This window comes from Macrotis lagotis, chromosome 1 (genome assembly GCF_037893015.1).
Source record: "Macrotis lagotis isolate mMagLag1 chromosome 1, bilby.v1.9.chrom.fasta, whole genome shotgun sequence".
NCBI classification, from domain to species: domain Eukaryota; kingdom Metazoa; phylum Chordata; class Mammalia; order Peramelemorphia; family Peramelidae; genus Macrotis; species Macrotis lagotis.
This window is the reverse complement of record NC_133658.1, coordinates 78,600,096-78,672,184: the sequence shown is the minus strand read 5'-3', so window position 1 is coordinate 78,672,184 and position 72,089 is coordinate 78,600,096. Positions and strand designations below refer to the sequence as shown.

General features: G+C 36.4%; 2 protein-coding genes and 1 pseudogene across 2 annotated transcripts; 2 read left to right on the top strand and 1 right to left on the bottom strand.

Moving 5' to 3' along the window:
* Positions 1–30,038: 30,038 nt before the first annotated feature.
* Positions 30,039–30,872, top strand: LOC141508680 (olfactory receptor 1C1-like). Its single transcript, XM_074217544.1, has one exon. It carries the CDS (start codon positions 30,039–30,041, stop codon positions 30,870–30,872), a length of 834 nt encoding a protein of 277 aa, XP_074073645.1.
* A 5,103-nt stretch (positions 30,873–35,975) lies between these two features.
* On the top strand, positions 35,976–71,577 carry LOC141508613 (uncharacterized; annotated as a pseudogene).
* LOC141513616 (olfactory receptor 1N1-like) lies at positions 40,843–41,790 on the bottom strand. Its single transcript, XM_074223615.1, has one exon. The coding sequence runs from the start codon at positions 41,788–41,790 to the stop codon at positions 40,843–40,845; it is 948 nt and encodes a 315-aa protein (XP_074079716.1).
* Positions 71,578–72,089: the final 512 nt, after the last annotated feature.

The following is a 72,089-nucleotide window of genomic DNA, read 5'->3' as shown; positions in this document are numbered from 1 at the left end:
GCATCCCTTAATTGTCAAAGAAGGGCATGGTTAGCTACATCTGAAGGGCAACCCATTTTCCTCAGCTGCAGCTAATCACAAGGCTTTTTTTTTTACTACCTCACCCTTTGCCTTCCTTTAGGGTCCCAAAGAAAATGGTCTTTTCAATTCTTTTGTACTGAAGAGGATAGTGTGTCTCATTTTACTAAACTTAATGCCATTGTTAATAAACTGTTGTCTTGCCCAGAAAATTTGCCTCAGTTTTTGGCTGTATTTTTACTCAACACTGTCCAGTAACTCAGCTTGCACAAACTCTAAAACATCAGTTAATCCTTTGGGGAAGGGAAAGAAAAAGAAAAAGAGTTTAAAAAGAGGAAAGGAAAAATAAAGGAGAAAAGTGGAGAAGAGAACAAAAGGAGGGGAAGGAAGAAGAGACTTTTAAAATGACTATTCAGCAAAGTTAGTTTCATTTAGCTGGGTTTTGGAATTGTGTACTAGCTTCTGACTGAGACTTAGACTCTAGACTGGGTACGGCTCTAGATGGATTTCACTGAACTAGAAGCAACATGAATAGAGGCTAAGAGATGAGGTAAGAAAGCCCTGGGTTCCTATTTCACCTCAGGTACTTACTACCATATGGAAAGTCACTTAACTTTCTGGTAACCTCAGGTCTTCATTTATATAATGAGGGGTTGAACTATATAGTCTCTAAGGTCCTATCCAGCTCCAATCTATGCTGCTATGATCTGTGATCCTCTAAACCAATCAGTATTCTCCTCCTTGGTTATCACTGTTAGCTCCTTGACTTCATAGCTTTAATTATATTAAAAGCTGCGGGGGAGGGTTTAGGGAACATCTGGGAAACATTCTGAGATTTTAAAAAATACAACTGATGTATAGACAAACACACTATCAGAAATGGGGACGATAAGATTTTATTGTATTTTATACTAGCTCTACCCTGAAAGAATGCATCCCAGAATAAGATGCAATATTTTTGTGAATTGCCTATCTGAAAAAAATATCTGTGCAGTAGTAGAATTCCCATAATTGACACTTTCGTTAATAAGACCTCAAGGAAATTCCACTCCTTGTGACCCACAATTTGCTTATTTCTAATGATAATTAACCACTTGGGGTAATTCTTTATATCCCAATTAGACAAACTAGAGAAGATATTGCAAAACTTCCACTTAGTTTATGTTGTTCAGGAAGCTTGTTTTGCCAACAAACCCCCTGACTTGGTTTAGAGTCTCCCAAAGCAAGAGATTTCTCAGTATTATATTTATTGACTTTCCCAATTTAACAAATATGAGAGTGTAAGAAATATCCCTAGAGTTAAATCATGGATTCCCTCCATCAAGAAACCAAGAGGCATATTACAGGAGACTAACCCTGTCTCTAATGATGTTAGCCTCATTAATTTCAGGAATATACCTCTGAACATCCTTAATTACTTTTAAAATTTCTGAGCCTATTTAAGGATATTAAAATCATGGAATCCTATAACCATTAAAGTTTAAGAGTCAGAAACCCTTAAAGCTTCCAAGGGAAATGATACATTAAGAATTGTAGGTGATATAACAATCAAAGATACCAATAAAAACATTTTAAATGTTTTAAAAAGAAATTAGTATTCTCTAGGTTTAAACAAATTTGATAACTATAGGATGGCTTTTCCCTGAGGAGCTACTGCTCTTGAGCCAGTGCTCAAGCCTCAGTCTGACTTGGGATTTAGTTTATCTGTTTTTTTACACCTATCATTAAAGATTTTGTTTTACTTGATGGAAGTGAAGCTCCTTTACAGCAGGGATGATTCTTGTTTTATCTTTCTTATTCTTATAGTTTTAGCATATAGTAAGTACTCAACAAATGTTTGATTGACTGGTTTTTACCCTATAGTTCCAGATTCTAGGTACAGAGAATGGTAGAGCAGGTAGGTGAGCCAGTGGATGGAGCACCAACCTTGGAATTAGGAGAGGAATTCCAATCTGCCCTCAGACACTTGACACTTATTGCTGTATAACCTTGGGCAAGTCAATTAACCATAATTACCTAACATCCAAAGCTATTTCCAGTCAACCTGATTCATATCTGGCTACTGGACCCAGATGGCTCTGGAGGAGAAAGTAAGGCTAGTGACTTAGCACAACCTCCTCACTGAAAACCAATTCATATGCTTGTTATGCTATCACCTCCCTGGTCTTTTTCTAGATTGAAGGACAAACATCATAGAGTATGGTGAAAATTACAAAAGAAAGCAACCTATCTTTTTCTTTTCTTTAATTTTTTTTCTGCCAAAGAGAATGATATTGTGCTGAAAGAACAGCAACGGATAAAAGGAACTATGAGACAAAAGAAGAACCAGAATGATATTAGAAATGAACCTCAAAACCCCATTTTCCCCAAAGTGAGGTGTCCTGGCTCCTAATAACAAAACTTAGCCTGGAGTAACAGAAGAATTATTTGTTTCATTCCAAGATCCAATGGTTTGAAGAACCTTTCTCCTCCTTTCAGAGCCAAGATTGATCTTCACTATCAGGAAAACAAATTATTATGCCCAACCCATATCACTTCCTTAATATGTTTCCCCTCCCTCATCATACAACTCATGTTAAGTTAATGAACTTCAATCCTCAGAAAGGGTGTGTAATTTAATATGATGTAGCTTATTAAGAATGTGTGCTAGCTTGAACTGGACACAGGAGTCTTCAAGATTGGTCAGGGTTGTTTTTATTACCCCTTTTTTCCTATCTTGCTTCCACATTCCTGCACATATGTATGTGTCTTTTGGCCCCCTAATTCATCCAGAGACCCCTGCCTTTGGCTTGTACTATTCTGACAATTATCTGTGAAATGCTAATCGATTGTATCCTCTCACCAAATGACACAACATGTGGAACCTAACACTCACAAATTCCCCTTTTTTAAAGAAGAATTTGGTTTCTTACTAGTTGTTTCTTCCTTAAATCACTTTAGCAGAAATTAACAATCCTCATCACTGACAGTATTATTGGTTCATTCTATCAAAATTTTTATCACTTGATTGATGATGATGATCTCTACCACTATTTGTAATCTTATGAATCTGTTAAGAATAAAAATGGAAGTTCAATAGCCTCAGCTCTTCTTCCTGGTAATGGGTAGGCAACCAGCATGTGATTTACCTACAAGGAGAGAGCATAGATACAGGTACCACACTTAAAGAAGCAAGGGGAGAGTTATAGATATCAACAAGGGGGCAGTCCCCTTTGATTAAATAACTCATACACATAGATGCAAGATGTAGAAGATGAACTTCTGGTTCAATTCTTCTTTCTTTTGGAGACATCTGATTTCCATTTATATCATCAGTCTGTTCCAAAAGGTCTTCTCCAGTTCAGATGACTTGTAGAAATCTTTTCTGGTAAAAAAAAAAGTTCTTAATATTTTAGTCAGACAAAAACTAATACTTTCATCACTAGAAAATAAAATTCTAGAGATTCTTTTATTGTGACATTTTACATTTTAACTTGCCAACTGTCATGTTGATATACACAGAAAATTTAGTTACAAATAGGAATTGACCTAATTTTGCTTTTGACATTATCTTACTTCTTTTGATCATTGATTTGGAGGATGCTACTCCACTCTAACAAAATAAACTTCCATAATTGTTTCACTACAAAAGGAATTCATTGAAAACTGTCAGATTAACTTGAGTTTGCAACATATACATTTTGATAATCATTCCAGAAGAAAAAGTGTCCAGTATGTATTTTACAAATAAAACAATTTTATCCTTTTGCAATTATTAAAATAATAATTCAAACATCTAACTGAAATGAATTTTTCACTTCAATATATTTCTAAATAGACTATAGGTTATCCTTCTTCTGATATAATCAATTGTTCACATTCCTTTCCTTAAAACAACTCAAAAATTTCTTATTGTTTTACCTACATGTCTCTTTTGCATTAAAATGAATTCTCATAGGAACAAAATAACTGACAACAGTTGCCAAGACTATAATAGCCTCCCTGGCTATTAGAATAAAGATGACTGTAGGTCAAATGACCTAAAATTTTTACACCTGATTTTAATTATAATCTCACATCAGAAATAGCAGGATTATTAAAGAAAAAGCTCAAATTATTTTAGCAGTGTCATACAGGTGCTTTTACTTCAAAGCAAACAACGAAAGATTTGGGATGTATAACTGCAACAATCCCCATTTACATATAGAAACAAATTCTATAGAAACAAATTTCTCTTTTTAATATGCTCACTTGTTATCCATATGTATGATTAATGGTTTTAGTTCAGATTCATACCTACAGTAAGACACACTCCAAAAGAGGAAAAGCATGAAGTGGTTTTTTATTATTATTATTATTTTAACAAAGGTAAAGTCAAAGGCAGCTTGCAATAACAATAACTAATGATTCCTAAAAGTATTATAAATATCATGAATGCAAGTAAGGTAATGAAAGAGAAAACATTATCAAAGATAATCAAAAGAGATAGAAAGTTTTATCAAAGATAATCAGGTTACTAATCAGACATTCAAATTAGCAGGATCTGGGAAGTGCTGACTCATGGAAGATGCCAAAAGCTGGGGAACCCCAGTTTTCAACAGCCCCTTCCATTAGTCTAGATCACAAGGGTTCTAGGCAGAGTGTACTCTCTATGGATGAGATTCCAAAGGGGTCTGAGCAAGGCTTGTGTTAATATTGGATTCTAAACAAAGAAGGCATGGTGCCAAGTATCTATGTGCCTCAGGACTCAAAAAATCCATTCTGAAACTGGCCAAGTTTCAGGAGTGATGTTTCTTCTCCAGATAATTGGGGAAGGAGGTACGTTTAAAGGACTGGCCAAGTTCCCAGTAAATGCTCCCCTTCGGAGACTTGCTAGGTTCCTAAATATACAAGTGTCTTACTACAAGGTCACCATGACTTGTTTTACTATTTTTGCTCAGGTTATACTAGGGACATGGAAGAGTTTCATTGATTAATCATTCACTATCTCCAATAAACATGACCAACATCATTGTTTACAGAATCCTTTAAAACAATTAGAACATCTTTAGATGACTCTCAAATAGTTTGCATATAATTAATTATACAGGTGTTCTTAAATTCCAGATGCAACACACCTTTACTATATATTAGATTCCAAAGAAGATGATATATTAATTATTAACCTTAAACATAAAGCTTTCACGCTGAAACCTTATCCCCTTAAAACAAAACAAACAAAATTTTAACATTTAAATTATCTTAATTTTTGTTTTATAAGCTTATTTACCTCCATCCCAAATACACTCCTATTTTCAAAAACAAAATTATATGCTTCAAGAGTTAATCTTTTACATATCATAATTTCAAAACATTAATGTAACTCATTTATTCCATGGGAATGGTAACAAATTTAGATCAAAACAGCAAAATCCATTCTATTTGCACTTATTATAGTAACTTTAGATATTTTGACATTAGGTTATTAATAAAACTATTTTGCACATAATAACCTTGAAAAATAGAAACTTTTCTATAACAGCTTAGGTAATACACATTATTGTAATGAATCTGTAGGCCCTACTACATACTTTTATATATCTTTATGCTACAATGCTATAGTATTCAAATACTTTTACAAAACATTTCTCTTCTGAGAGTATTTCTCTTTCTTAAACAATGAATATTCCTGAGGTTAAATGGACAGTCACAAAAACCCTAAATATTATATTTGTTGGGAACATCAAAATAATAGATTTCTTATTTTCTCAATCTTACAGCAAAAATAAATCTTTAAAACTCTTCATGAATAAATTCCCCAAATTTCTTCCCTTGCAATAACTCCCAATTACCATGCATCTTCTAAATTCCACCTTCCTTGAACTCAAAGGTATTTACAAAAGGAATGTCCTGGTTTTAGACAGGGAGAAATGTCTAACTAAATTACTAATCACAAATGACAAAGTTTACCAAGGCCTTAAGATTTACTCAACTACAATTTTTCTTTGACACTAGAAATAATCTCATGTTTCCACCTTAATTTATATAAGTATGTTCTTAGATAAAACAAATTTGACAATTTAAATCACATAATTACTCCACATTCTGTGTAACAATTAAACAAAATTGAAACTCTTGCAACAGGGTTAGACTTTGTTTCCCAAAACCCTCAAAATGATCTCCAAGAACCCAGTTCAGAGATGAAGGTAAATAAGGAACTAAAGGTTGATTGACGTCATTTTAAGAACCTGAAAAATGGGATCAGTTTAGGAGTGCATATTACCTTAAACAATATAAGCCACATGGTTAGCGCAGAGGGGACAACTTAAACATATTCTCCTGTCCAAATTTTCTCTTCTATATTCCCTAATAACTTATATTAACAAAATTCACAATTTTTCATGTAGATCAGCAACTTTAAATCAAATTCCTTTCACACATTGACTTTAAAAAGTGACATCACAGGATTAATCCATTCATTAGCAATTAAATTAAGGTTACCAGAATCAGTTGGTTTAAATTTTTCTAAATGCTCATCCTGACTTACAGAAATGGTCTCAATTGAATTAAAAGGATCATTTTATAAACTTGAACCCTCCTCAAGTTAGTGTTTTCAGATTACACAGAGGATCAACTCATATAGAGTCATCCAAAAAGTAATTGTTTTCATGCCAAACACCTTAGTCATATGACCTAAAAACATGCATCTTTGTTTTCTCCTTACAGAACTTAAACAACCATTCTTTGTGTAAATAAATTTCCTAATGTCAAATCTCAAATATTTGGTAGCCCTTATGGAGGTAAACTCTAATTTGGTATTGGAGAGGCCTTGAGATATAGAAATACAAATATAGAAAAATTCTTAAGATACAAGCTTGAGAAACTCCTTCCTACTCATCTGTCTCTGCATAGTTGTAGGATGCCTTTCCTTATCAAAGTTTCTGTCTCATTTCCAGACTAACCCTTAAATAAGAATTTCCTTTTCCCCTTGGATCTCACCTGCAAAGCTCCAGAACCTTACCTTACTCCCCCAGCACTTTCCTCTGGGAAAGTAGTAGAATAAAAATTCTAAATCTGTTTAAACTCATCCTGTTCTCCCCAAGACAGAATTGCAGTTGAACCTCTGCTGACATCTCCTATCACTCCTGATTTGAATATTATTAAATAATTAAGTATGTAACTCCTGATACATATATTCCTCTCTTCTTACAAAAAAAGTTTTAAAAATATCACTCCTAGTTACCAAACTATTTTCAAACCTTCATTAGTATTATTCTTACTAACTAATCACAGACCGACCAAAACAAACAAACCTTTCCACAGTATCTTGTTAAAGTTAACTCATTACATTATTTTTAATACACTTTAGCATGGACTAGACCCTAATATCTTTAAGATCAGATGATAGCCTGCAACTTATTATCATTTTCACATTAGTCTCTTCAACTCCCCCCCCCCCCCCACCATGGGGCAGCTAGGTTGCACAGTGGATAGAGCACCGGCCCTGGAGTCAGGAATACCCGAGTTCAAATCAGGCCTCAGACACTTAATAATTAAGAACACCCCAGTAACAGGAGTGGCTCTGCCCATGAGGGAGGAACAGGGGAGGAGCTTGGGGGGAGGAGCGGAGGACTATAAAAGGGATGGGACTGGGGAAGAGGAGAGCCATTTTTTTCACTGCAATGTAAGCAATAAAGACTTGCTTGTTAGACTGCAACCAGGTGCTCTGTCCAGTTATTGCCCTCCTTCCCCAAAGGAGGGTCTGTGCATCCCAAGACCGGGGAAAGGTATGTATCCAAGGAAGGGGGATAGGTCCCCAATCAGTTGGCGCCCGAACAGGGACAGAGGGAATTTCTGCCTGGCCTCCCTTAATAGGGAGAAGAGCTAGACAGCCTCAGATTAATTTGACATTAATCTGGGACAAAGTTTTGGGGCAGGGGATGGGCTTTCCCCTGATTAGACCAGAAGAAAAGGCAGTTCTAGCTTGTCAGTTATATAAATTAGGTAAGCAGCATCAATTTAAGCCACATATTAAGCAGTACTGTGAATTTGTAGATAAGGTATGGGGGATCTCCCCATGGTTAGAACATTCAGGGATTACAAAAGAGAACTGGCAGACAGTTGGGCAACAGTTGGCTTCTTTTGATGAGTCATTCCCTGGAATCCTAACTGACCAGGACTTCTCCTTTTATTTTCTCATAAATACAATGTTACAGGGGGCTTCTCATCCCTGTGGGAGAGAAACAATTGGCACACAAGTGGGAGAATCATTAGGAGAATCTTCTGAGGAGGAGAATTGTAATAATCCTCCTCCTCCAATTTATCCTTGGGCAGAACTTAGAAAAACTTATAAGGAACATAATAAATATGGAATCAAGGAAGAAGAAGGAGGAAGTAGCCATTCGGAGGGCAGAGCAAGAGCAGAGAAGGGCAGGAAGGAAGTCAGAATCAGGTTGTGGCACAGCAGAAATTAAGACCCAGGGCTGTGGCCCAACAGACATTGAGAAAGCAGGAAGTGTTTAGGCCACACCTACAGGCAGAGCCTGATGAGGAAGAGGTCTCCACCTCTCTGTCTGCCAGGACTCTGAAACACTGAGCCAATTTCACTTTTGGCTCTTCTAGGGGCCCTGCTCCAGAAAGTCTTATAGCTCGCAGTCTTAAAGCGGCTGCTGAAGAAGAGGAAATTGTAGATTGGGAAGATTGGGGTAATACTCCAACTCTTTGTCCTGTTTTTGATGATGGCCAGGGTGACAATCGCTGTCATGCACCAGTTCCCTTTAAAGTATTGAAAGAGCTCAAGGAAGCTGTTGCCAAGTACGGCCCCTCTTTGCCATATGTGAAACATTTATTAACTAATGCCACTGCTGCATGGCCCTGGATCCCTTATGATTGGCAAGAGGTTGCGGGTGCAGTGCTCACCCCAGGACAAGCAGTCACTTTTACTGCCCTTGTAAAGAGAGAGGCAGAACAGTACATAGAGGAGAGAGGTATCACCAACCCTGAGGCTTATGAGATGATTACAGGGACAGGAAGATGGAAAAGACCTAGAGACCAAATACATTTACAACCTATGATATTCACAGCTATTCAACTTTGCCATGTCAGAGCCTTTGGGAAGCTAGAAGCCCAAGGGGCAGAAAGGGAGAAAGTTATTGGTCAAACAACAAGCCAATGAAACCCCTACAGATTTTATCAGCAGGGTACAAGAAACAGTAGTATGTATTTTAGGACACGCAACTGTTTCCAAACTGCTTATTCCGCAGTTGGTGAAAGAGGGTCTTTGCCCTGAATATCAACAGCTCTTGGCTGGTTTGGGCGCTAATCCCTCAATAAGTGATATAATCGAGCGCCTCTTAGAGGCCCCCCTAAAAGTAGAGAACACCAAGCCATGGTGATTGCAATAGCTCAGGGGATTAGTGAAGGCCTTAAACAATCAAAGGGCATTTGTTTTAATTGTAGAAAAGAAGGGCATTTTAAGGCACAGTGTCGCTCAGGTCAAAAGAGTGGCAGTTAACAGCCCACCTGCTATTCCTGTGGAAAAGTCGGACATATGGCAAGGTTCTGTAGATCTAAGAAAACATTGGTTCCGGGAAACGGGAGGAGGGGCCCTCCCCGTGGGGGCCCGACACCAGAGCCTATCCGATTACAATAGCTTCGGAGATGCCCATGGGGCCAGACCCAGAACCAAAAGGGTTGCAGGAGCGATATCAGAGGGAACTACAAAACGAAAGGATCTAGGTCAAAGTATTCTAACAGTTGCTGAGCAGGGAAAGGAAGAGGATTCATTAATAATCACCCCCTGGAGTACTGCCTCTATAGAGGTGGTCCCGGCCACATTCCCCCGACTAATAGTGGGTGCTACAGGATATTCTCCTGTACTTGTCCACACCCAACTGCTGCCATCTTGTGACACTACTGTGTACCTTACCAACCCACACTGCTACCCAGTAACCCTTCCCCCTGGCATGGCTATTGGCTGAGGAATATCTTTGCCATGGATTGAGAATGAGAGTGTCCCACAAGTAAATTGGTGCACTGAAGTCAGATTACAACGGCCCATTATACACATAGATATAGAAGGAAAATTAGTGTCAGGAATGATTGACATAGGAGCTGATGTGTCCATTATTGATTCAGTACAGGACCCCTCTTGGCCACTTATGTCATCTACCACCCCTATTTTAGGGGTGGGAGGCCATCAAGGGACTAGAAAAGCAGAGCATCATTTGAGATGGAGTTATGAAGGACAAAGTGGCTTTATTTGTCCCTTAAAGATTACGGGACTAGGCTCTGCCCTGTGGGGTAGAGATTTGTTACATCAGTTACAATTGTATCTTACCACCCCTGCACATCTGACAACAAACTCCTAGGGGCTACTGTTATGGTGAGCTGCCCAAAGATTACTTGGAGGAGTGATAACCCTGTGTGGGTGGAACAGTGGCCCCTTTCTGCGGAAATCTCACCACATTAAAAGATATAGTTAAGGAATTATTGTTACAACACAGAATTGAGCCTACCACCAGCCCTTATAATTCTCCAGTATTTGTAATAAAAAAGAAAGCTGGCACTTGGAGAATACTTATTGACTTACGGGCAGTGAATAGAAGAATGGTCCCTATGGGCCCACTAGATGGATCTTCCTTCTCCTGCCTTCATACCTAGGGAATTTGTTATAAAGATAATAGATATTAAGGATTGTTTTTATAGCATTCCCCTTCACCCTGAGGACAGGGATAAATTTGCATTTTCAGTACCATGAAAAAATTTTCAAAGCCTGTCAATCAGGTATCAATTTGCTGTATTACCTCAGGGAATGGCCAATAGTCCAACTATGTTCCAAGCATATGTTGCAGCTATTGTTCACCCGCTGTGCAGTAAGTATCACAAGGCTATCATAATCCATTATATGGATGATATTCTCATGGCTTCTAAGCAATCCTTGGAGCTAGAAGAATTAACAAAAGAAATGCTCCTTTCTTTGAGTAAATATGGGCTTCAAGTGGCTCCTCATAAGATACAAGATACTAGCCCTTATCAATACCTTGGTCACACCCTTAGTGAAGGAAGGGCATCTAGAATACCCCCAAAGGTGAATTTAGAGACATGTAGGACTCTTAATGATTTCCAGAAACTTATTGTTTCCATACAATGGATACATTCTACAGTTCCTATTCCTGATGATTTGATGTATCCTCTTTAGGATATCCTGAAGGGAGATTCCACATTGACCTCCCCCTGGTATTGGACCTCACAAGCAAAGGAGGCCATGGCACAGATCCTGTCCAGGTATCATGAGTCTATAGTTCAATTTGATCCTGAACAACCTATATTTGCTACCATTTTAAATCAAAGGTCACATATTGGTTGTCTCTATCAAAAGCAAGGTGTCATAGAATGGCAATATTAAGCATTCCTTGTAAATTTATGATGCTGGCAAATTTATTCCTAGCTATGTCTGATCATTGTCTTTGCATGTTTGGAAAGTATCCTGTTTTAAATATTTGTGCTTCTGAAGGTGCTCTTCATTATTTTACTGACTCTGTCCCTGAATGGGCTGCCCTACCCACTTCATGTGATGTCATTAATCTTCCACTACCCCCAACACTGCATGGATGGGACAGCCTTCCATTACAACCCCCACCACGAATTATTTCCCCTACCCCTGTTGATGGACCAAATGTGTTCACAGATGCCACCAAAAATAAACAAGCAACCTTTTACATCCCACAAAAGCAAATATTGCGAGTTTTTACCATTGAGTATACCTCAGCCCAGAAAAACGAAACGTGCTCTTGCTTATCTTGCCAACGTGCCTGTTAATCTTATCACCGACAGTCTGTATTGTGCTATGGCACTTCGAGAACTCCCTACTGCTTTTATCAATCCTCGTGTTAGTACTATTGCTTCTTTGCTAGCAGACCTTCAAAATCTTCTCCTATCTTGTCACTGTCTTGTGTTTGTATTGCATGTCTGTTCCCATGTCTCTGCTGTTGGGCCCATCTACAGTGGCAATGATACGGTAGATCAAGCATTGCTATGCCCTTTACTTTCAGAAGCCCATCAGGCACATGATAAGTACCATCTCTAAGCTCGTTCTCTTCGTCATCTGTATGGCATCACTAAAGATCAAGCCAGGGACATAGTGAAACGGTGCCTTGGCTATGCTCCATTTCGTCCCCCACCTATTGATTGTGCTATTAATCCCCGCGGAGACCGTCCTAAAGCTTTATGGCGGATGGATGTTACCCACTATGGGAAAACCCTTATTCATGTCTCCATAGACACTTTTTCCAATTTTGTAATGGTGTCAATTCAACCTGGTGAGGCAGCCCGCCATGTTATAGCACATCTTTTGTCCTGTTTTTCCACTTGTGGAGTTCCTACAGCTATAAAAACAGATAATGGCCCTGCATATTCTTCCAAGGCATTTGCAAACTTTTGTCAAGAATTTTCCATTTTACACAATACTGGAATTCCATATAATCCCACCAGTCAGGCCATAGTTGAACGTGCTAACCGCACCCTTAAAACTCTCCTCATTAAACAAAAAGGGGGAGTCAGCAGTCGTGGCCGCCTTATACATACACAATTAGCACAAGCCATATACACCATGAATTTTCTTCAGTTGGGAGATGATGGTACCTCCCCAGCTTTGCGCTTTTTTGCAGGAACTTCACGAACACTCCACACACACACAACTAGCCATCCCTCTCCCTGCCCAATAGGCAACCGAGTACTGTGGAAAAGCCCAGATGGCCAATGGCATGGCCCAGGCTCGGTAATTATAAGTGGACAAGGGTATCTTTGTATTCAACCAGATCCGAGTCCGGATGGCAAGGAGAAGGAGAAACCAGTCTGGGCTCCAACCAAATGGGTCAGAGACCTCGGAGAAGATGAAAATAAGGAAAAGAAAACGAAGATGGAGAGGAGGCGATACCCAAGGAAAGAAAAGAGAATGAAGAGCTTAACTCTTGCCCTCCTTGCCCTGAGTCTGCTACCCAGGACACAAGCTCTCAACGTAAATGGTATAACCTTACTGAGTCACATAGAGGGCAGGAAGATCAACAAGGTACATGGTTCTGGGGGCTGGTGGTGGACCCACCAGCTCTTAAAGCTTTAGGATGGCATGACATGACACCTCCATTTAAGATAAAAGGGAATGCCACCAAGTTAGTAGGGGAAACTGAACACCAAGATACACAGAACGTACAGGAAATTGAGATAACTAAGCACAATTTTACAGTATATGCTTCTAATCCACCAATATGTCTTTATACAGACACCACACTCCTGGATGATACAAGCTTGGATAAGACATGTATCAAATTAGAAAGTAAACTTTTTTCATCTTTTTTCATCATACACAAGAACTAAAGAATCATACCACCTGCCTAAACATAACTATGTTATCCATCCCACATTCCCTGAATTGCAACCAAGAAACATCACAGACATACACACAGCTTGCCTCTTATCATAATGGTACAATGTCTTTCACTGCCTGCCCCGAAGGAGATGGAGATACCTGGGTTCCGATACATGCTTGCTCTACTGGGGTTCCAACATGTGGCCCTACAATATACGACTCCTCTGTGCACCTACGATTTTGGGATTATATCTCCTCTATGAAGAAATACAAACAAATAGCAGCTCCTGCACCAGTTGCCTTTCCCCTGGGAACTGCCCATCCACATTTGTGGCAATTGGGTCTACCCATTTGCACCAATAAATGTTTCCATCCATATATTCCCCTGTAAACAAGGTACATCCTGCTCAGATTTTACATTTTGGACATGGCGTGCTATTTTTGGCAATTTGAATTCGACCTGCCATGATACTCAAGGACATACTGACAAGTTGTGTTATCGATTCATAGCTGAGACTCGTGCACCTCCCGACTATGCTTTCCTCCTTTGTTATACCAAAAACGCATCTATTGAAAAACATGATCAACAACATGTGGGCCTTCAACCTTACTGCCTTTCTTGTCCTAATGCCATACTCACTGACACTTTGACTTCTCAGCATCATGGTCGCACAATATTTATCCTGAAACGCCAAAAATACCAACTTGTACTGGTAAAAGCTAAACAACCATGGGCACAACATCCTATAGATGAGTTGTGGAATGAACTTCATGGAAATCTTCCTTCACTACCATTGCAAAAGCGTGAGGTGGTTGATCTTGCTTTCAATATCATAAACTTTGCTTTCACAATTTATGAGGAATTCCAAATTCAGGATCTTTACCAGCAACAAGGATATCTGGCATCTATATTGAAGAACTTTTTGGCCCAGCAGTCATCTATGTGGAACACCCAAAATCATACAAACTAGGCACTTCAAAACGAAATAGATGCTTTGGCCCCTGTAGTAGTGTACATTGGGGATAAACTTGCTTACCATGAATTAATAACCCAAATTCCTTGTCACTATAGATATAAACCATTATGTGTCACTCCATTACAGGTAAATCTTACCAACTCCTCCTTTGTTGGTTCATGGCTTCAGATACGGGCTGCGTTACAGGGTGCACTATTATCTCATAATGCTTCATCAGACATTCATCAGTTAGCTTTATTGCTTCAAGAACTGAGAAATATTTCAACCGATTTTTTGAATCATCAAACTGCTGCCTTTAATATTGCTAATTATCTCAAGCATTTACAATTCTTACAATGGTTATTTAGCTGGATAGGTCCTGTTGCCATATTATTTCTTCTTTGTATTTTTGGCTCCTGCTTGATACGGTTTTTAATATCCCTAATGAAGACTGCCTTAACCAACATCAAGGCAGATACCATGTCTCTTATTCATCGCACCCCTCGTTCAGTGCCAATATAAATATCTACCACTCTGCATTTCATCTTTCCTGGTGAAAGCAGCTGCAGGCAGCGCTTTCTCCGAGGATTGAGGCCCTTCTGCCAGAACTGCCCAATGTCACTGCGAAATATGAAGAACGTACCTCACCAGTGCATGTGCTTATGACTACATTTTTGTGCTAGAATAGTTAAAATTCTATTTTATAGAGTTATTTAAGAATGCATTCAATTTTTTATATTAATTGGTTATTTAAAAATTCTTAATAAATTTATATAAGAGGTTCCTCAAGACATTCTAATTGATTCTAAAAAGTTAATTTTTCTTGACCGTTCTTAATTGGTTCATTCAAAAACATAATAATATGTGTATATGTGTAATTGAACTTCAATGGGACATTTTCACATCTCTCTACTGGCCTGGAGGGATAGGAAAATGTTCCTATATTCTGGGATTTGATGCCATCCAGGGCATCAATCACAGCTTGGTTACACAAAATGATTGTTTCTGTGTGTTCGTACATGTGTCTGTGTGTGTGTGTTTAATTCAGATCTGAAATAATTTTATTGCTGTAGGGATATTAAGACTATGACTATTTCTATCTTGCCTCTTTTGCTACATATGCTTGCTGCTAAAACATGCTATCAAAGGCTGACCCTTGTACTCTTCTCCAGAATCCCAAAGAATGACCAAAGATGGACACTACCCCTGTCTAAACAAAAAGGGGGAATTGTCATGGACCCAGCTCTGGACCCAGCTCCGGACCTTGGCCGCCTATGAGCTAGGAGATGCCTGGGGGTGTGAACCCATGAGTGCTGGGAATGCCCCAGTAACAGGAGTTACTCCACCCATGAGGGAGGAACAGGGGAGGAGCTCAGAGGAGGAGCGGAGGACTATAAAAGGGATAGGACTGGGGAACAAGAGAGCCATTTTTTTTCTCTGCAATGTAAGCAATAAAGACTTGCTTGTTAGACTGCAACTGGGTGCTCTGTCCAGTTATTGCCCTCCTTCCCCAAAGGACAGTCCATGCATCTGAAGACCAATGGGTCTGTGATGTCTGAAGACCGGGGAAAGGTATGTATCCAGGTGAAGGCTCGGGAGAGGTCCCCAAGCATTGGGCAAGCCACTTAACCCCATTTCCTTGGGAAAAAACTAAGTTTGTTATTAGTTAGACTAAGACCATTACATGCCAAATCAAATGTAGATTCACATAGTGTCTCATTCTCAACATTGAGCTTCACTTCTTCGAAGCATCCAATATTTCTGGGGTTCTTTATTTCCCAGGCAATTCACAAGTAGAGCTTTAATTTTACCCCAATTATCACATCTAAGTACAACTTAATTCAGTTCAATTCTGGATTCCATAATCCCAGAAAAATTATAAAACAACTTTTCTCTTGTATAATTTTTCAGACTTACTTTTCCCTTCTTCACATGCCCAAAACCATTTCCTTTCTTCTAAATGTGCCTTTCTTATGGTTCAGATAAAACCTCAAACTTTATACTTTCCATTCCTCTCTATTCTCAAGTCCCTTAAAATATATTTTAAAAATTTCCTATTTATGTTATTTTAATACACTACTCAACCATACTTCAGAGTTCATTGCATATTTTTCTGATTTTAGCACATATTATTCTCTGACCAGATCTAATGTCTTGTTAAAACTACATTTACAGCTATATAAATCATATTACCAATACATGAATTTACTTATATCACCACATCTTTCAATTTATCACAGTTAAAATATTCTCCTTTAAGACAAAAACATCAACCAATAAATGTTTTTAACCTCTTAAGCTATTCACAACCCAGGAACAAAACATTTCCAAAATATCAACTTTTATAGCAAGAATTCCAATCTTCACTACCCACTTTCTCAGGCAATAAGCATTTTAACTTTAAGAAACAGATGGTCGCAAATCCCCAGCCACTAGCATACAAGAATGGGAAAGGCAGCTGACCAGCACAAGATACTACAACCTGCCAGGGAGGGGTTGCTCTTTAGAGTAGAGGAATACAAAGAGGGGAAGGGAGATGGGGAGACTTCCTTCCACACCCAATCTCTGTAAGGCTCTCCTCTGTCCCTGAGCTCACAGAATTTAAAACTTAGACCATTTTTGAAAGAAAAGAGGGACAGAGAATTCTCCAGCCCCAGGGGACCTGGAAAAGCATGAGGTTAAAATTGGCCAGTCTATTTTGGGGTAATACTTAGGAGGAAATCCACTTCTCCCTTTGAGTACCCGTTTTGAGCCTCAGCCTCCCATATCTAGGATTTTTAATCCCCACTCAGGGCCTACATCTTCAACCTATATAGGCTGGGCTACCCAGAATGGGGACTTCTTAGCCAATAAAGGCTGTACCCTAGCCACCAATTTTCCTATGTTAGAGGATTTTGCACAGTGGTTTCCTTTTCCTTTAATTGTACAGTCACTCAACTTGACCAATACCAAGATCTCAGGAACCTTAAATTCCACTGAGATCACAATAAGACAAGCATTTGGTCAGTCTGTGAGTAGGAGTGCTCTTCCCAGTGTTCTCGGTGGAATCTTAGGGATTTTTGTGGATCCTAAATGTGCCCTCAAATTGTTATAAATGAACCCCTAAGCTACCCTTTTCCAAAGTGGGGTATCCTGGCTCCTAATAATGAAACTTAGCCTGGAGTGACAGAAGAATTATTTATTTCATTTCCTGCAGGAAATGAGTAAGTCCCCAAGTGAGGAGTATCCTGAACAGAAATAAGGTTCAGTCTTACCTTGTTTAGAGATCCTTTCTCCTCCCTTCAGAGTCAAGACTTGTCCTTGCTGTCAGGGGTTGTTATAAATGGCTCGTGAATACTTATTCCAGAGTGACTAAAAATTTTTTTTTAATTAAGATATCTTAACAAAATGGCAAACCTCCCTCATGGTGGGAGAGGTGCAGAAATCCCAAAATGCAAGGTCTATTATGCACTTTAAAAGGCTTTGCTCCTGCCCCCTCATGCCAACCATAGGCTGGGGTCACAATCTAAGTGACAAGTTAGTGATTCCCCTATATTTCCCCAACCCTGCTCATTATTCTAATGAGCCAGAACAGCTAGATCTCCTTCTGCATACTTAAAGGAGCAAGTCAAAACTAGGTTAATTTAAAAACAGGTGGGGCAATCTCATCAGTTTTTGATCAGATTGAGGTCACCTGCCCATAAGGCAACAATATAGTCTTTGTAATGTAAACTAACAATCCTCCCTTCACATTCTTGTGGAATTCAAACACCCACATATTCCTCACAATTTACCCCTTTTCTTTTATAATAAGAATTTGGTGTTTCACACCTTATTAGTGATTTCTTGCTTGAATCACAGTCCTTGTTATTGACATAACTACTAACTTTTTCTTCTTCTATCAGGATTTTAACTTCCTCATTATCAGAGACTTGGATCCATTCTAATTTTTCTAGGTTTGTACAGCAGCACAGGTCAATTTACTACTTGGCTATTGAGATCTATCTTTAGGAAGCAACTGGATAGATTCAATTTACCACAAGCTTCTCCTTTTCCAATCAACAGATTTGTTTGTATGGTTTAGCCAGCCATTAAGTTGAGGCCCTAGCTGTCTAATTGGTAATTTTTCCACTACAGTTTAGAGTCTAATCTAGATAACAACTCCCTGACCAACCCTTTGGACAAATGGGGATAGGCAAATAGTCCCATAAATACAATAATGTCCCTTTAGTGCTGGTTGCTCTTCCAGGAATATAGTTTCCAGTTTCCAACAAATGGATAATACTGTTCATCCTTACTTCCAAGTAGCCCTCCTATATAAACCATCATTAAAAACAAACTAGATAATTTTGATTACATGAAATTAAAAAGCTTTTTCACCGACAAATGTAGTAAATTGGGAAACAATTTTTTACAACTAGTATTTCTGACAAAGGACTCATTTCTAAAATAAACAGAGAACTGAGTCAAATTTTCAAAAAAAAAAAGTCATTCCTCAATGGACAAATGGTCAAGGGATATGCAGAGTCAATTTATGTGACGAAATCAAAGTGATGCATAGTCATATGAAATATTGCTCTAAATCATTACTTATTAGAGAAATGCAAATTAAAGCACCTCTGAGATACCTCCTCACACTTCTCAGATAGTCCAATATGACCAGAAAGAACAATGATCAATGTTGGAAGGGATGTGGGAAATCTGGGACACTAATACATTGTTGGTGGATCTGGGAGCTCATCCAACCTTTCTGGAGAGCAATTCTGGAGAGCAAAGGGAAACAAAAATGTGCATGCCCTTCTATCCAGCAATACCACTATTGGGTCTATACCTGAAGAGATTATGAAAATGGGTAAAAATATCATTTGTACAAAAATATTCATAGTAGCCCTGTTTATGGTGGCAAAAAATTGGAAATTAAGTGAATGTCCTTCATTTGGGGAACGGCTTAACAAATGGTGGTATATGTTTGTCATGGAACACTATTGTTCTATTAGAATCCAGGAAGGATGGGAATTCAGGGAAGCCTGGAAGGATTTGCATGAACTGATGCTGAGTGAGATGAGCAGAACCAGAAAAACATTGTACATCCTAACAGCAACATGGGGTGATGAACAAACTTGATGGACTTGCTCATCTCATCAGTGGAACAATCAGGGACAATTAAAGGCTATCTGCAATGGAGAATACCATCTGTATCCAGAGAAAGAATTGTAGAATTTGAACAAAGACCAAAGACTATTACCTTCAATTTTTTTAGGTTTTTTTGTTTTTTGCAAGACAAATGGGGTTAAGTGGCTTGCCCAAGGCCACACAGCTAGATATTTATTAAATGTCTGAAGTCAAATTTGAACTCAGGTCCTCCTGACTCCAGGGCCAATGTTCTATCCACTGCACCCCCTAACCACCCCCTATTACCTTTAATTTTTAAAAATTCAATATCTTATATAATTTTACTATCTTATACTTTTCTTTTCTTCTTAAGATTATGATTTCCCTCTGATCACATTCAGTTTGGATCAATGCATACCGTGGAAACAATGCAAAGACTAGCAGACTGCCTTCTATGGTGGGGGGTAGGGAAGCAAGATTAGGGAAAAAAATTGTAAAACTTAAAATAAATTTTAAAAAACCAAGTGGTCCTCCTAAATAAACCATATAATCATCATGATAATAGGTATATTTCCAAAGGTTCTGTACCTCCTTCCACTGGCAAATTTTTATACCAATGAGTTTAGATAGGTCTTCCTGGTTCCAAAATTGATCAAAACAAATTCCTGATTTTGTGCCATTGGACCAACCCCAAGAATAGCTAATATACCTAGTGATGTTCTTTAAATTGTTTTTCTTGCAAATGGCCATTTCCATACTTTCCTTGCATGTCCACACTAACTTATAATCACAGTTTCCTTTAACAAGACCCCTAGTTTGTACTTCTTTACAAAGGAACAATGGGTTTCAATTCTATATAAACTCTTTGGAAAAAAATAGGTGAAGATGAAACTCTGCCTAATTCATTCTATGACAGCAATATGGTACTTATACCAAAACTAGGAAGAGTCAAAACAGAGAAAGAAAAGTATAGACCTATCTCTCTGATGAATATAGATGCAAAAATCTTAAATAAAATCTTAGCAAAATGATTACAAGTTAGCACTAAGATAATACACTATGACCAAGCAGGATTTATCCTAGGAATGCAGGGTTGGTTCAATATTGGGAAAACTGATAATATAATTAACTATAACAATAATAAACTATCAGAAATCACATGATTATATCAATAGATGTTGAAAAAGATTTTGACAAAATACAGCACCTATTCTTACTAAAAAAAACACTAGAGAGTGTAGGAATAAATGGATTGTTCCTTAGAATAATAAGTAGTAGCTATCTGAAACCATCAACAAGCATTATATGCAATGGGGATAAGCTAGAGATATTCAAAATAAGTTCAGAGACAAGGATGTTTTTTTTTATCACTACTACTATTGAATATTGTGTTAGAAATGTTAACTTCAGCAATAAGAGAAGAAAAAGAAATTGAATGAATTAGAACTAGGAAGGAAGAGATAAAACTCTCACTCTTTGCAGATGACATGATGGTATAACTAGAGAATCCTAAAAACTCATCTAAAAAACTGCTAGAAACAATTAGCAACTTTAGCAAAGTAGCAGGATATAAAATAAACCCTCATAAATGCTCAACATTTCTATATATGACTAGCAAGACACAGCAGGAAGACCTAGAAAGAGAAATCCCATATAAAGTAACTTTAGATAATACAAAGTACTTAGGTATCTACCTGCAAGGTAGACTTAGTAACTTTATGAAACACTATAAAACACTTCTCACTCAAATGAAATCAGATTTAATTGACTGGGCAAATATCAACTGCTCATGGATAGGCTGAGCTAATATAATAAAAATGACAATTTTACCTAAATTAAACTACTTATTTAGTGCCCTACCAATCAAAATTCCAAAAAAAAATTACTTTAACGAGTTAGAAAAAATTATAAGCAAATTCATATGGAGAAATAAAAAGTCAAGAATTTCCAGGAATTTAATGAAACAAAGTGCAAAAGGTGGCTTAGCCCTACAAGATATAAAATTATATTATAAATCATCAGTCATCAAAACTGTCTGGTATTTGCTAAGAAATATAGTGGTAGATCAGTGCATTAAGTGCAAAAGAGATAGCAGAAAATGATTGCAGTAATCTATAAAGTCTAGCTTTGGGGATTAAAAATTCTCTCTTCAATTAAAAACTGTTGGGAAAATTGGAAATTAGTAAGAAACTTGGATTAGACCAACACCTCATACCCTACACCAAGATAAGTTCTAAATGGGTAGAGGATTTAGACATAAAAGAAAATATTATAAGTAAACTAGAAGATCAAGGAATAGTTTGCCTGTCAGATCTATGGAAAGTGAAGCAAGTTATGACCAAGGAAGAGATGGAGAGCAACATTAAAAACAAACTAGATAATTTTGATTATATTATATTAAAAGGACTTTCAGACAAGATGGCAGAGAGAAGACAGGCACTATATTAAGTGCCCCCTCTTTCCCCTCAAAAAAAAAAATGAAAGAAACCCTTAACAGAAATTTGATTGACAAAACCCAGAAAGAGAAGCTAGGAGAAGAATACCTATGAAGAAGGTCTGTCTCAGGGGACCTTGGTTGAACTGGCAGACAAAAGCAGAGGATCAGTGTGGGGACAGCAGTTGGAGGAAGCCAGAGGGCCAGCCTCAGACTTTGATGAGTGGCCGGTGAAAGATCCAACTTTATCTGTGGAATATTTGACTTGGGGTAGAGGAGCTATGGGAGGGTGAGTCCCAACACAGAGTTTCAGAGCATGCTTGGAGAACAACCAGCTGCACTGGGGACCTGAGTTTCATACTTTCAGCTGAACCCTTTTCCCAGAACAAACAGTAAACAACACCCCACCCCCACCCCCCACTGCCCCAGGCTAAGGTGTGGGAGACAGAGTTCACTCTACAGAAAGAGATTAACTCCCTCCCCCAGGGCTCAGCACATTATTGAAGATCAACTCAGACCTTGTTGCTGAGGACCCTAAACACTCCAGAGAAAGCAACCAGTGCTCTCTACTGGTTGGCCCTTGCAATTACTAAGCCAAGTGAGCAAAGCTTCTAGGATCTTCAAAAGCAAACCTCAGAGGGCCACACAGAACCCAGCACAAGGTCCTAGAAATATGAAGACAGGCCAGTGAAAAGGGGAGCCCATGGAGAAATACTTAGAAGAAATGGATTCTAACCCAGAGAGATCTAGCACTTCTGAGGAAGGAGTTTAAAAATTAATTGGAAAAACTGGGAAAAGAAACTCAAGAGAAAATTTATACCTTACAACAAGAAAACAATCCTTCAAAAATACATTTGGATAAATACAAAATGAAAATAACTCAGATCTTCAATTGGGCAAATGCAAAAAGAAAATGATTCTTTCAAAACTACATTTGGGCAAATGGAAAACTTCAAAATTTTGAACAAATGGAAAGGGAGTTGCAAAAGGTAAATGGAGATCGGTGGAAACTAAATGACTTCATGAGACAACAAGATTCTGTTAAACAAAACCAAAAGATTGAAAAAACAAAAGAAAATGTAAAATACCTCATCAGCAAAACCACTGACCTTGAGAAAAAATCAAGAAGGGACAAGCTGAGAATTATTGTCCTTCCTGAAAGCATTTAAGAGAAAAAAGCCTGGACTTAATATGACAGGATTTAGTGATGGAAAATTGCCTTAATATCTATTGAAAGAATATATTAAATTAAAAAGCTTTTACACAAACAAAACCACTGTAACCAAGATAAAAAGAAATGTAGTAAATTGGGAAACAATTCTTACAACCAGTATTTCTGATATAGGATTCATTTCTAAAAATATATAGAGAACTAAGTCAAATTTATAAAAAATCAAGCCATTTCCCATTTGACAAATGATTAAAAGTTATGCAGAGGCAATTGACAGATGAGGAAATCAAAGTGATCCATAGTCATATGAAACACTGCTCTAAATCTTTACTGATTAAAGAAATGCAAATTAAAGCATCTCTGAGGTACCACCCACCTCTCAGACTGGCCAATACATCAGAAAAGACAATAATCAGTGTTGGAAGGAATGTGGGTAATTTAGGTCACTAATGCATTATTACTGGAGCTGTGAACTCATCCAACCTTTCTGGAGAGCAATTTGGAATTATGCTCAAAGGGCAATAAAAATATGCATACCCTTTGATCTAGCAATATGAAATAATGAAAAAGGGTAAAAAAACATGATTTGTACAAAAATATTCATAGCAGCTCTATTTGTCATGGCAAAGAACAGGAAATTGAGTGAAGGTCCATTGGGGAATGGCTGAACAAATTGATATATGTATGTTATGGAACACTATTGTTCTATTAAGAACCAGGAGGAATGGAAATTCAGAGAAGCCTCCAAGGATTTGCATGATCTAATGCTGAGTGAGATGAGAAGAACCAGAAGAACACTGTACACCATAACAACCACATGGGGTTGATGATCAATTTTAATGGACTTGCTCATTCATTAATACAACAATCAAGGACAATTTGGGGGTATATGTGATGGAGAATAATGTCTTCTGTATCAAGAGAAAGAATTATGGAGTTTGTGTAACAAAGATCAAAGACATATTATCTTTAATTTTTTTTTTAAAAAGTTATCTTATAATGTAATTCTGTTATCTCTTATCCTTTATTTTTCCTTAAGGATATAGCATGGTAGGAAATTTAATGCTCCTCTCTCAGAGTTGGAAAACAAATCTAAATGGAGGATAAAGAAAGAAAAATGTATAATTGATCTGCTGGAAAAGTTAAATATGAGACTTGTGATATCTTCCAAATGAAAATATTAAATTACATATATATATATATATATGTATATATATGTGTGTGTGTGTACATATATATCTATATTTCTCAGTATGACATACCTTTTACAAAAATAGATCAAATACTAGAAAAATTAAAAATAAATATAAAAAACGTAATTTCTAAACATATCTCTATAGAGCAACATGAAATACACAGTGACTAACATAGGAAACACTCAAAAGATACAGAATTATTTGAAGACAAAATACTGGCATCCTGAATAATAAGAAGATTTAAAAAACAAATGTGTTTATAATGGAATGATAATAAGACAATCTATTTTAAAATTCTGGGATTCAGTCAAAATATCTATAGAAAAAAAGATCTAATAATTAAAAGTCTATATCACAAAATAGAAAAAGAAATCCAACCTTCTCTGTTAAGAAAAATTTAAGTTATTGATTAAAGGGAAGAGAGTTCCCTTTAATCACTTCAGGACACTGAGTTAAATAGTTCAGTAAAGAATAGTTTGATAACAGTTGATAGGTGACTTCTGAAATGTCAACCCCAAACTATTTGATTGTATTGTATATTTTATTTTTCACGGTATTGCTGTAGATGATACCTCAAATTGTTTTGGGAAGAAGGGACATGTCCAAGGGCATAGGAACAGAAGTGACCTTCCTAGTTAAGTCATCTCTCTAAACTAGAAGTGACTTGGTTATAGAATGATGATAATTCTAAGCATTAAAATTTAGAATTAAAATGGTTCTGGCAGATTTATATTTAAATTATAAGGTATTATTTTTTTTCTTTGCAACTGCTTCTACTTTTGCTTATGCTATTCCCTATAGTTAAAATATTCTTTCATCTCCTGCTATTGAAATGTTAACTGTACATTAAGAAATAAAGACTTCATAAAGACTCAATAAAGACTTCACAGATGTCACTAATCAGAAATGTTCTGTTTTTCTTTAGATTTTGCATCCTACTAGAACACTTGTATTGTTCTTGAAATCTATTCTGCATTACACTTATTGCTTACTTGTGCTGTGTAAGAGTATGTGTGTGTGTGTGTTAAATCTCCCTGATAAGCTCCAGAGTACCATTGCAATAATTTTATTTGTATTTTCCCAGTACCTTGAACAGCGATTATATAGAATATATGCTTTATAAGTTGAGAATGAATAGTTGTATGACTAAATATAATATTTGTAGAACTTCTGAGACTTCTTGAGGCCCAATAACTTTCTCTATGTCTATAGGATAAGCAGGACAGGGAGAAATTACAGAATAGCATTCTATTTCATAAAGCTTCTGGGAGGAAGGAAAATCCTGATAGAAAGACAAATAATGGCAACCAGGAGGGAGCAACATTCTGATTTTATGACATTAGTCAATACTTGGGGCACTTGAGGGTGAGAGGGAAAAAAGGAAATAATAAGGGAGCCAACTCAGGACTGAAAATTGTCTTTGGAAAGTGAGATAAAGCATTCTGTCGTGGCCTCAAAGAAGTGTGTCCCAGAGGTGTCTGCTATTCTCAGGTTCACACAATGAAGACCCTAGGGAAATAAGAGTATTTTAGTGGGTATACCCTAGGGAATGACTGGAAAAAAAATAGTAAGAGTGAGGCCTCAGAGACATCTGAATGAACGTAAATAAGAAATTCCATCCTAAAATGCTTTTAGAGATCACTAATCACACCCCACTAATCTGTTAAATATGACAAGTAGGAATCTCTGACAAATGATGGGGAAGGCTGTCTTTTCTTTCATTAATTTCTTTCTTCATTATGTTTGTCTGAAAATCTTGAATTTTTGGCAGTGACCAGAAACAGGCTAGTCCAAATGGATCCCAGCTGGGGTAATAGTATTTTTCTGAAAGTATATGGAAGGTTGGAGACAGCCCTTCAAAGGTGAGTGAGGTTGGGGTAACTTCTGCCTTATAGAAGTGTGTGATACAGGATGTCCAGCTAGACGTAATTAAGATTAGTCTGATCTCCTTTATGGGAGATAGTGAATGAAATTCAGTTGATCCCTAGTGAAAAGGAACAGAAGTCGAAGGAACTTCCTCTATGCATGAAATATAGGATAATTTTCAGGAAGAAGGAGTTGAGAGTGGAAAAAAAATATCTTAAGTTTGTCTTCTTCCCACTCCTTGCCCCAGGAGGCAAGACTGATTTAGTTTTGTCCTTAGGAAGAAGAGAGCAGATATTTTTCTGACCTATTTGCATCTAGATGGTCCCAATCAAGAGATAGGAATTTGTGGACATAACGATTGTATTCTAGTCCCTCACAAAAGATACTAACACAGTGAAGCAAATTTGACATCACTGGCATCAGTAAAAAATTAGTGAGATGGAACACATAACCGGTATATACATAACTCTGAAATTTTTTGTTGAAAATGGACAAGATATATAAAAGACAATGGGAGAGGGTAGAGTTGTATATTAAGATGATATTTGAGTAGTATCAGGAAGCAGATAAAGGAGACACAGTGATGACCATTGAGGTAGAAATCAGTAAAGGCAGAAACAGAAACAAATTTGTCATCAAGGTCTATTGCAGAGTGGAATTAGATAGATATTAGACTGAGAAGAGTTTTGTCTTTACTAAGAAGGCTGGGGAAGTGGATAGAGCACCGACCCTGGAGTCATGAGGACCTGAGTTCAAATTTGACCTCGGACACATAATAATTATATAGCTGTGTGGCCTTGGGCAAGTCACTTAACCCCATTACCTTGCAAAAAAAGAAAGGTTGGGGAATCCTAGGAACTGAAAGATCAGGAAGAGACTAGTAGCATCTGAAAATGGAGAAATGAGCAGTTCATGGACTGGGAGTTCTATGCTTTTGAGAAGTAAGGAAAATTTTTAGAAGGGAGCAAACATTTATTTATCACGTATATGCTTGAAACTCTACTACCCAGAAGAGAACAATTAATGATTAATAAGTTTAATAATAATTTCATCCTTCAAAAAGTAGAAAAGCCAACAAAGGGAATGCCTATTCCCTTGATTTTCACCAATTAGGAGGGACTAATTGTTTAGCTACAAAGAATGGTGCCCTTGAAGAAAAGTAACCATTCCACATAAAAATTAGTGATAGAGAAAGAAGGAAATTCAATATGACATGCACCTAAGATTTTGGAATTTTAGATGTTCATTAATTGGAAGAAAAGATACATACCACTGTAAAATCTATTTGTCTAAAATTCTGCAGAAGTCAAGCCAAAAGAGAGGGGAAACTGTCCAGAATTTAATTCTGGACAGAGAAACAATAGCAATAAGGAAGAGTATGAAAAACTGGGTAAAAATACTGGTGGAGATGTGAAGAAAATCAGTAACCTTGGATTTTTAAAATCTATACTGAAGAGAAAGTAGAAACATAAATAGGCAAGAATGCCAAAAAGTATATAGAGAACATTCAATTCAGAATGCTCTAAGGTTGACGAGGAAAGTTAAAACCAACAAATTGGGGTTGGGGGCTTTTGTTTTTGTTTTCTTAACTATACCAGCCCCCCCAAAGGGAGAGAGATAAAAGGAAGGATAGAGTAACTGCATATCCATGACAAATGACTGGTTCCTTTCTACCAACTCACTTAACCTCTTACTTTGAACCAGAGGAAAAAGAAAAGTATTCTCTCCTGCTCCTATTACTGGGTGATTAATATTTCACCTGAGAAGGTAACAGTCTACTGTCCTAGATATTGCTTAGAGTCTCTCTCCTCCTTTTCTTTCTCTTCCCTCTTTGCCACCTTCTCTCCTAAGGTCTGTGCTTGAAAGTTTCAGTGTCTAGGTAAAAATGTTTTTCCTCCCTCTTTTATCCATCAACCAACCCTCTATTATTAATAAAATAGAATTCTTCCTAGTCCTCTTCTTCATATTCCACCTCTCTATTTGGAATGGAAATCCTTGTATCAATGGTCATCATCTCCATTAATGGATACAACTTCTTTTACGCCTCCAAAACACTGGGTCGGGAGGAAGAGGGTATTTAGCCCTAGTTCCTCACTGCCACCTCTAGAATTTTTCCCTATGACTTCACTGAACAATATCTTTGTGGGAGTGGAAGAGCAGGAAAGGAATAAGCATTTATATAGATTATATTATGTGTCAAACACATTCATATACACTCATATTTCTATCAAGCATATTTATGTATATACATGTATAGATACAAATATGTAAATGCATGCATATGTTTACACAGACATACTCTAAAAATAACTGACTATAGTGGGTACAGTTATATAAGTCAGATTTAAGGAAAAATTATAAAATGCTATTTCAATAGAGTTTTAGATGTGCATTTTATCATTTAAAAACCACCCCCACATTTTAAGATAGGTAATATAAGCATTAATATTCCCATTTTAAATGTTCAGATGGCTTGAGCATTTTACTCATAGTCACAGAGTTAACCAGTAGCAAGTCCCAAGTCTTCACTCCCAATTAAGTTCTTTTTTCAATAAAGCTCCTTCAGTTACCCAGTAACATTCTCTGTTTCTAATGAAGCATATCTTTTTTTTTTAGTTTTTTTTTTTTGTAAGGCAAACAGGATTAATTAGCTTTCCCAAGGCCACACAGCTAGGTAATTATTAAGTGTCTGAGACTGGATTTGAACCTAGGTACTCCTGACTCCAGGGCCGGTGCTCTATCCACTGCACCACCTAGCTGCCCCTTAATGAAGCATATCATGAAAAGTATTAGGCTTTATCAGGACGGTTGTGGAATACTGGGAACTGAAAGATCAGAAGGAAACTAGTAACAGCTAAAATGGAGAAATGAGCAATTCAGAAGGGGGGTCCAGTGTTTTTCAGAAGTAAGAAAAAGGGGAAGCTGGGTGACCCAGTGGATAGAGCACTGGCCCTGGAGTCAGGAGGACCTAAATTCAAATCTGGCCTTAGTCACTCAATACTTACTTAGATGTGTGATCTTGGGCAAGTCACTTAATTCCATTGCCTTGCCAACAAACAAACAACAACAACAAAAAGTAAGGAAAAAACTTTAGAGGGGGAACAACATTTATTTATCATTTACCATATGTTAGGCACTATGCTAAGCACTTTATAAATAATGTCTCATCTGATCCATACAACAACCTGGGAGTTAGGTATTATGGTAATCCTCACTTTACAGTTGAGGAAAGTGAGGTATACAGAGGTTAAGTGAATTACCCAAGGGATACCCAGCTAATAAGTTTCTGAAGTGGGACTTGAACTCAGGGTTTCCTGACTCCAGACTCTCCAATGCTCTATCTACTGTGCTACTTAGCTGTCCACCCCACCAAGGATTTAGGATTTATCTGCCTGCAGCATTTCTTTCCAAAGTAACTATTCTAGAGGAAGCTAAGAAGGAAAAAGAAAAAGCTACTTTTCAAAGGTAAGTTGAAATGTAAGATTCTAGAAAATGATGTGAAGCATAGTGTTCCCCTTAAGAGTCATGTTGTCTCTTACAACACTATAAAGAACACAAAGGAGTTAACAATCAATTTCCAATCTTTTTATTATATTATAGGATTACTGAGAAGTTATTAAGAGATGATGTCTATAAGGTGCTTTGTAAGTCTTACATTATCAGTTTCTTAGAGAGATTGATTGGTAATTTCAATTATTAATTTTTTAAAAGCTGAAAACTCTTTTAGATGTTCTCTTTGGAAACTACCTTTAGAATATGGAGACCAATATTTTTGAATGTCTTCAATAGTTCATAAAGATGAATTTAATTTTTTTAAATAGCTGTAGAAATATCACTCATTCTATCTCTCCTTTCCTCAACTAGGTTCAGATCCAACAGTAATGTAACAGTGGAGAACCAGACTGCTGTCTCTGAGTTCTTCCTCTTGGCCTTCTCCAGTCATCAAGACTTTCTTTTCACATTATTCCTGGTTGTGTACCTCATGGCCCTCCTGGGAAACATGTTGATTCTTATGGCTGTCTGTTCAGATCCACATCTCCACACCCCCATGTTCATCCTCCTGATCAACCTGTCCTTGGGAGACCTGTGTTTCACCTCCACCACAGTTCCCAGGCTCCTTTATTCTCTATTTACTGGAGACCAGTCCATTAGTCACACAGCCTGTTTGACCCAGGTCTTCTTTTTCTTGATGGCAGGCAATGTGAGTAGTTATGTGCTGGCAGTTATGGCATGGGACCGATACATGGCTGTTTGCCGACCCCTACATTATGCTTCTGTGGTGACTCTACCACGTTGCATGATACTCATGGGAGGGGTCTGGGTTGGCACAACCCTCCATTCCCTTCTCTACACAGCCCTCATTGCAAGGCTTACCTTCTGCAGTAGACATGATATCCCACACTTCTACTGTGATGTCTACCCTTTGCTGCAACTTGCCTGTTCTGACACTTCTCTCAACTATGCTGTAGCCCTAATTGAGGGCAGTGCAGACATCATCTTGCCTGTTACTTGTATTGTCACCTCCTATGCCTTCATTGGAGCTGCAGTGAGTGGAGTCCGAGCCACTGGGGGTCTGCAAAAGGCAATTGCCACTTGTGGATCCCACTTAGCTGTGGTCATGCTTTTCTATGGAACACTAATTATTGTTTATATACAACCCTTAGGTCAAGCTGAGACTCAAAATAAGAGTGGAGATCTTGTAGCCTCAGTTATGTTCTCAGTGGTGGCCCCTACACTCAATCCCTACATCTATAGCCTTCAGAACCGTAAAATTAAAGTATCTCTGGCTCGTATATTCAAAGTTAACTGGATATAGTGACAGTCAAAAAATGGCCAGTTTACAATTATTATTATTATTAGTAGTAGTAGTAGTAGTAGTAGTAGTACTAAGTAGTAGTAGTAGTAGTAGTAGTAGTAGTAGTAGTAGTAGTAGTAGTAGTAATCCTTATAACAACCCAGGAAGATGAGGAAAATCAAGTGAACAAGTTAAATGACTTCTACAGGGTCATTCAGTTTCTAAGTATCAGGCAGGATATGAGCTCAGGTTTGATTTTCTTCTTGATTCTGAACTTCATGCTCTATCCATTGTTCCAGATGACTACAAATGGCTTGATGTTTTTCACTGGAGTAATATATCCCTAACCTTTTCTTTTTCATGTCTTCTATACAGTGATTAAGCAAACACACACACACACACACACACACACACACACACACACACAGAGACACTTAAAGAAAGCATATTTGTACCTCAAAAGCTATTTGATTTCAGGCCTGTGATTGGAGTAATAGATCATCTATATCCAGATCTGCAACTGAAAGTACCAACATGCAAATAGAATCCAGTTTAATTAGTCTTTCATCTTTCCACCTAACCCTGAATTTCAACTTTTTTTTCCTTCCTCAGAAACTTTCTAGTTCTCTTGGGAAATAGTATATATTTTCTCTTCCTTCCTCCATATACCTCAGTTTAAGGTAAACTTATGGGGAAAATTCATGACTTTTCTTAGGAACAGTAAAGATGGAGTCAGGTTTCTTCATTAATATAAATGCAATAAACATTCATTATCAATGTCATAAAGTCATAACTGATTGGCTAGGAAAATAAGTGTTATCTAGGAACTGAGGTTCTTAACCTAGAGTCTGTATATAGATTTCAATAGGTCTGTAAATCTTGATGGAAGGAAAAAAATCTGCATTTCTGTTTTTACTAACTTTTAACTTCCTTTGTAATCCTACATATTTTATTTTATACATTCAAAAATATTATTCTGAAAAGGGATCCATAGACTTTGTGAGACTGCCAAAGGAAATTAACAAAAAGATTAAAAACTCTCATTTGGTAGATATTTGTTTTTTATTTTAGGTTTTTGTTTTTTATTTTTTCTAAGGCAATAGGGTTAAATGGCTTGCCCAAGGCCACACAGCTAGGTAATTATTAAGTGTTTGAAGTCGGATTTGAACTTAGGTACTCCTGACTCCAGGGCCGGTGCTCCATCCATTGCTCCACATAGCCACCCTCATTTGGTAGATATTGAGAAAATAGGGAGATGATTACCTAATGTTTATTGAGAGCTTGTCCCTTGTAGGGCTAGACAGCTTCATGCTCACTTCTTTCATTTTCTTTCCTCATCCTCAGCAGTCAGGTAACATTTAATACAAGCATACTCAAACAGAATAGCTTAATGCAATAAATGTACTTTTTCAGGTTTGAAGGAATAGGGAATTTCTGTTGTATGATAGATAATGAATATGCATATGTTTATATTTATATATATATATATGTATGTATCTATATCTGAATCTATCTATCATCTATCTGTCTGTCTGTCTATCGATCTTTCTATCATCTCTCTAATCTATGTATCTGAGGTCTCTTCTGCCCTGGGTGAATTTTGCCCCTTCTATAATGGGAGCAGTAGCTACAGATGTTTCAAGATTCAGTGTTTCTATGGAAAGCATCATTTTGAGTGCCATGAAGATAATTGGAGAAATCCTCTGATCAGTTAGATTGGGGTACTTTCCCATGGGCTTGGGTATTTGCTCTGGTCTTTTTCCTGTGGAAAATGTGCTTTGATCCCTTTCTGAAGGTGGCTAGGTGGAGCAGTAGATAGAGCACTGACTCTGGAATCAGGGCCTGAGATTAAATTGGGCCTTAGAATTCAGGGAAAACTATGTATATAAACACAATAAATTAGAAATCAGAATGTTTAGTACTATTTCTGAGCTGGTCAAAACTGCTCATTGCAAACATCTCCAAGTTTAGGTAAAGCTTACTTGCAAAGAACCACTGGTCTGTCAAGCAGCCCAAAATTTCATAAGTTCTCTTAATTAGTTAGATGCTACTCCACTGTCTGGAAATGATAGCCTATTTAATTACAGAGGCCATGTTCACACAACACACACTCTCATAGTTTGGTTAAATGGTTGACATTGCTGTCTAGAACAATATTTTTTATATAAGAGCAAATTAGAATGACATAGTCCCAAAGGTCATTTTGTTTAACTACCAACCTGAAACCAAATTCCCTTCTATAAAATTTCCAAATGTTTATCTATTTTCTTCTTGAACAATTCTAGTTTTTACCTCATGAGGCAAATCTTTACTCTTTGGGATTGGTCTACAAGTGTTTTATGAATAAATGATTTATTAATTATTAATGAATTATTATTTATTGAGGAATAAAGATGTGATCTTTTGGTTTGAAGTATCAGAAAGACCAACTATTTCAGTACCTAGATAAGAACAAAATAACTAAAATGCTTCAAAATAAGATAAGATGGAGACAAAATAAGCAGGTAGGAGTCCATTGATATGAAACCCCCCCCAAAAAAATATTTTGTAATGCAAAAATGTGTCAAAAAAGGTTCACAACTAGGCTTTTTAGTAATTAATAAGACTACACCTCTCATTATGCAGATGAGGAAACTGTGTCCTAAATAAATTGAATTAATGAATCAATAAATTATAATCATTTATTAAGCACTTACCATGAACTAGGCTGTATTGGAAATATAAATTTGCATTTGTATTTATAAGAAAGATCATTCTTACTACAAGGGGCTTACATTCTAATGGGGGAAGACAATTATATAAAAGGGAGGGAGAAAGGGTTAAATAAAAGAAATTTATTAGTGTCAGCATGTGTAGAAATAGTCAAGAATTTATGTGGAAGCCTGATTATGCAAAAAAAAGCTCATTTATCAGAACTGAAGGTATCATTGGAATACAAGGTTCTGATGGTGGTCATGGTAGTAGCAGAAGGGTAGTGGGAAAGATAAAGAAGACAAAAATGGTTGCACTGCAAGTCACTTTGTAAGGAAACAATCAAAATGTAGATAAAAAGACAGAGAGATACTGAGAGACAGACAGAGAGAGAGAGAGAGAGAGAGAGAGAGAGAGAGAGAGAGAGAGAGAAACAGCAAAAGTGGGGTTATTGAGAGTTGCTTTGGACACAGCAGTTGCTTTAGACACTTCTGATTTCCAGCTTTGAGAGAGAAAATTGATTAGGCTAACAACACTTCAGTCTGCTAGAGAGACACCAGAGTAACTAGCAGTGTTCCAATTCCACTCTAGAGAGTTCTGGTAACTTCCCCTTAGGCAAGATCTGCGACTCTTTTGAGCTAAGATACCTCATTCCCAATAGGAGGACTACTTGACTATGTCTTTTCTACTAGTTTGGATAAATGAGTTTCTTGCCTAAGTGTTATATGTGTTCATTGTGGAACTGATATTTAGTGGGAATGGAGTCAAACCTTGGATATAGAGTTTGAAGTTCTGCAGCCAAATACTGAGATCAGCTGGGGGTTGGGAGATCCAAGAGATAGCTGTGGTCCTTTTAAGCGATGAAATCACAAAATTGTCTAATTGGGGGGAGGTAAAGAAAAGGCATAAATCTTAATTCATAGGTTACTACAAAAGTTTACAGGTTAATTCACAGAGTTCTTTAGTAAGGTAAAGGATGTGATTTTTAAGAGGATAGTAAGTTTAAGCAAAGAAGAAACAGCTACAAGTTGGGCTAGTGAGAACATCAAAGATAATTAAGGGGGCAGAAGGGAAGGTGATGGGAAACAGCCAGGAGACAAGTAGCTGGGCTGGGATCGCAGGGATCTATCCCAGAGAAAAGAGTGGGTTGAACCATTATAGGGAGCCTAGTCTACCTTCTGTGCAGGGTGGAATTAAGGTAGCACTAGGAGGGACTAAGGAGGGGCTTAATGTCAAAGTTGGACATATTGCAATCGGTCTCTGACGTAGTGATGCCATTTTGGTCTTGTCAACAAGGAAGGACAAGAAGCAACCTACCAGTGCATGGTTAAAGATTAACCTTAAACTTTTAAATTAAGGTTAAGAATTTATAATCTAACTGGGAGTTGGGGTCTTTGTTAATTCAAGGTAGCCTTGGGGAATTTATGATGTGGAACTAGGAGAATCTGGTGAGATAATTTGGGGACACTAGGTAGCATTACCCAGTCAGCTAGTACTGAGTCAATATAGGGAAGGTTCAACAGTTTCAAAAGAGTAACTATTTTAACAGTGTCTGTTTGCTGGACACATTCCTTACCCAAAGAGATTTTCAGATGTTACAATATTTGTCTCAATACAAATATATGACTGTCTCTCCCATTAAATTTTAAATGCCTGGAGGGCAGAATAAATTTGCCTTTCCTTCTTTATGTTTGGCATGTAATGGCTCTTAATAAATACTTATTGACAACTTTGGGCTGTTTGGTTCCCTTTTATCATCCAGGGGCTCAACATTCTTGTAATAAAAACAATAGTAGGCATTTATGTATAATGTCAAGGTGTGCCAAGTCTTTTAAAAACATCCCATATGATCCTCATAACAACCCTGGCAAGGGGGTGCTAATTATTAGGTCCGTGTTCCAGATGAAGAAATTGAGGCAGAAAGAGGTTAAGTGACTTTTTTTAGGGTCACAGGGTCATCTAGCGTTTGAGGTCAAATGTGAGCTCCAGAGCCAAAGCTCGGCTCGCTGCGCCACCTAGCGGAATCTAGCTCCTCCTTCATGTCAGTAGGAAAATCCTGACATTAGCAGTTGGTCTTCGGAATTTCTGTTTCCGGTTCCAGGTCACTAAGGACGGAAGAGGATCGGCCTTGATTTTTTTTTTAAAGGGCGGGGCAGAAATGCGTCCTCTGATTGGCCGAGAATTCGGACCCTGTTCATTAGTAACCATTTCTTCTCCCGCCTTTCCCCGACCCCCCCCCCCCCACTCCACCAGGAAAAGAGAAATAAGCGAGTTTAGGGTTCGAAACTGGCCAAAAAATAAAATAAAAACCCAGAAGACACCTTTAAGACCCAGAAAGTATGCAAAGTGTGCTTCTGGGAGTTGTAGTTTGAAGCCTCCCTGCGTCCAACCACCCCGGCGCACCCCCCATCCGGGGAGTGGAGCTGGAGGAGGATGCGCGCGCAGCTTGGTGCCGGGGGCTTGGCCCGCTGGCGCCCTGTATCCCGGCCGCGGGCCCCGGCGCTCCAGCGGGTCCGAGAGGGCCGGGGGTACACAGACCCGCCTGGGGCAGCTGGACCCTCGGGCTTTGTCCAGGGAGCTCCCGCTCCTCAGCCCCGAACTGGTGGACAGCAAGGGCCATGCACCACCAGTGTCCGGGCAGTGCCTGTTGCGCCTGCGCAAGGTCTCCGCTTCAGGACCTGGGACAGCGACCGCGTGTGCTGCGGGTCATGGAACTGGGAGAGTCGCGGCGCTTTTAAACTTAATCTACGGGGTTAATATTTTCCCCATCCTAAATCTGGACAATCAGCAAAATGACGGATTAGACCCTGATTTTGAGCATTTTCTGATTCCAACATTAAGATTTTTAGCAGAGCTTCTGGTGTCATCATCACTTCTCCACAATTTTTGCAGGACTCTAGAGACAGGCTACTATCATTAAGACTCTGGGGTTCCTTCTGCTCACTAAGAACAATCTCTGCCCACAGATCTCTGCCCTTAGAAGAACATGAAGCTGCTTAACCCAAGTAAAGGGGATTGTCTCCCTGAAGGAAATACAGATTTGAAATTCATGGGGAGAGTCTCCTATGCAAACCACTAAACAAGGTGATGGACAGTCTCTTGAGCTCCACATGGACAAGACTGAGTCCTGAGAATCCATACACCTTGGGGGCAACATCCAGTCTTAGGAAGGGTTAAAGCAGCTCTTGAAGCTGCTCGACAGAGTTTTAGGTGGTATCAATACTCAAAAGTGACTAGACCCCAAGCAGCTCTCATTCAACTTCGAGAGCTCTGTTTTCAGGGTCTGAGGCCAGAGATTCACACCAAAGAACAGATCCTGGAGCTGCTCATGTTAGAACAATTTTTGACCATCCGGCCTGGGGATATTAGAATTTGGGTAGAGTCTCAGCATCCTACAAATAGTGAAGAGATAGTGAACCTGGTAGAGTGCTTGATCCAGTCAACTAAGGAGAGAGATGAGAATTACAGAAAGATGATGGGAAGGGAACTAAGAGGGTGAGATAGGTATCTAAAATAAGGAATCCATGGGAAAAATAGGAAAAAAGGTGCCCTGGGAACTTGGAATTCCAATATAGGATCAAAGGATTTTGTTATCAAGCCCATTGTCTCATTCATAGTTCACTCTGGATAGTAGTGTGGGGGTATTTTGCCTTATAGATAAGGCTACTATAGATTGAGATAGCTTTTGTGAGGAGTGATTTTTTTATTTTGCCTTTTTGCAATTCATAGTGTGGGATAAAGTAAGGAATAGCCAAATTGTCAAATTATTTGATGTTTATAGTGGATGTATGCCAATTCTCCATTAAAAAAAGTGAGTGAAATTTAAACTTCGGGAAATCATGCCTTAAATATTTAAGGTAAGATGTCTGACGTAGTGGGTTATGATCAGAAATGTGAGCCTGACTCCTAGCCTCAATTTTTTAAAGGTGTGATCTTGGTCAAGTAACTTCATATTTGAGTCCCAGTTACCTCATCTGTAAAGTGATGCCTCTGGCATCACTTTTAATTCTTAATCTCTTATGAGTCATAGTCTTTTCTATATCTTATTCTCAGCAAATTAGAACTAGAAATCTAGTCTTCTGACTCCTACCATGTCCTCCTTCCACTAAAACATAGTGCTTCCATAATAATGAAATTAAAATCATCTATCTGATCCTTCTGCTTTCTTTAAGAATTACAATTTATTTCCTTTCATGTCAAATAAGGTAAGACGCCTCTCTTTTCATAATTCAAAGGAATCTCAAAGGTCATTTGACATGTTAGTTGAACAGGAATATGGATGCTGTATGATTCTGGGCATATCACTTAACCTCTTTCTATCTCAGTTTCATCAATTGTAAGCTGAAAGTAATCTTAGCTCTTAGTCATTGTGAGGATCTTATGATATAATATGTGTATGCCATAGCCTAGTAGAAGCTTAAATGCTTATTCCTTCCCTTTATTATTAAAAAAACCTTTCACTTGAAGACCTCTGGTGAGAGGCTCCTGAGGCAGATCATTCTATATTGGACAGGTATCTTTTCTTTAAATCAAACGCAAATCTACCTTGCTATAACTTCTAGCTCTTCTCTTGAGGGCCAATGCAATGTAAGGTTACCATCACTTTTAATAATTTATTCTAGAATTTAGCCAGGGAAAGAAGTCAAGCTCAATAAAGTAAAAATGATGGGAAATTTAGGAGGAAGTGAATACTCTATATTATAATTTGTAATAGAGCAAGAAGAAATCTAAGCATCTGATAGTGTGAGGATTTTGGAAAATTAACTTTCAAGGAGTTCAAAAAGAATAGATAAGATTCAGGGATGAGGGAAGTTCTGTAGGGGACTTGGCCCAAGAAGTCATGGATGAAATTTTTATATCACTAAGGTAAGTTATCCTGATGGTGAAGAAAAAGGGGACTTATCTTCAAAGATTATGGATGCACAGTGAACCCATCAACCAAATTAGAGTATTAAAAAAAACACATGAAGAAAATAGAATGAAGTGTAGTTTATGAAGGATGGAAACAAAAGTCACTGTTATGCAAAAATACCTTCCTCATTTTTTAACTCCTACTTAAAGATGAATATGTCCTGGGACTTTCCGTGAATGCTAAAAACTGCTGAAAGAACTTTTTAAAATACTGGGGCAAGGGAATATCAAAGAAATGATGGAACAGTGTTCATGATAAATGGAGTAATAATAATAATGGTTGCTGGGACAAGATGGAACTATTTAATGCTTAATTTGCTCATTTTTTCTATCAAGTAGTATGATCTTCAGACTGAGAGAAATAGAACAAAAATGGTAAACAAGTTAAAACTGAAAATAAATAGAAGAGATGCTAGGAGAATACCTAGACACTCTCAGTGAGTTCAGTTCATCCAGGCTAAATGTCACTATCCTTGCACACTTAAAAGAACTGGCTGTTGGGATTGTTTAACTCTGTTTAGTAGTATTTGAAAAAGCTTGGAGAATTAGAGAGGTTCTAGAGAACTACAAAGAGGCAAATAAATCATAAAAAGAAAAGGTGGGAGCCTGTGAACCAAGAGAGGCAAGTTTAACTTCATTTCCTGGAATACTAGAATGGGTTTTTAAGAGAATTATTTGTGAACATTCATATTTTTTTAAATTTTTATTTAAGGTAGTGAGGTTAAGTGACTTGGCCAAGGTCACACAACTAGGCAATTATTAAATGTCTGAGGACAGATTTGAACTCAGGTCCTCCTGACTTCAGGGATAGTATTCTATCCACTATACCACCTTGCTGCCCTCAAGTTATCTCAATTCTTAATTGACTACTCTTATGTCATAAAATAATCTACTTCTAACAAAAGTTTTTGGGCTATGTGTTCTGTCAAGGAGAGTATGTTTTGAACATAATATATCCCATAGAATTCATCTTTTTGACTGAGGTTGTGGGTATCTTTCACATGGATTGTTGTCTAGTTACACATCATCTATTCTGTACCTATGCTGTTGATTTTTTATTGATATGTTTTGTTTTTAATATTACAAATCTCAGATTTCTTTCACTTCTTAAGAAGTCTCTTTAAAAAAAAGGTGGAAAATAGTTAATTAAAACTGATAATATAGTGTCATTACCTGAAATAGCTTTGTATATTTCAATACAACTCTGGAATAATCTCCTCCCCCTCTAACTCATTTCCTAAAAATTTAAAAGAAATCCCATTCTCTACTCTATTGGAAAAAAAGGAAAAAGAAAACAATTTTCTTGTAACATCTATATAGTCAAACAAAAGAGATAATCTCAATGTCTGAATGCAATTAATATAATATATAGCAGGTTTCAGTTTCAGTCTCTGGAACCAAAATGGTCTTTCAGATCATAAGGGTTTAATGAGAAGCCTTATATTTGTATTAAAAACATAGCATAGTTTCATTTAAGTCTTTCCATAATTTTGATAATTTATTACATCATATTTTAATACTATAATTGATATAATTTTCTTCAATGGATGGTTTTTCCTTGGTTATCAGTTTTTTGCTACAAGAAAAGTAAGAGTGAATTAAGCAACTATTGTCAGATCAATATTATGAAAAAGAATAGTTATGGGGATTTGAAAAACTGGTAGAGAATCAAATGAGCAAAGAACAATCAATAAAATAACAACTGTAAAAAAAAACAACTTTTAAAGGGGTAAGAAGGAACATCGATACAATTACCAATGCAAGTATGACTATTATGAAGTTATCTACCTTTTTTCCCCTATTCATTCTCTTAAGATAATTGGATAATGTGTCATGTGTGGACCATGTTGAAGGAACCATGTTGAATAACCAGAAGGAGAAAAAACATAGAAGGATGAGAGGGGCATCAGTATAGGCTTCATGTAGTGATAGACTGTCATAGGAGAGAAAGTGTTTACGTTCTTGGTCCCAGAGAAATAACAGGTAGAATTTTTAAAGAAGATTATTTAGGTTTGATGCAAGGTTCAAAATGTGCATATTAAAAGGAGGATTCTTGGTCAGTTATCATTTAGGTTACAAGTTCTCAGATGTCCTTTCCAGAACCTGGAGTCTGTGGTTCAGTGAAGAATATCATTATCTAGTCTGTTGAATGTCAGTTTTTCATTTTAAGTATTCATTCTAATAGATTAATATGGCATCTATAACATTTTAAGTCACTGTTTAATATTTTGAATAGTACAGTACCAAGAATGAAGTCTTTGCATAGTCTAGTACAGACCTGCCTGCAGGCTAACATTTAACCATCTGCAAATGCCTTTCCAAAAAAAAAAAGCAAAGCTAAGTTGAAAGGGCAAAATTAAGAGAAGGTTCAAAATAGAGGTTTGAAGAGTTAATGTGTCTGAGAGGCAAATCTTTTGCCTCGAAGAAGGCTCCTCAGAGCCACTTTCACATCTTGGTTTCTCAGGCTATAGAGGAAAGGGTTGAGCATTGGAGTTACTACTATGTATACCACAGAGGTCACAATATCTTTGGTGGGGGAAGTAGATGGAGGACTTAAATACGTGCTCAAAACTGTACTATAAAAGACAGAGACAACAGAGAGGTGAGAGCCACAAGTGGAGAAGGCCTTTTTCCTGCCACCCCCAGAGGAAGGCATCCTGAGAATGGTAGAGACAATGCAGATATAAGAGACCAGAGTACATAGAAAAGGAAGTGCTAAAACTGGACCACCAACCAAAAAAACAATTAATTCATTGAGATGAGTAGGAGAACAGGAAATTTTCAACAGAGGACTAATGTCACAAAAAAAGTGAGATATTTCTCCTACCACACAAAAGGAGAGTTTTGCCATGAGCAAGGTATGTAACAGAGCATGAAGATTATTGATCACCCAACATAAACTCACCAGGAGGACACAGAGTTGAGGGCTCATGGCTGTGGTATAATGGAGTGGGTGACAAATGGCCATGTAGCGATCATATGCCATCACAGTAAGCAAGAAACTGTCCATGTCCCCAAATGTAAGAAAGAAATACAGCTGTGTTAGGCATCCTGTATAGGAGATAGTGTGTTGCTGCGTATAGAGGTTATGTAGCATTTTCAAGACTATGGAGGAAGACAGACCTATATCAGCAAAAGAAAGACTGGCCAGGAAGAAATACATAGGGGTATGGAGACGAGATTCAAAAACAATGGCAAGGAAGATGACGACATTCCCAGCCAGAGTGATCAGGTACATGCACAGAAACAATCCAAAGAAGAGGTGTTGGTATTCTGGCCACTGGGAGAACCCCTGGAGAAGAAACTCAGAGACACTGGTCTGATTTCCATGTGCCATGACATTGACATGTTAAGGGGTCACAAAGCAAAAGACCTAAGAAAATAAGGAAAATAAAAAAAATATTCTTTAAATATATTATAGAGTAGAGTGAAAGGAAGTAGAACAAAAATCAAGATAGCTAGGTTCTACAGGAAATATATTCATACCTTCCTGGCTTTGATTTTATCTTACATATTGGAGTTTACATGTTTGACCATTCCTCTCTCCCTTTCTCTCAGTCTTTCAGCAAATACAATCTACTTCCCAACTACCAATAAATATAGTCAGGACTCGCTTACCTTTAACAATTCTTCTCCTACAGCAGATTACTCTCTGTCATGGGGAGGGGGTGGGAAAGAGAGAGTGGTAGAAAAATGTGAAATTCAAAAGTTTACACAAAGATGAATCTTGAAAATTATCTTTGCATGTAATTGAAAAAACAATATACAACAATATTCAAAAATTCTTCTCTTAGCCTAAACTCCCTCAGGCTATATCATCATATATCTCCTCTCTGAACTGACTGCCTACACTCTTATCACCCTCTAATTCCTACAAGAAATGGTACAGGTTTGTCTAAATCAACAAGTGTTTCTAAATACATTTGTAAATCAGTGATATTTTTGTATAAATCCTTCAGAATTCTGTCTCAAGGAGCAGAAGAAGATGGTATACTTTAGCATAAATTTTTTTACTTGTCTTTTATTTAAAAAAAAAGGATCCAGGAATGCCCCATTTGACCAATATTCAAATAGTACTATTGCTGGGGGTCACAAAAATAATTGCTAAATAGAGCAGGATTGAAGAAGCCCTTCTGCAAAGTTAGGTGACAGTGGATAGAATAGTGAACTTGGAGTCAGTAGGATCTGCATTCAAATTCAGGGAATCGAGAGAATTTATCAGCTGTTTGACCCTGGGCAATTCACTTAATCACTCTTTGCCTCAATTTTCCCAACTATAATATAGGAATATTCATTCTCTTTTGTGTAATGGTTGTCCTGAGGTTTGAATAAATTTGTAAAACTCTTAGTAGAGTGCCTGGGATTTGACAGGTACCCAATAAATTCTTTTTTTCTGTTTTCTTCTTCCTCACTGCTTTTTCTCCTGTTTTCTTCTTTCTCATGAATGAAAGCTATAATAGTCATCAAATGCATTTTAATAAACTATGAATAATTTAAAGATGAGGAGCTGGAGGAAATGTTTCTAAAAATTCAATGTCAATAAGGATTCAATCTAATTATGGCTTCTTTGCAACACAGTTTCTGGGTCAGTTTTTGAGGACACCATCAGGTTAAGTAAGCTGTCCAGAAGGATACAGATAGTATGTGTCATAGTAAGGATTTACATTTGTCCTTCCCAATATAAGAACAGCTCCATTCACATATGACCTCTATCTATTTCCTATTTAGAAATTTAAAAATATATGTATTGTTAGAAACCAAGTTCATTGCACAGATGCCTGTCTTTGTATGTTTATGCATGTGTGTGTGTGTGTGTGTGTGTGTGTGTGTGCCCATGAGCTAGAATGATTTGAGGTTTGCAAAGAAAAGGAACATGCCAAAATAGACAGAAGACTTATCTCAGTGCTAAGAAAACTGGAGTGTAAGTCTTGCTCTGACAGATACTGGACCTGAATATTAGGTATCCCCCTTAATCTTAAGGTGTTCCAAGTAAGATAGCAGAGACGGCAGAACAGTAACCCAATTGCCTTGGAAGAATGACTCTCCTTACCTAGAGCTCCCTTTATGGATGAAAACTCAAGTATTAATTAAAAGTTAAAAAAAAGTTTTGCAAGATGCCCAGTTTGCACTGTCTCTATCTTATCACCAGCTCATATCACCATTTACCTGGACTATTGTTCTTTGCCTCCTCTCAGGTCTTCATCTTTCTACTCTGTATCTCCTTTAATCCATTCTTCATAACCATATTTCTACATTAAACTTCCCAGCAATACCTCCATAAAACATATTCAACCATGTTCATGTTTTGAGTCCAGCAATGAAAAGCTACCACAATATTGTGCTTTATTAAATTTCTAGCTTTAACTTATGTCAGCTTTAATTTATTTGATTTTGGATGCAATTAGATGATACAAGGTCTTAGACTGTTGGACTTGCAATCAAAGAAGACCTGAATTCGAATCTGACCTGAAATTTTTACTATTTATATGACCTTGGACAAGTCATTTAATTCATTTTCTTCATTTATAAATTATGTATTAAAATAAAAGTACTTACATTCCAGAGTTGTGAGCAGAAATTGAGGAAATATTCATAACATGCTATGTAAAACATAAAGCACTATGCAAATGCCCTCCATTACTGTGATGATGATGATTATAGCTACACATAGGACTGCTGGTCATCTCTGCAGGTTCTCTACTTAATATGTGTTTGTTCAGGTTTTTTTCTTATATCTGGAAGTCTTTCAGTTCCAGCTGCCAGTTGAATTTCTACTCCATCTCTGAATTGCACAAATAATGTTTTCATTTAATAAAGTCTTGAACTTTATAGATATCCTTGTTTATACCCTGATTATATACTTGCCACTAATTTTTTTGCACTGAAAATTGTTAAAGTCTATTTGTTTAACAGAAAACTTATGATCAGGATGGATCAGAGCTGAACTCTGAGAAATCTAGTTTCCATTTTTACCTCTGACACATACTGCCTCCCTGACCCTGGGAAATAATTTACTTTCTAAGTGGCCATATGTAAAATTTTAAACCTGTTTGGGTCAAGAGAATTTCTTTATCTGAATACCCCTTAGCAAGTGAAATCTCTGGTCTGACAAAAAATAATTGTATAAAAAAAGATACAGACAGAATGTTCAATTTTTTGCCATCTTCTCCATCCAGATACTTTTTGATAATTTCATATGTTAAGAAAGTGCCACTTAGTGGACAATTCTTCTGTCACCACTTCTCTGCTCAAATTTTAGAAATTCAAAATCTGGTTGGGAGGAACCGGGAAACCCCTCTGTCCATTGCATGTCAAAACATTTAATGTATTCTACAAACTGTAGATCTCTGGATTGGGCAAATGACTTAGAAGGAAAAGCCTGTGTCCTTAATCTTGGTGCTGATAGCCTTAAGTGTGAGGTTTTGAAGACTCACACTGAACTAGAGTCAAGTGAAGAACAGCTATTTGGTCCTAAGTGTAATCTCTGTCCCCTCTCTCTACACCCCCAGCAGAACAGAACACTTACATCTTAAATGGAACTTTGACAGTCGCTGGGAAAACAGTCCCCAAAGATTAATTAGGGAAGACAAATAATTTTCTGACCATCTATATTCTCTCCAGACCTGTTCCTTCTGGAGCATAAGAAGTTCCACATTGTTTTTATTCTGGGCTCCTCAGAGTAGCTAATCTATTATCTTGGGGAATTCTTCCTCTGCTACTTGGAATAAGGCAAAGTTCTCAGAATTGGACCTCTGGGCTCTGAATACAATCAGTTTCCTGAACAGAATCCCAACTCCATTCCTGTTGTAGTCCTTAGGTGATTATAGTTTTGTGAGTCACTTTTTCTCTTTCAACATTACTCGATAATTTGAACATAAAACTTAGAGTTAAGACAGTTCATCAACTTATTACATATTTGTAGAGTACTTGCTGTATGCCAAAAATGTGCAAAGCACATGAATAAGAACCGTTAAGATTGAAATTATCCCTTCTGTGAAGGAGTCTCCATTACATCAAAGGAGATACAATCTAATACAATTGATATTAAAAAACATTTAAACTAAATGCCGGGTCAGGGTAAGGCTTTAACAGCAGCAAATCTTGAGGGACCAGGAAAAATCATTCAACAAACATGAAAATTGCTTTAACTTTGTTTTTTTTAAAAAAATATTTACAATGCTTTCATTAATACCTGATTGTTATATCACCTACATTTCCCAATGTATCATTCTCTTCTTCTCTCCCAGAAACACATTCTTTCTAATAAGAATTAAAAAAAAATTGGAAAAGAGTTCATCACAATAAAAAAAATTTAACATTCCTTTAATGTCTCCTTTCCATACTGATTGGTGTGTAGTTCTTTGGGGAACAGTTCCTATGTATTACTTAACCTTGCTGATTCTATAACAGTGACAACTTCAATTACTAGCCCCATTTTCCAAACCTTTCTTTTGTGGAATAATCTTGCTAATCTTGTATAACTGACACAGCCATTGAGAAATTGGGGTCCCTTGCATGCCCCTCTGAGACTTTAGCAGATCTTCAGTAAAAAGAAGACACATTTTTTTTTTCAATCAGCAAGCATTTATGGTCTACTGTTTCCTACTTTGTTAATTTCTGGCTGAGTGGTATAAAGTCTGAGATTTCTTCAATAGAATATTATAGATTGGAAAATAGTTAACTATGTGCCCCTCCTCCCTTGACAAAGCAACTTCTGGGATATTGGTGAAGAGTCAATTGACCCCATTTTATCTGTTGAAATCTGGATGTCCATTCAATTCCTGGGACTGAAGGGATAATCAGCTTTTGGTTTGAATGATATGTTCTTTTCCTTAGATTAACTTAAGTATATCTAGATTGTGAAGACCACATTCCTCATTAATGAGGGTGGAGGTGGGAACTAGAATTAAGATAATCACTTTGTGATTCTGGGAAGAGTTTGGGTTACTTTGATTTCCCTGACTTTCCTCTTTGTAGGGAGTTTGTATGTATCTGTGTCTATGTATGCATGCATGATGTATGCATACATGAGCACAGAGCACATGTATATGTGTGTAGCTTGTACTGTGCAATGGCATGTGCATGTGTTGGGCAGTCAACCAAGTAGTATATGGGAATATATAATGTACTCTATCCAGGAAGTACAAAATAAAATCAGTTTTCCTCATCTTTTAACTCCTCAGCTATTTATTGTAAGGATTCTAGCCTTCTTCAGATGGAGGAGAGAGAAGAGATAATAGTCCCTGAACTTCCAATTTTGAGATCCCAGGTATGTTGATAGTTCCATTTTTTTTTTGAAATGTCATCTTTGTTTTTAGGGTGTGGATTCATTTCATCACAACATCTTGCAACCCGGAAAACTAGACTGGGCCATTCTGATGATGTTGGACTTCAAAAATTACGATCTCCACTTATCTAGAGCTTTGCTTCTTTTTCCTATGCAGTTTTCACATATTTATTCATAAAGTCAACCTGCTGTCTTATGTGTTAGGCACTGTAAAAGATTCCAGTGAGGCATAAGGGAAATATCTTTTAGTCAAAGAGGTTAACTTTGGGAAATGAGACTAATACTATTAAATAATAACATACTTCATTTTTTTTTAGTTTGCAATTAAAAACAAAACAAAAAGTAAGTTAAAGACAGGAAAGCTAAATTGGTCAGGGAGAATTTAAGATAATAATTCTACAACTTTAGAAAGTCATGGAATCTAAATAAAATTCAGCAGAAAATTCTTACTCCTAATGGAATCTGATTATAAGAGTAAGGAAAGCATTAGTCAACAGACTTCCTCCAATGCTCCCTTCAAAAATATTTACATAGAGTATCACAAAATCAAGCATATGATGAATGCATAATAAAACTAAGTTGAAACTACTCAGATACCTGAAAGCTCCCAGAAATGCTTAAATATCCTGCTCAAATCCCCAACTTATTCTCCCTTCCCCAGAACTGTTTGGGAGGAGGATTTTGTTTGAATCAGAATGGGTTTGACATTTCAGGAGTCTGTGACATTCAAGGATGTGACTGTGGATTTCACCCAGGAAGAGTGGGGGCAATTGGATTCAGATCAGAGAGAATTTTACTTGACTGTCATGCTAGAGAACTACAGGAACCTAGTCTTTCTGGGTAAGGGTAACTTTATCTTTTGCCTCAGGATCTTCTTTTTGTAGTGCCTTCATTCCTTTTTTTTCTTACAAGACTATGAAGTGATTAGCTAAAATTTAGCAGAGGGACAGATGGATTCAAATGAACTCTGAGATTCATTTCTCTATATTTTAATGAAGTATATTATATTGGACTCTCCTAATTCAAGATCCCTTTGAACCATCTCCTAGGCTTTCCTTTTGTGTCCTCTTTTTAGGAGTTTGTAACTAGAAGTTGAATGCTTGGATGTGTTTTTTGTTTGTTTTATTTTTTGTTCTCATGTCAAATAGTGATTTTTTCTACTTTTTTCCTACATGAACAGGGCTTCTAGTTTCCAAACCAGAAGTAATTTCCCATATGAATCAAAGGGAAGAGCCAGGAATCCTGGGTAGAGAAGTCTCAAAAGGTATTTTTTTCAGATTAATAACCTAGGGGAAGAGGATGAAATATAATGTTAATAATATACCTTTTACCATGTATTCTCTAAGCTGAGATATATTCCTTTGATCTATATCTAATCCTTGTACCTTCACTCTGAATTCTGTTTCTTGCCCTTCCTGTGCTTTTAGACATTTTATAGATTTAGAGTTAGGTGGAATATTAGAAGTCATCTAGTTTATATGTTTTTACCCATATTATCATTATCTATTAGTAGTTATGTTAACTTCTGGTCTGGGATTATGGTGTGAATATTTTTAACTTAAAACTTCTTAATGACTACATTAGGGTCAGTCACTATAGCATTTAGAATGAGGTCTTTCTGAGTTCAAAAATTGAAAAAGTGAGACTTGATCAGTTTTTTCAACCATTTCAATTCCTTTAAATGGAGGTCTCTCCAAATGAGTGAATATATGGTAAGCCAATGTCCACTAGGGAGGGGGGAAAAGGAAGAACCACAAATACAAAATGTGTATTAAAGGAAATGTCTTATACCAGTAGAAATGGGTGTGTGATTCTCTGGGTCTTTTAATCTGCATGCAGATTTAGGTAATGGGGTGGCCATTCCCATGATTAGGGCAGATCTGTATTTCAAATCAAAAAACTCTCAAGAGAGATAGACATGGGTGTTATTACATAATGCTAAAAGGAATTTTAAATAACCAATATATAGTGATCTAAGTTATGGGGAACCAAATAATTTCAGTAGTTTATTTCACAAAATAATGTTTGATAACACTATTAAACATAAATAGCACCTGGTATGGTATCCTCTAAAGATGGTTTACAACTTTTTATTTTGTATATGAAAAGTTCCATATAATATTAATATATATTGCCTTTTTTCCAGGGGTTTCAGGATGTGACTGATGTGGAACAAAGTGTTAGTTGCTGCCTCATCTTCTAAAACTGTGTTTTGCTGTCTTTGAACCCAGTAATTAATTGAGAGTAGTGAAACTATGCAATTAGAATATTTCTCTCTTTCTTCAAGATGACACATCAAAAGGAGCAAACTCTTTGAGAGCAGGGATAGTTTCATTTTTTGTATTGGCCTTTTCCATATCTAGTACAGATCCTAGCCCCTAAAAGTCAGTCCAACACTTGCTGATTGATTCATATGATGTCAGGTGCTAGGAGATCATTTAAGTCTAGATATATATGCAATTATTATTGGGGAAAAAATGAAGAGACTTCAACTTATTTTAAGGGTAAAAGACAGGAGGAATCAACACAAAGTTATAACTAGTTGATAAGGCCAGGAATCTATCAAGGAGTTCTGGATCATCAATTGTCTGGCAGGAGAATGGAATGACCCTGGGTCATTCTCCCAAAGGACCTTTGATAGAGGTGCTTCATGCTTTTTCCCTTGGAATTACAAATACTGTTTCAAATTCCAAGGAGTGGAGAAATTTGTGTTAATAAAATAGATGTATATATGACAAACAATATTGATTCATATTCTCTAGAGTAAAAGTTAATTCTTATAGTACAAAATTCTAAAAATCAAGAAAGATCATAGAAATCACAAGGTAAATATTTAAAAAATTACAGTTATCATAGTTTTAGCCCACCTACAACAATAGCCCAAGATGTAATCATTTTTATGTAAGTTCCCTGAATATTCCCTAATTATTTCATTAATTTTCTCTAATAGCTAAACTGTTATTTCTAGGTTTTTTAAATAAATAACTCAGAAATGTGATTGTTAATTTTTTTGGGGGTGCTATTTTGATAATAACAAATTGAAGTTTCCTCCCCTTATTAGATATTTGGCTATTTATGCTTATACTGTTATTAGCCTTCCTTTAACGAAGTTAACTTCTGAAACTGGTGCTCATAATTTAAAGATTGCTATATATATTCATTATTTAAAGTTCCTTTTAGCATTATATAGTTTACCTTGGGAATTTTCTGATTTATATCATCTGTTTCACCTGTTATCATTACTGCTATTCCTACTTTAAATAAAAATTTTATTTGCATGAAATATTTAAACATTTAAAAATTAAATGTATATATACATTTAAAAAATGAAATGTATGTATATATATACATATATATGTATATATATACTCATTCAATGGATTGCTTTTAGGTATAATAGGAGTTTTTTAAATCTGTTCTTTAAATCTTTTCTTTTTACCAGGAAGACATTGAGTTTTCTCCCCTTAGGTCAAGTTGGTTTTCAACTTTTCTTCAGTCTCCTAAATTTTTTCTCCTCAGATTTACTATCTGGTCTTCTTCACAAGTTCAAAATTCTTCCAAATTATCTGCACATTTTTCTTTTCTTTATTCATCTCAAGGCCTTCTTTCTTCTCCCATTCCTAATACCACAGCTTTCTATAACAAAAGTTGAAAGGAGACAAAGGAGAAAGGTGATTAGAAAGAATGCTCGGATTAGGAATCTGAAAATTCATGATCTATTTGTGATTCTGCCATTTATTAACAACATGTCCATGAACAAGTCTTTTATTGCATGTTAGAGCTTATTTTTCTCATTAGTAAAAATCCATTCTGAAGGAAAGCTAGGTGGCACTGTGGATAGAGCACTGTTCCTGGAGTCAGGAGGACCTGAGTTCAAATCCAATCTCAGACACTTAATAATTGCCTAGCTGTGTGATCTTGACAAGTCACTTAACCTCATTGCCTTGCAAAAAACAAATATCCAAACTGCAGAGGTCTACTGTGATATTTAAATATTGTTTCTAGCAATCCTGTATAAATTGAGAAGTCTGAAAATGCAGAAAATTTTCTTTATTATTTTGTTTTTTCTTTACCCTTTCCTTTATGAAGGGAATTCTCCTTGATTTAAAAGAGAATATAGAACTTGCCATACAACAGTACTTTTTCTCAGTACAAAGGGACATTGATTTCTACAATTTTTATTTCTTTCAGATTGGGACACTAGGACTGAAAGCAAAAGGTTAATTTCTAATCAAGAAATTTCTATTGAAGAATTATTTTTAGAAATACTTAAAATGATTGGTCTTAAGGATTCCCAAGGACAAGATTGGGAATGTCATGTCAAAATTGAGAAACATCAAAATAATAGAGAGAGAGATTCTGAGGAAATAACAGTTCACAACAGAAAAATTTCTGATGTATTAAGAGACTATGTATGCAATAAATTTGAGACAAAGTATAACCTAGGATTAATCCCTGTACCACAAAGAACAGATGGTAGAGAAACAAGTTTCCATAAATATGGCACACATAATATGGTCTATAATGAGTTTTCAGACATGCTTAAGTATAATACAATTCCCTCAGGGAAGAAACCTTGCAAGAATAATGAATATGAGGAAGCTTTTAGTTACTGTTCAAATTTCATGCAATATGGTTTATATAATAGGGAAAAATATACAAATGTAATGATTTTCAGAAGTTCTGTAGTGAAAGCATGATGATTCAACATCAGGGAATTCACATTGTAGAGAGGTGCTACAAATGTAATGAGTGTGGCAAAGTCTTTAGTTGGAGCACATTGCTTACTCAACATCAAAGTATTCATACTGAAGAGAAACACTATAAATGTGATGAATGCAACAAAGTAATGAATGTGGAAAAGCCTTTAGCCAGAGATCCCATCTTATTCAACATCAGAGAAACCACACTGGAGAAAAACCTTATGATTGTAATGAATGTGGGAAAGCCTTTAGAGACAGCTCATCTCTTATTCAACATCAGATCATACATACTGGAGAAAAGACATACAAATGCCTTGAATGTGGAAAAGCCTTCAGTCACAGCTCAACCCTTACTGAGCATCAAAGAATTCATACTGGAGAGAAACCCTATGAGTGTAAAATATGTGGGAATACCTTTAGCCATAGTTCATTCCTTAGTCAACATCAGAGGATTCACACTGGAGAGAAACCTTTTGAGTGCAAGGAATGTGGAAAAGCCTTCAGTAATAGCTCATCTTTTCTTAAACATCAGAGAATTCATACTGGAGAGAAACACTATAAATGTAGTGAATGTGGGAAACCTTTAGTCAGAGCACACATGTTATTCAGCATCAAAGAATCCATACTGGAGAGAAACCCTATGAATGTAATCAATGTGGAAAAGCTTTCAGTGAAAACTCATCTCTTACTCAACATCAGGTAATCCATTCTGGAGAAAATTCACGTGAATACAATGAAAGTGAAAAAAACTTTCTGGCACATCTCATCTCTTAGTCAACATCAAAGAATCCATACTGGAGAGAAACCCTATGAGTGTAGTACATGTCAGAAAACATTCACTTGCAGATCATCACTTTGCAAACATAAGAAACTTCATATTAGGAAGAAGTTATGTAAATGAAATAGATGTGATAAACCATTAAGAGCTTATAGTTAAACACATGGGGATTCATATTGAAATGGAAGTTAAAAAAGTATTGGTCATTATAATTACTAATAAAGTCCATATTTTAAAAACTACTTAACTACTTTAATATTATGTTTTCCTTCAGTGTGTCACATATACCTAAGTAAATAGTTTGGCTGTGGGTCTTATTGTGCCTTATGGTCTGGCAAGGCAAGTCCTCTTCACCAATCAGCAGTTTTCCATGACAGTGTATTTTTGTCAATTTGTTTTTTTCATCTAAATTTGACCTGAGGTATTTTAGTTGGTATGTATCAAATCTAGTAGTAAATCTAAGTTATCTAACAACTGAATACTGTCCCCATGAAGAGGTGTTCATACTCCATTTTAATTTAGCCATAATATGTAATTTTTAAAGATATTGTGTTTATCTTAGTGACTTACTACTCAAGTATTTTAATTTGTTTCCATTAATGTAAATTGCTTTATCTTTAAAAATGGGTTTATTATTTTTATTACCAGGATAAAAAATATAGTTGTTGACAAGTTTAGCTTCTATCTTGATTCCTTACCAAGTTCTTCTCAATTTTTCTTGAGAATTTGAATTGTTATACAGAAAGGTATTTTAACCTTTTCATTACCAACATTTATCCTTTTAATTTCTTAATCTTTTTGTAATTTCAATTACTTCTAAAACTATATCAAATAGGAATATACAGGAGGAAACTCTTGTTTCATTTCTCTGTTACACTTACTTTTGGTTTTTAATAGATGTTATTTTGTTAGCACAAAAGCACTATTTCTATTCTGTGTATCACAGATGGATTCTATATTTTAACAGAAGACTTTTTTTGGTATTAGGTTATAGTCATGGGGCCTTATATGTAAAGTAATATTTAAGCATGACTACTTAAGAGTAAGAGTTGAGACATTGTAGGTAAAAAATGAAGGAAAAACACTCTTCAAGTAAAAATAGAAGTGACAGATTTTTATTATCAAAGTGGACAGGGGAGAGCACCCATTTCCCTGTCATTGAGTACAGTAAAAAGTAATAATATACCCTTCATGTGGACCAGTGTAACAGATAAGTTTGACACTTCTCTCTGATCTTATTCCAAAAGACAGAAGGATCTACATGAAAGGAACAATTGAAATTATGAGAAGTATTTTGTAAGTTATTTAAAATGTTAAATTTTGAATAAAATTCTTCTAAAAACATTTTATAAAATCAACTTATTAGTTTTAGCATTAAAAAACTTAACTTAAGGCTTTCATTTAGGTCTTATTTCATGTGAATAAGCTTATATCTTCTTTTTGCTAGGTACTCTGCCATGCTTTAGTTAAGCTCTTGTGGGGTTCTCTTGCTGCAGAAATTATAAGAACCACTGATAAAGGCCATTTCAGATCCCATTAAATATGATTCTCTATATCATTGCTGGGCTTAGAAGAGAAAGCCCAGCAGTAGTTGCAATAATCCACGCTTTGAACTGCTGTCCTAACTCCATTTCTCATTTGTTCTTCTAGTTGATATTACATACAAATCTGGAGAATATTAATAGTAGATTTTATTATCTCATACCCAGCAAATTGCCTCCTATTTCCCCCAACCCCAGTATGACCTACAAGAGCAGAGTTCATTAATGAGTCCTCTCTTAGATCCAACTCTTTTCTCCTTTGGTTGTTACACAGTCTGAGCATCGTTTCTGTAGCACTCCTTCCCCCAGATCTTCAAGGACACAGAGACAAATAATAGAAATCATTGCCTTAATTTATAGAATGTTTTCTTTCTACCCTCACCCCTATTTAAGTTCCTTTTTTTCCTGTCTATGGCCTATGTTAGAGAAGTCTGATTTGAGAAAAATGAAAGGAAAAATGTCTACTTTATTCTTTGAAACCCCTTTAAGCATCACAGCTTAGAAAAATGTGACAAAATTTATATAGATAGGTTGCAGTTCCCCACCAAGCACATCAAGATATCTATATCATCCAGCAAGAATTCTCCTAAGGTGAAGGATTCCCAAACAGGGGTCATGCCTTACATTGTTTCTGTATTTGCCACAGCACAAATCACAGGGATGAGTATAAAGAACAGCTTTCCAGGACCCTTGTATGGGGATTCATGCATTCACTTTAATGAATGAAAGGGAGATATCTCTCTTTAGGGATGTTTGAAGTTTCCTGCATCTTCTTTCTCAGTTCCATTTCTCCCACACCATTTTCAAGGCTATGGAATAGTAATTTTGGGCTAGAATTGAATTCATACACAGTTTTATTGGAAGAATTCTTCTTTGTAATATTTTCTGAGTTTTTCTAGACTGGAGTTGGTCTAGTCTAGTTTTCTTATCTAATCCTAGAAGTTTGTGTAGTAGTTGGAGAAAAAGATATACCAGAGTAACAGAATTGGAAGATAAAATGTATGCTTCAGAAATATGACTTTCCCCTTGGTGCTCACATAGTATTATGTATAGTATAGTATAAAAATGTATGTATAGTATAGTATAGTACATGTATTATGTATAGTATTATGTATAGTATAGTATAAAAATTTATGTATAATATAGTATAAAAAATTAGTCCTCTAATATTAGTTGAGTCCTTACCCCAAGGCAATCTTTTTATTCCTCCTTGATTATTACATTTAGCCACATTGGAAATACCAAACCTATTTTCTCATGTGGATCGCACTTCATACTCCACAGGGAAGAGAAAAACCTATTTCCTGGAAGCTTCCTCTTTTCTGCTACATTTAAAACCCCCCCTAGCAATAACCCCTCCATCCCATTCTCTAGTTCTACTCACCAGGAGGAGTGAAGGCAAAAAATCTCAGAAACTCCCCCTGCCCCAGACCAGTCCAAATGCCTTTGAATTTTAACTCTAATCAAATTCTGGAGTGGCAGAACTCACAGAAAGACTGAGTGAAACAATTGTCTGGTCCATGACAACCTGGAAGATCCACAGGAAGGGTCTGTTCCACTGGTATTGGAAAGGGTCGCCCAGACCAGGTCAGCCATTGAGCAAACCAACTCTAGTCATTCAGGAACAGCCCATGGATGCCTGAATCTGGGGCAGTGGGAGGTATCCAGATCTCTTAGCCCTGGGATCACCAAGGCAACTTGGAATATTAGTGGGAAAACTTTGCTGCACCAGAGTGACCGAGAAACCTGACCCAGCCCCAGGAACCAGAAGCAGGCCTGTGGAATCACCCAGCAGCTGTTTCCAGAGTATTCAGCCATGGTTGATAAAAGAGGTCCAGGGAGACTGCAGAGGTCTCTCTGCTATCCCTGAGTCAGAACTCTGTTGCTTTACCCATACTCAGATCCAGGTTGAAGTCTGCAGCTCCATCCTGCCATATTGGAACAGGGACCCTCCTCACAGTTCCAGGGTAGAGGGGAATGCTTGTGGCCCTCTATGGATCAGAGCATAGGTCATAAGAGTAGTCTGTAAAATCCATCAAAAGCTAGAAAAAGTGTGTCCTCTACCATGGAAGCAAAGCCCCACCTTAACAAAATAATGATCTCTCATGAGGTTGTAATATGTGGTGTTGAGTAATATTGTCATCAAAACTTTATTTGATTAGGACATACATATAAGTAGAGAATATAAAAAACAAAAGCAAGGCACTTGTGGGGGTGGGGATGAGGAGGCAGCACAGTTGGAAGATGAGGAAAGGGCCCAGGTAGAAATAGCATTTGAACTGAATAATAAACTAAACAAGAAATTCTAAGAGGTGAAGATGGGAGAATACACAATCTTGAGGGATAGTCAGGCATAGGCAACAAGAGATTAAGTGTTGAGTTTGAAGTACAACAAGAAACTCTATGTGGCTAAATCCTAAAGTGCATGAAGGAGAATTAAATGTATGAAGATGGAAAGGTAGTTTGGGGCCAGATTATAAAGGACTTTAAATGCCAAAAAGGGCTTATAATTGATCCAGACAATTGAAAGTCACTGGAATTTGCAAAGCAGATGAATGACATAGTTCCATCTACACTCTAGGAAAATGAGTTCAACACTTTGCAAAAGATAGATTGATGTGGACAAAGACTGAGCAAAAAAAGATGTTTAGGAGATTATTATTATATTTCAAGTAAAAGTCATGAGGTCCTGAACTCCATAACCAAATACAAAAGTCCTTTTAGGATTTAAAGCTTTTTATAACTCAAACCTTACCTACAGTCTTGACTATAGGACACTGGGCAAGTTATTTAATTCTGTTTGTCTGTTTCCTCATCTGTAAAATGAACAGGAAAGAAATGGCAAACTACACTGGTGGCTTTGCCAAGAAAAACCTAAATGATGTCACAAAGAGTCAGACAAGACTGAAATAATTAAAAAACAACAGACACTATGCCAAGAGCTTTACAATTATTATCTCAACTCTGACAGTCACCTCGAGTCACCTCTTACATGAAAATCTTTCTGGCATATCTTTCTTTCTTGTCATTCCTTTTTTTCCCATCATGAAAGAAGGAAGTAAACAAAACTTTATTAAGTGCTTTGATCCAGAAAGGGAGTAAGTATGCTCTCACTTCTTTTGAACATCTTTAATGGAGATACTGCTACCCTCAATGGTAGTTGATATAGTTTTGCACTCCACCAAAACAAGGAAGATTAGTATAGCAAGTCTGTTTTCTGAACTCTCCTAGAGAAACCTGATTAGTTTGTAGATACTCTCAAGGATCTAGAGGTTTCATAAAAGGTTTGAAGTTTTTCTTTTTCCAGTGTTTTTGTTTTGACTCCCCATTGGTTTTGCTCCTCTTTTAGCCATTGAAGTCTAGAGACCCAGTTCCATTTAGCTATTTAACACTGACTAATTTTTACAAAAGGGTATTTTGCAGATAAAGTAAGAAAATAGCAGTTTTCCTCCAACATCTCAGGAGCACACTCTTCTTTATTCCACCTCAGTCTTTGAAAAGCTTGATTCACTATGGTTTTTATTCCATCAAATTTATGTCCAAATGTGGCATCACTGTTAGATGAATCCTTGTCTCGGCTACCACTGACTGGAATCTAAAAGTCACTTGAAGATAATTCCTTAGTCCTTAAGGTATCAGTCTGAACTTGCTGCAAAAGCCAGGTCACCTAAACATCCAATGGAACTCTTCTGACTTTTTTGAAAGTCACAAGATTTGAGTCTCCAATCTCTTCACCTAAATTGAAAAAGAACAAAGGTAAAGACAAAGGATTAAGATATCTTTAATGGGACCATATGTCAGATTCAGAATCTAGAAGACCCAAGGCATTGTTTCTGCAAATCCAGCTTTTTAATCATATAGTTAGCAAAGCACAACCATTTACAGCTCTATGCGAGATCATATTTCTATTACTCCTCATCCTGACTCTCCTTAGAAGCAGGTTCTTTAACTTTTTCCTTGTGATAAATAGCATCAGTTTTCTTTTTTATGTATCAGACCCTTTTACACTAGTATATAAGCAATATAATCCTGGGAAACTCATAACGGAATGTTTAGTCTATAGCAAACCGTTTTACCAATCCTAAATAGACTTCAGTGATTTGTCTCCAATAGGATTATCTACCTCATTTGGGAGTACTGCATGACTTTAAAAAAAAGCAAAAAAAAAAAAGCAATATATCTCTAAACAAATTGCATCTCCAAACAGTTTAAAGAAACTTTATAAGAATGACCTGCTTATGATCTCCAATCAGTACGAATTCTGGCTTTACTCTGCAAACTATTATACCCAGAGATTAATGCAAGTCACAAAGATGACCGATCCCTGGCTTCCCATTATCACTTTCAGGATTCATAGTCCTACTGACTCTTCTAATTAATTATCAGACACCCTATAAAATTCACTTAAAATTCCTTTAAGAGAAGTAAATTCTGGGAGACTAGGTGTCCCAGTAGTTACAGCACTGGCCCTGGAGTCAGGAGTACCTGAGTTCAAATCCAGCCTCAGACACTTAATAATTACCTAGCTGTGTGGTCTTGAGCAAGCCACTTAATCCCATTGCCTTGTGAAAAAAGAAGACCTTAAAAACAAGAGAGATGCAGATTCTTAATTAATATTGAACACACAGCAAGGGCACCAAACTATATAAACAAAAAATGAAATAATCACTATTCACGATGAGTGAACAATCTAATAGGGAAGATTGGTATATTTTATAGGTACTAATTTTATAGGTACATATAAAATATATGCAGCATAAATTTAAATGATAAAGATTAGCATTTATATGGTGCTTTAAGGTGTGCAGAGAACTTTATAAATGCCATATTATTTATCCTTATAACTATATGGGAAGAAAGGTACTATTATTATCCCCATTTTATAGATGAAGGAGTTGAGACAGATAGAGCTTGCAATTTGCCCAGGGTCTCACAGGATGATAAGGTTAAATTGAAGCTCAGATCTTCCTGACTCTAGGTACAGTGCTCTTTCCTTTGCACCACCTATCTGCCTAATAAGTGAATAAAGTAATAAACAAATTAAATACATACATGCATACATATGTACTATCAGAGCTCAAATCATAAGATATCTAGAAAGGGGTGATATCTAAGAAGGCTGAACAGACTGGTGGAAGCCAGGCTTTAAAAGGCAAGAAAGTTTATATATAATCCTAGAGTTTATTGGAAGCTGCTGGATTATTAAATAGGGAATAACATGGTAAAACCTGTATGGTAGGAAATAATTTTGGAAACTATATGTAAGAGGAAATGGACTGAAAGATACTTGAAAAGTTAGGGGGTGAATTAAGAAGGTATATAACAATTGTCCATACAAGAGATGATTGTGACTGAGTGGAGAGAAGGGGTTGGATAGCACAATGCCTCTAGTGCTTCTTACATAGAGCTTTATAAATGTTAAATGTTTCATTGATTAATTATATGGCAGAGATGTGGACGTATTTTCACCAACTGTCCCCCATTCCTGTAATTCTCTCTTTTTTTTGTGTCCCCTGACTTCCTGGACTTCCTTCAAGTATCAAATTTACACCCTCTGGAAGAAATACTTTCCTTCTCTACAATGTATAATTATTGGTTACCTCACTGTTAGAGTAGAGGAAACCATACAAAAAACCAAGACTACATTAGCATCTAAACCATCATCAGAATTCTTGTTTCCTATCAAATAGGGTCATAGGGTGAAATGCTTCTGGAAAAGACTAGTGAGAAGGATAACTTTGCACAATTAAATGGTTGATGTGGTCTTCAAACTGAAGGACAATTATTATTATTTGTTATCATCATGCTATTATTATTATTATTATTATTATTATTATTATTATTATTATTATTATTATTATTGGTACAGATTGTCATTAGATTGGAAACTACCTAAAAGCAAGAAAAAATTGTGCCCATCTTTGTATCCCCATCAATTAGCACAGTGCCTGGGACATAGTAGGAATTTAATAATACTTGTTGAGTAACTGTCACTGTCATTTATTCCTAGCCTCATGATCCAAGGTGGCATTGCTTTTGCCACATTTCCTTTTACTTTCCCATGGTTTTTCAAGGACAGTTTCCCCAGTAATTCACTCTTTTTTTGGGGGGCGGGGTTTACAATGCAAATGGGGTTAAGTGACTGCTAGGCAATAATTGTCTGAAGTTGAATTTGAACTCAGGTCCTTCTGAATCCAGGGCCGGTGCTCTATCCACTGCACCACCTAACCACTCCAGTAATTCACTCTTGGTGACCTCACATGCTTTTTCCCCCTTCAGTTAATAGGATTTTATTTTTTTCCAATTACTTAAAAATAGTTTTCAACTTCTATTTTGTAAGATTTTGAGTTCAAAATTTTCCCCCCTTTCTCTCTTTCCTCTCCTCTCCTCTCCTCAAGACAACAAATAGTCTGATAAAATTTATATATGTACAATTATGTTAAACATATTTCCACATTAGGAATGTTGTGAAAGATCAGAGCAAAGTGGAAAAAATCATGAGGAAGAAAAAAGAAATAAAAACAAATTTAAAAAAAGTAAAAATAGTATGCTTTGGTATGCATTCAAAATTCAAAGTTCTTTCTCTGAATGTTGAGGGCATTTTCCATCACAAGTCCTTTGAACTATCTTTATCACTGTATTGCTGAGAAAAGCCGTTTGTCATAGATGATCATCACACAATGATTTTGTTACTGTATACGGTATTCTGGTTCTGCTTACTTCACTCAACATCAGTTCCTATAAGTTTTTTCAGGTTTTTCTGAAATCTGTATGCTCATTTTTTAGAAAACAATAGTATTCCATTACATTCATATACCATAACTTGTTCAACCATTTCCCAATTGATGGGCATCCCTTGAATTTCTAATTCTTTTCCACAAGAAAAGAGCTGCTATAAATATTTTTGTACATGTGGGTTCTTTTTCTTTTTTGTGATCTCTTTGGGATACAGACCTAGTAGTGGTATTGTATGCAAAATTTTGTAGCCCTCTGGGCATATTTCCAAAATGGTTGCATCAGTGCACAACACCACCAAAAGTGCATTAGTGTCCCAGATTTTCCCTCATCCCCTTCAAAACTGATGGCTTTCCTTTTCTGTCATATTAACCAATCTAATAGGTGTGAGGTGTTCTAATTTGAATTTCTCTAATCAATAGTGATTTAGAATATTTTAAAAATAGACCTCTAGGGGCAGCTAGGTGGCGCAGTGGATAGAGCACTGGCCTTGGAGTCAGGAGTACCTGGGTTCAAATCCAGCCTCACACACTTAATTACCTAGCCGTGCAGCCTTGGGCAAGCCACTTAACCCCATTGACTTGAAAAATCTAAACAAAACAAAACAAAAAATATAGACCTCTAGACCTATATGTGCAAACATATTTTTAGCAACTCTTTTTGTGGTGGCAAAAAATTGGAAATTGAGGGGATGAGCATAAATTGGGGAAAAAAAACTTAATAGGTTACACTATATGAATGTAATGGAATATGACTATCTTATAAGAAATGATGAGCAGGTGGATTTCAGAAAAACCTGGACTTACATGAACTGATGTGAGTGTAGTGAGCAGAACCAGGAGAATACTGTGCACAACAGTAGTAATACTGTGCATGTTATTTGCACATGTGATAGACTTGGTTCTTCTCAGCAATACCAAGACAATTCCAAAAGATTCTTGATGTAAAATGTTATCCACATTCATAGAAAGAACCATGGAATCCAAATGCATAACAAAGCCTCTAGTTTCACTTTTTTTTGTTTTTTCTTTCTCTTGGTTTTTCCCCTTTTGTTCTGATTGTTCTTTCACTATATGACTTATATGGAAATATGTTTAACATGACTGAACATATGTGTATAATTTATATCAAACCTGTATCAGATTGATTGCTGTCTTGGGGAGGGAGAAAAATTTTGAACTTAAAATCTTGCAAAAATAGATGTTGAAAACTATCTTTACATGTAATAGGAAAAAAATAATATTAGGCACTAAAGAAAGATAGATAGATAGATAGATAGATAGATAGATAGATAGATAGATAGATAGATAGATTTGAGAAACTCTTTAAAGGAATTAGTATGGGAGAAGGGGAGGAAATGGGAGGGAGGAACTCATTTCATAATTGGTGGAGGCTCAAGGCTGATAAGGATTTCACCTAAGAAACAACTATAGTCCTATTGAAGGGTTATGATGTTCCATGAAGGTGGTCTTTGGAAAATGAGCTCATTGAAAATGAAAAGTGAGGGAATTCATGCATTCTGGGAGTTGTGGTTCTGCACAGGCAACACAACCTCACCATCACGGGTGGATGAACGCCTCGTTTTGCTGGTCCCAAGGACGTTTTTGATCCCGGTTCTATGTGGGGCTGCCAGGCTGGGTCACAGGCCCAGGTTCTAGTTTCGGGGCTCCGACCTGGCTGCCAGCTGGTCCCCGCGATCTGACTAGGTTGGCGATCAAAAAGGGGCCAGATCCCGGGCAGGGGGTGCTGGATTAAAAGATGGGAAGTCTCTAACTCGGGCAGGGGAAGCAGGGCTAGAGGGCAGGGTGCCCATTGACTCGGGTAGGGCAGCAGTTATCCAGGGGAAAGGAGCAATTAGCAGTTAACGGGAGGCCGGTAGCCAGGTCAAGGGAAGTTGGACTCAAGGACAGGGAGCTAGCAGGGCTAGCGGGCTCTGGGCGTGAGTTAGCCCAGCTACGTGGAGATGGACTCATCTATGGGCATCAGGTATATTGGGTAAAGAAAGCTTGCCTCCTATTCAAGGAAGTATTTATGCCCGACAAGGGAGATAAACTCACAGGGTAGCAATTAGTGCTGAGCTATAATAATAATAATAATAATAATAATAATAATAATAACAGTTTTTGTCCTTCATTTTCGAAGAAGACCATATCAGGGAGGTGATGCCATGACAAACACGTAAACTGGATTTGAGTAAGGAGCATAATTATGTGGTTCATTCCAAGAAGTCTTGCATCTATAATCATCCTTTGGACTTGAATTGGCAAGATGGATTTTACTTGAGCAGGGATTGTTGGAAGTCTGTGGTTGGCTGTGAAAGTGTAATTTTTTCCCCATTTATTCCAAGGAACTTGGAGACTTGAAATTAAACATGAAAGGGAGGATTTTTTTCTTCCATCCACTGGAGCTCTCTTTTATTATGGGATGGACATGACCTTGGGGTTATTGAAAGATATAGCCACTGCACTCAAGCAATTGACTTTGGAGTCAGAAAATCTGGGCTTGAGTACCAGCTCAAACATATTCTGATCATTAGTCAATCCCTCTGAGCCTTTGTTGATTTATCTATGAAATGAAGATATATGTACAACCTGCCTCATAGAGTTGTTTTGAGTAAAGTATTGATAGTTCATGTCATCTGTATGTAATTTCCTTTTTTCCATCTGACTACTGACCCACAGGTAATTCTATGCTATGATATCTGTCTCAGATTGTTTCTTTCCATTCTCTAGCATTATCCTGGAGGTCTTCATATTTATAAGGAAGGCTGCTCTTACAATGTGACTTCTCAATTCCTAAAACTTTTCAACTCCAACACACATTTCTCCTTTTCACTTCATCCACATAATAGAATCATTTGTAATTAGACTTTGCTATCAGATCCAAGATCTGAAATTTGGAAATATCTTTCTCTTACCATAATTAACTATCCCTTCCTATCTTTATTACTCTCTGACTCATGATAAACTTACCTTTTAATTTTATTTTGACTTTCAATTCATTGATCGATTCCTTTTCTCCCAGTCTGTCTCTTCCAATCTGATCTCAATTCCAGGTCTCTCCCATTTTTAAAAAAACTTTCATTTGACTCTGCTATACTCAAACTTTTATCCATTTTACAGACAAAATCTTTGAAAGGATAATCCTGTATTTGATGTCTCCATTTTCTCTCCTCATTTCTCAGTCCCCATAATCTTGCTTTTGACACCATTATTATATGAAATTGCTCTTTCTAAGGTGTCCAGTGGTCTCTTAACTGCTAAATCCAATTACTTTTTCTAAGTTTTTCTTTGGCCTTCTGGCAGCTTTGTCTGACTCCTCCTCATTATTATGGTCTTCTTCCTTCAGTTTGTGATGTCAGACTGCTCTTTTTCTGGATCCCAATCTGTTTAATAAATAGAGTTAATTGTTCTTAAATAGTCTGTCCTGGACCCCTTTTCTCTACATTCTCTAATCTCATTAGTTTCCATGAGTTCAGATATCTCATTACATATTACTCTCAAGTTTATTTATCCAGTCCATTTTCAAACAACTGCCTGTTTGATATCAATACCTCACTGTCTCATCCTTATTTTAATTTTAATTTTAATTTCATTTTTAGTTCTAGTTTTTGTGAGGCAATGGTGTTAAGTGACTTGCCCAAGGTCACACAGCTAGGTAATTATTAAGTATCTGAGTTTGGATTTGAACTCAGGTTGTCCTGACTCCAGGGCTGGTGCTCTATCCATTGTACCACCTAACTGCCCCTCATCCTTATTTTTAAATTAACATTTTCAAAACTGTTTTTTCCCCCCTTCAGAACTTTGTTTCAATATTTCTTTACTTAGGTACCACTTCATTTTTGTCACTTGGGTTCACAACCACAAAGTTATCCTTGATTCTTTTTTTTAATATTTTATCACAAGCCCCTTCCCCCCTTCAACTTTGTTGCCAAATTTTGTTAGTTCTACCTTATATTTCTTTTATCTATTCCCATGAACTATTCATAATTATTCACTTCTTGCTTGGACTAGTTCTTTAGCTTACTAATTGATTTGTAGACTTCTCGTGTCCTTTCTCTAATCCTTTATCCAAATTTCTTTTCCTAAGGTAAATAATCATTGCCACTCACCCACTCAAATTCTTAATTGGCTCATTGTTGCCACTATGATAAAATGCAAATTCTTCAAACTGTAATTCAAAGCTTTCCACATTCTGGTTCCTACCTACTCTTACAGATTTATCCTGCAATTTATATTCAAGTCAAACTTGACATGTTATCTTTGCATGTTACACAGGCTATCTCCTGTACTTGGAATGCTCTATGTATCTTTTCTTTCCTTCTGAGAAACTTTAACTTCTCTCAAGGTTCAGCCCAGTTGCGTCAGCTGAGGTAAGATTTGGAAATGACACAATGGCTTGTTTCTGATAAGGCAAAAGCTCATCTGACAGAATTCAAAGTCCAAGGGACAGTTGTACTAAATTCTAATGGCTCCCTATTGCCTTTAGGACCAAATATAAATTCCTGTTTGGCTTTTGAAACTCTGGATAATCAGGTCCTAGTCTATTGTTCCAACTTCATTGTACATCTTTCCCTGTCCCACCATCTGCAATTCATCCAAACTGGCATTCGCTCAGTTCTTTATATATAATCTACCATCTACTATCTTTTTTGGAACAATTAAGAAATTTGAAAACTCTCTGAACCACTTATATATTCCATTCAAATTTCCTAAAACTATCATCTGTCCTCTTTCTCAAGAATCATGTATTGAAATGGTATAAGCATGAATGGGTTTAATGTTCAGGATCGGGTTCATTCAAGGTTGTAGCTATGAACTTTACCCAAGAAGAATGGGGGGAAACTGGATTCAACTTAGAGAGATCTATATTGGGTTGTAATGCTAAAAAACTACAGAAATATGGTTTTTCTGGGTAAGAGTAGCTTTGACTTATGAATCGTAATCTTCCCAGTATAATTTTTTTTAAACTGACTCTTTTCTTAAAACATTTGAAGTGATTAGCTAGGATTTAAACTGTTATTTAGGGCAACAAAAAAATCTAATCTTCCTGAGACCAAGAAAAACCCTATTTATTCTCTGTGATCTGATGAAAAAAAATGTTTTTCTTAATGAAATTGAAAGTGGTCTTTCCTTCTACTTTCTTATTCACATCATCTGTTCACCTAGGTCAGGGTTTCTGTCCTCCTCAAACCTTCTGGAGCCAAGTGGTAGTACAAATACATGCCAGAATAGGGGAAGGAAAAATGAGTAGAGATCAATTCTGAGAGCCGATATTCCCACTTTCTTTGAAAATAATATTGAGCATATTTCAGGACTGCTTTTTCTTTCCCTCTAGGTTCTTCTTTTGTCTTCTTCATCCATGTTTTATATATATAAAAATCAGAACTGAGATAGTTCTTTGTCATCTCAATCATTCGTTTTCCATTTTCCCCCATGATTAGGGCTTCCGGTTTCCAGGCCTGAGGTCATATCCTACATGGATCAAAGAGAAGCATTGTGGATATTAGAAAAAGAAATCTCAAAATTTACCTGTACAGGTGAGTGAATGAAAATAGGACAGAAAAAGCAAAAAGGATAGACGATCTAGGTCTTCAAGGGTCTTAACATGCTTCTAACATTTCATCCACATGAAAATTTTTCTCTTGCATATTTTCAGAGAGAGGTATGTTTCTTCTTTTTTAAGTCTAACACTGTTTCCTGGCTCTGTAATCTCTTCAGGAATATGGGTCTCCTTTCTATGTCTAGTCTCATACTCTGTATAGTTTCCCTAAGGGAAGGGAGGAAGGCCAGGTGGGAGAGGGAGAAGAAGAGAGGAAAGGAGAGAGAGAAGGAGGACAGAAACAGAAAGATAGAGACAAAGAGAGATGAGAGACAGAGACAGAGAGATCCTGCTATGGAAAAGCCACAAGAGCTGATATGAATAATGTTAATGTAATGAAGATCTTAGATCTTGCTTCCCACAAATTTAAAGAGAGAAGAGAATATAAGAGAACATTATAATAACTTGAATGGAATATATAATATTTCTCTTTCTATACAGACAAATACAGACTAGTCTTGCTAAATGAGGTTAGAGTTCTCTCCATTCTCTGGGATGGCAGAAAAAAATGAACATAAGAAATTGTTGAATATCACTCTCTAAAATCATATGCTACAAAAGAGTTTTGAAATTGGAATCATAAAACCTTGATTAAAAACTTTAACTACTTGTTCTCTGGGTACTTTGCTTAAATCTATTGATTTGCAAAATGAAGAATTTAAACTTCTCAATTTCCAAAATCTCTTGATTTCAAGTCCCAAGCCCTCCCTTAAGGGCTTCAAAGATGATCTAAAGAAACTCAAAATTCCCCTCTAGGGGTTTGTGACATTTTATGGTTTTAAATGCATCACTCAGACTGTTCATTATTTAGCTTTTGCTCTCACTGATCCATCTAAAGTGTAATACTGGTACATTTTATGCCATTTATTTCACATCATCATCAGGTTTTAATACCCATTTTCTCTGTCTCTGTTGTCCTTTGCATCAGACACGGTTTTGATCATTGTATATCATACTATTCCATGATTATTAACTGTATCATTTCCCTGTAACATTATTCATGTTGAATAGATGAACTTTTACATAATAGATGAATATTACATTATCAAAAGTATTGCATAATTTCATTCATTCATTTCATTCAGTCTCCACTCTTCCAATTTAATCATGGACCCAGTTAATTTCCCAGTTCTAGTGGCTGTATAATATGTAAAGAAGAAGATTTTCTCTGTTCTCCTCTTGAAGAGAGAAAATTCTATCAAATGTTATAACAATTAAAATCTTCATATACATATCACTATCATTTTCCTGTGCCAGGCTTATAACCTGTTTCTCACATACCCTATTACTGCTTTTTATTTAGTTCTATGTAGTATACTTCAGTGACAAAATTGCCTCTATTTTTCCCCACAATGACCTTCACCTAAATGCTCTCCACTATGCTTACTGTGCCCTAGTTCCTAGATTTCTTCATACAAATAAATTCTCTTGAAGTATAATGCCAACCTTAATCTCGTTTCACCTATCTTGTTTATTTTGAATGAGTCTTAGACCTACTTTGGGCAGGTGGGAGGTCCAGTGGACAGAGCACTAGACTTGGAACCAAGAAAGACATCTTCATGAGTTCAAATTTCACCTTAGACACTTACTAGTTGTGTGATCTGGGCAAATCACTTAAACTTGTTTATCTTAAAAACCTATAAAAATGAACTATATAAACTTAAAAACCTATAAAAAAATGAACTGTAGGGAAATGATAAACTATTTCAGTGTCTGCCAAAAAACTATACAAAAAGGGGTCATAAAGTCATATACAACTGAAATAATTAAGCAACAATAGATCTACTTAGAACCTCCTTCTATTAAGACTTCTGGTTCCTCCTAGTGTTGCTTAGACTTTAGGCCATTGAGAATAGATATGGGAGGTCATTTGTTTTATTTTTATTATTCCTTTTCTAGAGTTTGCTTCCTATGAACTTTCAAATGGTTCAAATGCTTTTCTCTTTCCTTCTCTGTAATTACTTCTTTGGCACATAATTTGATAATTATGAAGTAACTTTCTTCTTTATTTTTAAGTCTTTTGTATTTAATTTTCAAAAGTACCTGGTGTCATTCCTGTATTTTAGTCTGTGGGTCTAGAAATCCAAATTCAATTCTCAGATACCATCTTTTTAATTAAGTGTTTACATCCAAATTCATTTTGACTTTTATATACTTTGCCTTAAATGGGAAACTGTGATGAAACCACCAGAGAATTCTCTTTGGTCTTCAATTTCTTTTTCAAGACTTTATAATTTATCATACTACTTTCTAATTCAGTATTAGATTGTGCCCTGTGAATCACCAGTAATGATAGATTTTAATGAATCTTAGGAGGTTCAATCAATCAATCATTGATTATCATAATGGCATCATAATGTATTTAATCCCTACTTGCAATGAGTTGACAGGTTTGGATAAATGCCCCAGGAAGATAGTAGACTCTTCTCTTTTTATTCACAGGGTGACAAATGGCTACCTCAGTGCTCTTGAGTAGGTAATTAACAATCACCATTGCTTATCTTTTTCATTTGACCCTTATTGCATCATCTTTCTCCTGATAGCTTCTGTGGTTCCAGTTTTATTTTTCTCTCAGGATCACATATTTCTACCTTACTTTGTAGAGGAAGATATTAGGTGACTTGTTCAAGTCATTCTGGTATTAAACTTCAGAGCTAATTGCACTCTACTTTGCTACCTCAAAGCAGACAATTTTCCCCCCCAGACATTCCACTTCCCTCCCCTTCAGAAAGAACTTAAACCCTGGTTTTTAGTCCTAAGTGTGTAGTGGTTCTTCTTTCATTTGTTTTTTTCTTCTGACATTCTTTTACTCTCTATAGAATTTCCTCAAATTTCACATTCTTTTTTACCTTTCAGGTATGTTATAGTGGGCTATGAGCTGGATTAAATGGTTACTAGTTCCCTTCCAACTCTTAGATTCTATAACTGAGTGATACTTCTCCAAAATCCAATGTGAATGTCAGATTATATCTGGTTTTATTCACTATCAGAAACTCTTAAGAGGTAGTACTTATTCCACCTTAGGGTGTCCATATTTTTTCCAATCAAGAAATAGTTCCTTCTCTCTTTGTAAGAAGGCTGTCAAAGACAATATCATGCATAACAAGGGGCAGGTAGAGGAACCAGCTATTGGTAATTCCTCTTTCATGTAAGTCACACAGGATAGTTTCTACAACACTGGTTTATTCTATTCCTACATTGTCATTTGGTATCAGAAATTTTTTAAAGAAGCATTTCATTGATGCTGAAATCTTAGATTGTGGAGAACTCTTCATCTTTGCTTCTAACTTCTAATCTATTCTATTCTAATGCCCATACATCTTTTTTAGAATATACTGACCTTTATCATTTTTTACCTAGACCAGTACACTCACTTTATTTTTCCTTGTCTCATTAATTACTTTTTCATTTGACTTGCCAAATATCTTTGCCAACATGTTTCACTTAAGTTGCTTATCTTTTTTTCCATTTACCTTTATTTTCCAGTTCTTTCCTCTTTGATTTATTCTCTTTAAGTCTTTCTCTTCAATCCTCTTCCCTATTCATTCTGAATCCTCCTTCAGACTGACTACTCCTTTTACTGATCTCTTTTCCTTCATCAGCTCCAACCTTTTTATTCAACTTTTTCTTACTCTATATTTTATTCTCCTCAAGACCTGTCATTCACAAATTTAGAGCCTTCACATTAACCTTCACATGTTCCCTCAGCTTCTCTCAGCACCTTCTTCTACAGAAACAAAAAGTTGAAATTTGAAAAATTATGCTAGGCATGGTGATGTAGTGAAAAGAACTGGATTGGGGGGGCAGTAAAACTCAAGATCTATTTGCAGTTTTACCACTAACTAGATTGATGCAAGTCACCTGGTCTCTTCAAACCTTAATTTTTTCATGTGTAAAACTCCTTAGTTCATAGTATTGTTGTCAGGATATAATGAAATAAAAGATGTTAAAGTACTGAAAACACTATAGTTTTCCAAAATACAAGGGATTATATTATTATTATTATATTACTCTTTCTAATTTGAAGAGCTTTTTTCAATAGATAGAACTTACCATACAACAGTATTTTTCCCCCTCGGCACAAAGAACACAAGATTTTTACAAATTTTATTTCTTTATTTTAGATTGGGAGACTAGTCCTAAAAAAAAAAAGAGTCAGCTTCAAAACAGGACATTTAAAATGAAGAAATGTTTCTGGGCAGATTTAAAATGATACTATGATGATACTATGAATTCCAAAATACAGGTCTAGGAATGTGATGTCAAGTTAGAGGCAATCAGGAGAGATATTCTGGGCAGACAGTTGCCCACACAAAAACTCTTGCAATGATAAGGTACCATGGTTTTAATAAATTTAAGTGAAACTTTAGTCTAGAATCAATCTTTACTATCCAAGAAGCAGATTCTATGGGAAAGTTCCATAAATATGAGAAACAACAAATGAGTATTTAGGCATTCTGGGAAAAAAAATTCCTTCAGGGAAGACACTTCAAAATAATGACTCTGAATAGGCTTTCTTTCAAACCTCAAATTTTATCTAATGTAATAGCCTGGAGATTGGGAAAAAAACATATGAATATAATGAGTCTAGGAGGGCCTTCAGTCAAAACATATTTTTCCCAGCATCAGAGAGAAAACACACTGGTGAGAGATTCTATAAATGCAAAGAATGTGGTAAAGCCTTCAGCTGAAGTACTTTGCTTATCCAATATCAGAATATTTATACTGGAGAGAAACTTTAAATGTAATGAATGTAGCAAAGTCTTTACCCGGAGAACATACTTAGTTCAGCATCAGTGAATCCACCCTGGGGAGAAACCTTATGAATGTAATACCTGTGGAAAGACCTTCAGGTACAGATCAAATCTTACTTAGCATCAGAGAATTCATACTGGCAAGAAACACTACAAATATCATGAATGTGGGAAAAATTTCAGGGACAGCTCATCTCTTATTGGACATCAGATTCATCCATATTGGAGAAAAACTTTATGAATGTAATAAAAGTGGGAAAACCTTTATACACAGTTCATTTCATAGCCAACATCAGAGTATCCACACTGGAAAGAAATCCTTTGAGTATGATGATTGTTAGAAGGCCTTCAGTAATAGCTCATCCTTTATTACACATCAGAGAATTCATATTGGAGAGAAACGATATAAGTATAATAAATGAGGAAAAGCTTTTACCCAAAGTGCACATGCTATTCAACATCAAAAAATATACACTAGAAACAAACCCTTTGAGTGCAAAGAATGTGACAGGGAACTCATCTTGTTCAGCACCACCAAATCCACAATGGGGAGAGACCCTTTGAACGTCATGAATGTGGAAAAATCTTTGGGCAGTACTCAGCATCAGAGAATCCATGCTGGAGAGAAACCCTATGAATGTAATACATGCAGTCAGGTCTTCACATCCAGATCATCACTTACTAAACATCCAAGAATTCATACTGAAGACAAGTTATGTGAATGAAATTCATTTGAGAATTTCTTCCTTAAAAGTTTCATTAGTGTGGACATTCTTTCACACCTTCATAACTCTTTTCCAACTTAGTTTATTTCTAGGCTTTGTCAAATTCTGGCAGAACAAGTTTTTGTTTCATCTAAGAGCTTTTACCTCTACAAATTGTTTTTGCCAACTTGTTTTTTCATCTAAATTTCATTGTTAGTTTGTCTAGTCCTAGAAAAATCCATTTTTGTACAAAGATGTTGCAATAAATTTTAAATTAAATTTATTTATAAGTAACTGATTAAATGGTGAAATGTGAACATTTTTATTCTATATTCAAATCACCAATGTACAAAGTAATTCCCTTCAACTGTTTAATTCCTTTGGTTCTGTCTTAATAAGTTGTATAATTATTTTTACAATGGCTTAACGTGAGTCTTAGTAAATAAGCACGTATTTTATTTTTTGTCATTATTGTCAATGACATCCCTTGTTATTTGTTCATTATTCTTATTAGCAACATAAAAGAAGATGAA

Coding starts and splice junctions, on each gene's coding strand:
- LOC141508680 (XM_074217544.1), top strand. CDS start 30,039: ATGGCCCTCCTGGGAAACATGTTGATTCTTATGGCTGTCTGTTCAGAT.
- LOC141513616 (XM_074223615.1), bottom strand. CDS start 41,790: ATGGCACATGGAAATCAGACCAGTGTCTCTGAGTTTCTTCTCCAGGGG.